Genomic DNA, 61,411 nt, shown 5'->3' on the forward strand with positions numbered 1-61,411 from the left:
TGATATTCGACCCTATGGCTCTTGACTCGACTATTCATGACGTGTATTGAATTGGCAAACGGTGATTTTTGGTCCGACCCGCAGCCTCTGCCGGCGTCGAGTCACTAGCTGCATTTATGTCCTTCGTCCACATTTCGGCAGGTGGCATGGCTCACCCGCTTGGCCATGTGACACATCGGGTTTTGCCATCTCGGCCTTCCCGCTCCGTCTTCCCGCGCTGCATCAACGGCGGTGATTTATCCTTCAGATCGGAGGGCTGGGGTAAGTTCAAGGGTTTTGGGTTTATACTTAAGCCCGTGGGAACAAGCCTGGGGTTCATTTGTTCCATGAGGGCCGCTCGACTCCTCTCTGGTTACTCAGGCACCAGTTCGATTCCACCAGTGCCGCCCTTGAATCCTGTTGACAGCACCGAGGCCGTGGGTTTGCCCATCGAGAGCTTGCATAGGTAATGCATTTCCGCTTGCTGGTATGTTCTTCCGCTTTTTATCTCTGTTGTTCACGCTCAGAGTTATGGATGTTCACTTGTTTGAATGCTCATACTGATTGGGGTTTTCTTTTGCTGTGGAAGTGTATGAAGATGGAGCTCGCTACGAGCCCCTTTACCAATGGCGGAATGTTAGCACTGGCGCCTCGGCTCTCTCGGCAACTTCCAGGTAAGAGGTCGACCCTTGTTACCGGGTGCGAGGGCTCTAAGGCTCCTCCGACCATAATGTATCAATAACTTGTGATTATTGCAGTCTATTTTCTAATGTTTGTTTTCCTCTCGTTATGGTCCTGTTGAGGTATTTCCTGAGGGGATCCTCACGGCTTGTATGTATTTCTTAATCTCAGGGTTTATATCCTCGACCTGCTCTGGTGAGATATGAGATACGGCAGATCTTCTGTGTTTAAGTCTCATTCGACTGTGGATTTGGTTTGGGCAATCTTGCCCTTTCGGGATTTTGGGCTTTAATGCCTCTGTGTATATATATATAAGTGGAGACTTTAAATAGGCTGGCCGTTATGCCAAACTTGTTGGTTAACATTTTCCCCAATCTGGACAAGTCTACATATTTTGTTTTCGATTATATAAAAATGTTTTTCCAAAGTTATATTATCAGAACTTCATTCTAATCTTTGCATTGTGTGTTGTTTTATCTGAGCCCCTTCTGGGTCGATTACGTTTTGTACATTAAAGTTATTGTTCGTTAATGTTGTGCTCGTTAATGTTATTACTCGCCTTCCAGATATGGTTGAGGCTTTGTCCGTCTCTGTGACGACCTGGTTCTTTTCGAATTCACTTATATATATGTTAACAATTTTTGTTTAAATGATGATATCGGTTCTGTTTAGCGATGCCATAGAACAATTTTACTTTAGTAATGTTATCAGCTCTGATTAACTGCGCCATAGAACAGATATTTCTTAAATGATGTTTTTGGCTTTGTTTAACCATGCCTTAGTTAATTTCCGACAGGCTGTAGCGCAATGTTTCTTTTCAGTTATAGAGTTGAGTTATATCCACTTTACTTTGTTGTTGTTATATAGTTACTCCGGTGGGTTCTCACGCAGCCGTGTTCACAGTCACGGTTGCATACCCTCCGAGATTGTATAAACCCTAACATGATTACTATATGATGTTGTTTCCGGTTATCTGCGTTTGTTTGATTCCTCCGTTGGTTATAAGCTTGAACATTATTCTTAACGGCGGCAGTTTGTATCTGGTCTATCGTATGGTTTCACCATTTCTTGCAATCACAGAGTTTGTTTTTTTTAAATAATGTGCTGAATTCTGAGATTCAACAGTCTCTTGTGTTTTTAAGATTCGCTTATCACATTTCTGTCGGAGTTCAATGGGAAGATTTACAGTCCGGCATTCCTTGCACAGGGACTAGAAATGTCTCTGTCGCTTGTTCTCGGCATATTAACAGCTAGTTACATACCACGGGATTCTAGACCGTTTATCCCATTACGTTTTCTTTACTTGGGGCTACCCCTGTCACTCCAGTTATTCCTTTAAAATGTCTATCATTAAATATTCTGTCATTTTAAATAGATCTATCCACCTGATTTAACTATATTAAATAGCATGACAACAACGAAAGATATGGGTCACATAGTTTATTCCTCAACTACTGTAAAACCACTGTATAGTCAGCATTCACTACTTAATTAATTTCTCTGCAATATGAACTCGTACCTGGTTCGCCAGTGTTGTAAATAGGCACTTCAGTAAGTTCACCTGCATTCCGAATTTGCTCTTACCACCCAACCTTGAGATCCATCTATAAGACTGGATTCTCCCCCCGAGCTATCTTGCAGGCCTACAACCCTCAACAAGATATATGCACCTTGTGCCTGGTTATCTGGTCCTCACCAGACTTAACCAGTTTCTTGTGTTTTTCCTCTTTTTCCTTTTTCCTGGAAAAATCTTTCTGTCTGTCCCAACAGCACAGAATTTTCCCCCCACTCCCAGGAATTTCCCTCTTTGGGAGGGTGGTTTCAATCAGTTATCATAACTGACTTTCTTTCTTTAAAATCCTCCTTTAAGAGGCTGCCAGCATTCCAAGAAATATATTTAAATTTCTCAATAAAGTAATATATTAGAGTTTTGTTTTTTTTTTTGTAAAATAAAAACAACAACTACCACACTATCTTTTACCATAGTAAAATTCCACATTTACATTTTCCGGGGTCATCACATCTCCCCCTCCTGTGATTGGACATCGTCCCGATGTCTGTTTCCCCTAAACAAGTTCGGGTAAGCTTCTTTAAGGAGTTCCTCATCCTCCCAAGTGGCCTCATCAGGCCCATAGTGCTGCCACTGCACTTTAGCTTGGGTAATAACCCGCTTCCGCAGCCGCACTTCTCTCCAGTCGAGGATGTTCAGTGGTTCGACCAGAACCTCGCCTTCCGGCTCGACCTGCAACCAACAACAATTCTAGTTACTTTTCTGTCTGAGGTCAAAGCTTAGCTAGAACAACCAGATTAATTCTTACCCGAACATCCTGCCATTTGATCACATGTTTAGGATCGTAGACGTATTTTTTTAGTACAGAAACGTGGAAAACATTGTGGATCTTAATATGACTTGGCAGGGCGAGTTGGTAAGCTACTGGCCCCACTCTTGCCAAGATTTGAAAAGGTCCAAAATAGCGAGGAGCAAGTTTGGCACACCCACTCCACTGCAAGGTACTCCTTCTGGCTTGAATTCTTACAAAAACATGGTCTCCGACCTGAAATTCTTTGAATCTTCTCTTCCGGTCTGCAAAACTTTTTTGTCTGTCCTGGGCAGCCTTTAAATTGGTACGCACCTTTTTCACCATGTCTTCCATTTCCTTGAGCATTTCTGGGCCAAATCTTAATCTATCCTCAGGTCCACCCCAGCTTGAGGGTGTGCGGCATTTCCGCCCATACAAGACCTCAAAGGGACTCAGCTGTGTTGACATGTGATACCCATTATTATATGCAAATTCAACCAGGTGGAGATATTCCTCCCATTGAGTTGGTTTCAACATTACACATGCTCTCAACATGTCCTCCACCACCTGGTTCACTCGTTCCGTTTGGCCGTCGATCTGGGGATGATAGGCTGTGCTGAAGTTCAGCTGTGTTCCCAGTTCAACAAACAATGTTCTCCAAAAATTTGATGTGAACTTAACATCACAATCAGATATTATTACCTTCGGAATTCCATGCAGTTTGAACACATTTGCATGAAAATATGAACAATTTGTACAGCCTTATACGTGGACTGCACAGGTATGAAGTGTGCTGCCTTACTCAGCTTATCTACCACCACCATAATGGAATCATTATTTTTCTTTGTCCGAGGTAACCCGGTTATAAAATCCATGGAAATAGTTTCCCATTTCCATTTTGGAATGGGTAGGGGTTGTAGCAGCCCTGCTGGATGTAAATGCTCTACCTTAATCTGTTGACACTCCAGGCACCGTGCCAGGTATTCAGCTACATTCTTTTTGATTCCTGCCCAATAGTATTCTTTTCAAAGTGCAGTGACCATTTTTTGGTATCCTGGGTGCCCGGTATAGTGGCTAATGTGAAATTCATCCAGAATCAGATTTCTAAGACCATCTTTGTTAGGTACATACAGCCTCTTATTAAAGTACAACATTCCGGCATCATCTAATTCATATCCCTACTGTGTTTCCCTACCAGAAAGTTGCTGTACCTGCTGTTTAATTTGCTGATAATCAACATCTTGATCGGCTGCTATTTTTATCTTTTCAAATAAGGTATTCTGCCATTTACTGACCGAAATTTTGCACAAGCACTGCACCTTTCAACTCAACGCATCAGCTACACGGTTCTCCTTCCCTTTTAAGTGTTTAATTTCAAAATCGAAACCACTTAGAAAATCCGCCCAGCGGGCTTGCCTCGTATTTAAGGTGGGTTGGCTGAAATAGTTTGTTAGACTATGATGGTCTGTTAACAACAGAAATTTCCTTCCCAAGAGGTAATGTCGCCACATCTTCAGTGCGTGAATAACGGCTGCCAACTCCAAGTCGTAGGCAGAGTATTTCTGCTCATGTTCCTTTAGTTTTCTTGATTCATATGCAATTACTCTTCCTTCCTGCATCAGTACTCCGCCCACACCCTCCTTACTTGCGTCAGTACATACCACGTAATCCTTATTAGGATCAGCTATACTCAAAATGGGTGCGGTGGTGAGTAAATGTTTAAGCTGCTCAAAGCTCCGCTGACACTCCGGGGTCCATTTGAATACCTTCCCTTTCTTTTGTAAGGAGGTGATAGGGTATGCTACCCTTGAAAAACCCTCCACGAACCTTCTATAATAGCCAGCTAGCCCCATAAAGGACCTAATATCTGCCACATCCTTTGGTATGGGCCATTCCATTATAGTCCTTATTTTTTCAGGGTCTACTGCAATCCCCTCCTTGGTGATTATATGGCCTAAGTATTGTATCTCTTCCCGGAAGAAATCACACTTACTAAACTTAGCATATAACTGATGTTCCCGCAGAGTTTGTAGTACCACTCTAAGATGTTCCTCATGCTCCTCCCTCGATCGGGAATAGATCAGAATATCATCAATAAATATCAACACAAATTTATCCAAGAACCTGTGAAACACACTGTTCATCAAACACATAAAGGTAGCAGGTGCATTGGTCAAACCAAAAGGTAGCACCACAAACTCATAATGCCCGTACCGTGTTCTGAAAGCTGTCTTAGCGATATCTTCCTCTTTGATTCTAATCTGGTGATATCCAGATCGCAAATCGATCTTAGAGAACACCGTTTCCCCCTTCACTTGATCGAAAAGTTCATCAATCCGAGGTGAAGGATATTTATTTTTGATCGTGAGCTTATTTAGCTGACGATAGTCGATACACATCCGAAGTTTTCCATCTTTCTTTTTGACAAATAACACTGGGGCTCCCCATGGTGATACGCTGGGGCGTATCTAATTTTTGTCTAGCAGCTCTTGCAGTTGCATTTTTAATTCTGTTAATTCTGGTACGCTCATTCGATAAGGTGCCCGCGACACTGGTGCTGCCCCCGGGGTCAATTCGATGGTAAAGTCTATATCTCTTTTAGGTGGCAACCCCGGTATCTCCACTGGAAAAACATCTGCGAATTCTTGTACTACTGGAATGTTGTCCAGCGTAGCTGTTTTATCCTTCTGATTTGCGTAGCCCACCTGAATGGCATAAATCTGACATTTCTTTTTAATGCATTTAGCTAGCTGGGATGCTGTAATGGGTCGGATCTGCACGAGGTGCTTGATCCCTTGTGTTGGCATTATGTTTTTTGGTATGACTGTATGTTACAGATGTTGTACTTGATGGCAACTCCAGTGGTAAGACTCTCAGTTTGTTGAAAATTAAGAAGGACGCAAGCAATCGGTTCAGAAAGTGCGTCCCCGCAGGTATACCATGCAGAACCCGCGTCCAGGGACGCCGGCTAGCCGTTCAGGGGGTGCGTCTACCCAGTGCACACATTTCAAGGCAGAGAAAAGCACGTGGGGGTTTCTTGTGTGGTATCTAGCCGATGGTTTTGTGTTTCTATGGTGTCGGCTCGTGGTATTGTTCCATGTTTTGGGGAGGAGCTTGCCTATATAAAGCAAAGGAGTTCATTTGGATTGAGCATGTGTCTTGGGTTGAATATCTTATTTGGTGAGATCTAGTCCTGATCTAAGAGGGCGAATCTTCTAATGGACTGTGATCTCTATGGCGCATGATCAGATCTGTAGATCTGACTGTTTGGGTCTGTTCTGAAGTCTTCATATCAATTACATCTGAAGGGTCGCAGGTTCAGTGAAGGGAAAGTGCGCCGGGACGCTGATACTGTAAAGGGCAAGTGCGCCGGGACGCTGATACTGTAAAGGGCAAGTGCGCCGGGACGCTGATACTGTAAAGGGTGAGTGCGCCGAGACGCAGTACAGTAGAAAGAGACCTGCGTGGGGACGCAGGGCGATCAAGGTTCAGGTGCGTCTCTGAAGCAGAAGGACGCGGCGCGATAATGTTTTCAGGTGCGTCTCTGTAGCGAAAGACGCGGCGCGATAGTATCTTTGGGTGCGTCCCTGATGCAACAGAACGCAGAGCAGTCACAGGAACAGTGCGTGGGCACGCAGCGGAGCAGAAGGATATCTGCGTGTGGACGCAGAGTAGCAGAAAGTTAACGGCGTCTGGTCGCAGGCCACATAAAGAAAAACTGCGTCTTTGTTTTAAGATGTTCTGTTGACTGAATTTCTCTGTTGATAAGGTGTTCTGGGTTGTATCTGTTATTACTGATCTGATATCTGTAGTGGTCTATATCTGTTATGTACTTGTTGATCATCTGATGCTTTATGAAAGGAAGTAGGGGGTTGTAGCTCCCTTCCAGGAGTAGACTGGAAAATGAGAAAGAGAGAGAGTTGTAGCTCTCTGCAGGTTGCAGCCTGCGTACTGGTAAAGGACTGCACCAGTACAAAATCATTGTAAGAGAAGTTTCTAAATTGAAAGAAGATAGAGACATATTGCAGCAGGTGGTTTTCACCCACATTGGGTTTCCACCTTACATCTTGTGTTCTTTGGTGTGATTATCTGTTTTTCATGCTCATTATTTTATGGTACTGACATGCAAAAATAATTCAAGATCAAATAAGGAAGATTTATTAAATTGCTTGATAATACTGATTCACCCCCCCTCTCAGTATTATTTTCAACAATTGGTATCAGAGCAGGTCCTTCAGAGAAGCTTGATCGCTTTAAGGTAGATCGTTCATCATGAGCAACTACGAGAAAGAAGCATCAATCAGGCCACCTATTTTCGATGGGACAAATTTCAATTATTGGAAGGTAAGAGTTACTGCATATCTTCAATCTCTTGGTACAGAAGTTTGGAACATTGTAGAAACAGGCTATGCTTTTCCTTCAGCTACTCCTACAGATCCAGCTGAGAAAAAGCAGTATGAAACAAATGCAAAAGCAGTCAGTACTCTATTAGGAAGTATATCCCAAAAAGAATTCATGAAGGTCATGCACTTCAAATCAGCAAAAGAGATATGGGACAAAATGATCACTAGCTATGAAGGAGATGAACAGGTAAAACAAGCTAAACTTCAAACTCTCAGGATTCAATATGAAACTCTCAAGATGTATAATGATGAAAGTGTGGCTAATTATTTTCTTCGGGTAGATGAGATTGTTAATTGTATGAAAAATTTGGGTGAAGAAATAAAAGAGACTATAGTAGTTCAAAAGATTCTAAGATCATTATCCCCCAAGTTTGAATCTAAAGTATCTGCAATAGAAGAAAAGGAAAATCTCCGTGTTCTCACTATGTCTCAGCTACATGGAATTCTAACTGCTTATGAAATGAGAAAGGGAGGTCCATCAGACAGAAGGGAAGCTGCTTTTAAGGCATCAGGCAAAGAAGATTACTATGAAGCAAGCCATGTTCCAGAAGAAGAGGAAGAAGAATCAAATTTTGTCAGAAATCTTCAAAAGGGTTCTGGAAGGTTCAGAGGTAAGCTACCTTTCAAATGCTTTGCTTGTGGAAGAGTAGGTCATTATGCTGCAAAATGTCCTTATAAGGATAAAGGAAAAGAACCTGCTAGATGGAACAAGAAACAAAGTGCAAATAAGAAAAGCTACTACACCCATGAAGATAGTGATGGCTTATCAAACAGCGATGAAGATGAACAAGGTAATAAATATAAGTTGTTAATGGCATTTGAAGATGATGATTATGAGGATGATGTAGATGTGGATAATCTCTATGATGAAATTACTAGACTCAAGAGATGCATAGAAGAAAAGAATGTGATCATTGATACTTTGCAATTTCAAATTGATGAAAAGGAAAAACATCTTGAAAAACTAGAAGGTGAAATTGTTGGTCTCAGAAAAGAAATTGAGAAAACAAAAGCTATTAATCTTAAGTTTGTCAAAGGATCTGAAACTTTGGATGAGATTATCAATGTGCAGCGGTCTCCTCTAAACAAGACAGGTTTGGGCTATAATGGAGAAACCTCTCAAGCATCCACCTCAAAAAGTTATCTTGATGCAGCAAGAAGAAATGAGCAGAAGAACAATGAAGATAATCAGGTAAAGCAGGGATGAATTACAAACAGAAACTATCAGGGACAATCCATCTTAAGGGTGAACAAAAGCTACAACCAGCCACAGGTAAAATCTTCTCAGTTTGGTTCAAGAATAGATGAAAATAGAAATTACAATCAGTTGGCTGGTAGATTCAATAACCGCAGAAGCTTCTTCAATGGACAATGCTTTTCTTGCCATAACTTTGGTCACAAAGCAGCTCAATGTGTTGCATATAAAACAATCATGACTAGGGAAGCTCAAAAACAAAGAAGTATGACAGGGATTACAAAGAGGACCTATAACAACTTTTCGGTTCTTGAAAATGAAGTTGAATGTTCTATTTGCAATAATTTTGGTCATGAAGACTCTGAATGCAAGAGCAGGTTTCAGGAGAAAAAGGAACAAGCCACAAGCACCAAAACATGGAGAATAAAGGAACCTCAAACAGAAAGATGTGGGATAGCATTTTATGCAGAAGGACAGGAAAATCTATGGTACATTGACAGTGGATGTTCGAAACATATGACAGGTGATAAAGAAAAACTTGAATCTTATTCTACTTTAGAAAAGGGAAAGAAAGTTTCTTTTGGAAATGATACTCCTGCAACTATAAAAGGAAAAGGTATTGCTCCTTTGAAAGAAAAGGTCAAGGCTGGAAATGTTTTGTATGTTGATGGATTGAAGCATAATCTACTAAGTGTCAGCCAGATGTGTGATCAAAAAACCGAGGTTATTTTCAGATCGAATGGATGTCTTGTTCGTGATCTTGATACAGGTAAAACAGTACTCAAAGGCAAAAGAACTCCAAATAATCTGTACATATTTGAAGAAGGAGAACAACAATGCTATCTTAGCAAGGATGAAGAGCACTGGTTATGGCATCGAAGGTTGGGACATCTAAGCTTCTCACAAATAAGGAAAGCATGCAAATATCAGGCAGTTCGCGATCTTCCAGATATCAAAATTCCTGACAACACCATATGCAGATCATGTCAGTTTGGAAAACAAACCAGGACTAACTTTCCAGAGAAAGAGGGATCAGCTAGCATGCCTCTTGAGCTAGTACATACAGATACATGTGGCCCATTTAGGAAAAGAACACCTAGAGGAGAGGAATACTTGATATTATTTATTGACGATTTCTCCAGGTTTGTCTGGTTAGGACTTATGAAGCACAAAGATGAAGCATTCGAAAAATTCAAGACCTTCAAAGCCTTGGTTGAAAATGAATCAGGTCACAAAATTAAGTGCCTCAGATCCGACAGAGGTGGGGAATTTACTTCAAATGAATTTTTCGATTTCTGTGATGAACATGGGATAAGGAGAGAATTCTCTACAGCTAGAACTCCTCAGCAAAATGGAGTTGTTGAAAGAATGAACAGAACAATCCAACAAATGGCTCGTGCTATGCTTGATGAATCAGGAACTCCCGCAACTTTCTGGGGTGAAGCTGCACATGCTGCGGTTATTATTCTCAACAAGACAAATGTCCGGGTGAACAGCACTCAAACTCCTCATGAGCTCTGGAGTGGTAAAACTCCTTCGGTAAAGCACTTCAAAATCTTTGGGAGCAAATGCTATATCAAGAATACTGATGAGCAGCTTGGCAAACTTGAACCTAGAGCAGATGAAGGCATTCTTCTTGGCTATTCTCCACATAGCAAAGCATACAAATGCTACAATAAAAGACTTTGCAGAATTGTTGACAGCATTGATGTAGTGGTTGATGAGAAGGGATATATTCCTAGGCAAGTACATCATGAAGATATAGAAGAAGATGAAGGCTACCCTCAAAGACAGAATGATGAAGAAGAAGAACCCCAAGGAGAACCTCAAGGAGAACCTCAAGAAGAACCAGAGGAGCAGACAAGAATAGAAGAGAAAACTCCATCCAGATATGTTCAGAAGAATCATACAGAATCTCAGATTGTGGGGCAGAAAGAAGCAGGTGTACAAACAAGAAGAACAGTTGCAGAAGCCTCAAGCTATTTGGCATTACTCTCCTCTACTGAACCACAAAATGTGAAAGAAGCATGCAAATATGAATGTTGGGTGAAAGCAATGGATGAAGAACTTGAGCAAATCGAAAAGAACAACACTTGGGAGCTGGTTCCTAGACCAAAGGATAAGAATGTTATCGGAACAAAATGGGTCTTCAAAAATAAATTGAATGAAAATGGAGAAGTAATTAGAAACAAAGCCAGACTTGTTTGTAAAGGGTATGCGCAGCAAGAAGGAATAGACTTTGAAGAAACTTTTGCTCCTGTTGCAAGACTTGAGGCCATCCGAATGTTCCTTGCTCTCTCAAGTTTTCAAAACTTCAAAGTATTTCAAATGGACGTGAAATCAGCCTTTCTGAATGGAGACTTGAAAGAAGAAGTGTACATTGAACAGCCAGATGGGTTCATTCTTGGAAATGATCCAAATCTTGTATGCCGATTGAAAAAGGCTCTCTATGGTCTCAAACAAGCTCCAAGGGCTTGGTACTACCGGTTGGACAAATATCTTCATCAACAAGGCTTCTCAAAAGGTTCAGCAGATAGCAATCTGTATATAAAAATTGAAAATGACAAATTACTAATACTTGTTGTGTATGTAGATGACATTATTTTTGGCAGCAATGAAGAAGCTATGAGTCAAAGCTTTGCCTCGGTCATGCAGAAAGAATTTGAAATGTCCTTGCTAGGAGAACTGACATATTTCCTTGGTTTGCAAATCCAACAAAAGAAAGGAGGAATCTTTTTATCTCAAACCAAGTATCTCAAGCAGATTTTGAAGAAATATGGCATGGAAGATGCAAAACCAGTATGTACACCCATGGTCACAGGATGTAGTCTCAGTGCAAATGATGAATCTGCAGCAGTACATCAACCAACCTACAGATCTATGATTGGAAGTTTACTATATTTGACAGGTACCCGACCGGACATCATGCATGCAGTTGGAATAGTTGGAAGATTTCAGGCAAATCCGAAGGAGACTCATCTTCAGGCAGTAAAGAGAATTTTAAAATATCTTCAAGGGACTCAAAATTATGGCGTATGGTATCCTAGAGATACAGATCTTACTCTTCATGCTTATACAGATGCAGATTGGGCCGGAAGCGTGGATGACAGGAAAAGCACAAGTGGTGGTGCGTTCTTTATGGGTTCCAGACTGGTATCTTGGTTCAGCAAGAAACAGAGTTCGATTGCCTTGTCTATAGCTGAAGCAGAATATGTTGCTGCTGCATCTTGTTGCACTCAACTCCTTTGGATGATGTAGACTTTGCAGGATTTTCAAATCACTTGTACACCACCTATCCCCATCTTATGTGATAACACAAGTGCAATCAGCATCTCAAAAAATCCGGTTATGCATTCAAAAACCAAGCACATACCAATCAAGTACCATTTTCTCCGGGAACAAGTGCTTGAACAGAAAGTCAAGTTGGAGTATGTTCCTTCCAAGGAACAAGTTGCTGATATTCTTACCAAACCATTGCCCAGGGACACGTTTGAATACCTCAGGCAAAAGCTGGGGTTTGTTGATGCATCATCTTGTTGAAACTTCTTCTTATTGGTGGTACAGGCTCAGGGGGAGCACATAATGCATTGTTGGCATTATGGAGAAGGAGATCTTGGAAATAGCTGCAATATGTCTCTATCTCTTTCATGGTGGTGCATTGCTGCAGATCTGGTTCATATTCAGGGGGAGCATGAGCTTAGGGGGAGCATACCCTTTGCCCTTGATGTCAAAGGGGGAGAATGAAGCTGAAGTTTGTGAGGTTGCCATCAAGTCCAAAGGGGGAGATTGTTGGCATTATGTTTTCTAGTATGACTGTATGTTACAGATGTTGTACTTGATGGCAACTCCAGTGGTAAGACTCTCAGTTTGTTGAAAATTAAGAAGGACGCAGGCAATCGGTTCAGAAAGTGCGTCCCCGCAGGTATACCATGCAGAACCCGCGTCCAGGGACGCCGGCCAGCCGTTCAGGGGGTGCGTCTACCCAGTGCACACATTTCAAGGCAGAGAAAAGCACGTGGGGGTTTCTTGTGTGGTATCTAGCCGATGGTTTTGTGTTTCTATGGTGTCAGCTCGTGGTATTGTTCCATGTTTTGGGGAGGAGCTTGCCTATATAAAGAAAAGGAGTTCATTTGGATTGAGCATGTGTCTTGGGTTGAATATCTTATTTGGTGAGATCTAGTCCAAATCTAAGAGGGCGAATCTTCTAATGGACTGTGATCTCTATGGCGCATGATCAGATCTGTAGATCTGACTGTTTGGGTCTGTTCTGAAGTCTTCATATCATTTACATCTGAAGGGTCGCAGGTTCAGTGAAGGGAAAGTGCGCCGGGACGCTGATACTGTAAAGGGCAAGTGCGCCGGGACGCTGATACTGTAAAGGGCAAGTGCGCCGGGACGCTGATACTGTAAAGGGTGAGTGCGCCGAGACGCAGTACAGTAGAAAGAGACCTGCGTGGGGACGCAGGGCGATCAAGGTTCAGGTGCGTCTCTGAAGCAGAAGGACGCGGCGCGATAATGTTTTCAGGTGCGTCTCTGTAGCGAAAGACGCGGCGCGATAGTATCTTTGGGTGCGTCCCTGATGCAACAGAACGCAGAGTAGTCACAGGAACAGTGCGTGGGCACGCAGCGGAGCAGAAGGATATCTGCGTGTGGACGCAGAGTAGCAGAAAGTTAACGGCGTCTGGTCGCAGGCCACAGAAAGAAAAACTGCGTCTTTGTTTTAAGATGTTCTGTTGACTGAATTTCTCTGTTGATAAGGTGTTCTGGGTTGTATCTGTTATTACTGATCTGATATCTGTAGTGGTCTATATCTGTTATGTACTTGTTGATCATCTGATGCTTTATGAAAGGAAGTAGGGGGTTGTAGCTCCCTTCCAGGAGTAGACTGGAAAACGAGAAAGAGAGAGAGTTGTAGCTCTCTGCAGGTTGCAGCCTGCGTACTGGTAAAGGACTGCACCAGTACAAAATCATTGTAAGAGAAGTTTCTAAATTGAAAGAAGATAGAGACATATTGCAGCAGGTGGTTTTCACCCACATTGGGTTTCCACCTTACATCTTGTGTTCTTTGGTGTGATTATCTGTTTTTCATGCTCATTATTTTATGGTACTGACATGCAAAAATAATTCAAGATCAAATAAGGAAGATTTATTAAATTGCTTGATAATACTGATTCACCCCCCCTCTCAGTATTATTTTCAACACCTTGCAGTTCTTGCTGCTCCCCAAGGTCATCCTTATAGTAGATGGCTTTTGTCTTGCAGTTTACTAATGACCAGTGTTTCTCTAGCCAATCCATCCCAATCAGGATGTCATATGAACCCAACGGTAGTACATTCAGATCTACTACTATTGGCTGTCCTGCTACGGTTAAAGAGCAATTATTTATTTTTGCCAAGACTCGTCTCTTGGCTCCCGTAGCTAATTGTACCAGCCATGGATTTCTGAATTTTTCAGATTGTAACTTACACTGTTCTACTATCTTTGGGCTAATATAACTTAAAGTAGCTCCTGGATCAATGAGAACAACTATAGAAAGATTTGAAATTTTACCTTCAAATTCCACCATAGTCGGCTGGTATTCCGCTTGACGATCATCCAGGGCTGCGTTAATCCTTGGTACACTACGTGCCACATCCCCAACGGTCGATGCTTCGTGAATCTGGGATATCTGGTCCGTACCCTTCCGCTGTGGGCAGTTCTTGACATAGTGGGGTCCTCCACAGCCCCAGCATTGAACTAGAGGTCTGGCCATTCCTTCACCCTCTGGCCTAACAGGCTGTTCGCTTACTCTGGTCTCACTTGTTGGCCTAGCCCGGGGTGCACCTCTTGCTACAGTTCTGCTGTTCAATCCTTTTCCAGCTCCCTTATCACCATTGTTGCGACTTCCTTTGCTATTTCCGACAATCCGACTACCCCTTCTTTCATTCCATCTTTTATTTGGAGCATCCCCCTTCTGTTTATTTTGCTGGTAACAGATTCTAGCTTTGCGGATAGCTTCGTCCATTGTCCTAGGATTGTCAAACTCGATCCTTTCTCTTATATATGAAGGTAAGCTGCTCACAAACCTTTGCACCTTGGCTTTTTCCTCCTTAATATAAGGTACATAGCGAAGCATAGAAGTAAAACAATTAATAAATTCATCCATAGTCTGTTGTCCCAGCCGTAAATCATCGAATTCTCTTGCTTTTTCATCGTAAAAATGCTCAGTCAGATATCTCTCTTTGAAGTATTTCTGAAACTTCTCCCATGTGATGGTTCGTTCACTTACCCCCTTGACAATCTTGATTTCCTCCCCCCACAAGGTTGCTTTACCTTGTAACTGGAAAATAGCCAGTCGCGCCTTCAAGTTATGGTCATACTCGTACAACTGGAAATATTTGTTCATGTTAATTAACCATGCTTCAGCCGCTTCTTCCTGTTCCCCATCGAAATGTGGGGGTTTAATTTTCCGAAATTCTCCCTGCAGCTCCATCCTCTGACGTTTTGAAGTTTGCTGTTCAAGTACATTATCAAAATGGTCCTCCTTACCCTCTGAATTTTCAGGTCCAGTTTGATAGTTTTGTTCTTCTGTCATCCTCTGTTGTTCCGCACTGGGATTAGCTAAGGGTGGGTTCTACCTATCCGACAAAATCTTCAGAATTCTCTCTTGTTCCACCGTTAAGCACGCGTTGTCCTCTCGTAACTGTGCCATCTCATTCTTCAACTCCTGAACAGTTTCCAGTATTGCGAGATTTGTACTATGTGTTTCTTCGCCAAGTTGTACCCATAGCTCTGGGTTTTCCCGAGGGGCACTGCCGGCTCCCTGCATTTCACTTTTTTATTTTCCCAGTTGACTATCAGCTGTTGTGTTCCTGTATCTCACCCCTAAAATAGGCAGAAACAGCAGTTAGTTGGTTTATCATCTCTCTTTACATATGTATGGAATAATTTTCTGCACAGTGGAACATGTCGTTCCTGAGGCCACAGTGTTGAAACTGGGCTCTGATACCAATTTGTCACACCCAACATATATATACATACATAAAATAAAAAAAAATAAAATGATTTGAACTGTAACTATATAATATCATACGACCCTCCCCCTATACCTTACTGCACGTTAATTTATATGTTGCACAGTAAAATGTTGTTTATGGTTTTGGGCTTATGATATTGATATTCGACCCTATGGCTCTTCGACTTCACTGTTCATGACGTGTATTGAATTGGCAACGGTGATTTTTGGTCCGACCCGCAGCCTCTGCCGGCGTCGAGTCATTAGCTGCATTTATGTCCTTCGTCCACATTTCGGCAGGTGGCATGGCTCACCCGCTTGGCCATGTGACACATCGGGTTCCGCCCTCTCGACCTTCCCGCTCCGGCTTCCCGCGCTGCATCAACGGCGGTGATTTATCCTTCAGATCGGAGGGCTGGGGTAAGTTCAAGGGTTTTGGGTTTATACTTAAGCCCGTGGGAACGAGCCTGGGGTTCATTTGTTCCATGAGGGCCGCTCGACTCCTCTCTGGTTACTCAGGCACCGGTTCGATTCCACCAGCGCCGCCCTTGAATCCTGTTGACAGCACCGAGGCCGTGGGTTTTCCCATCGAGAGCTTGCACAGGTAATGCATTTCCGCTTGCTTGTATGTTCTTCCGCTTTTATCTCTGTTGTTCGCGCTCAGAGTTATGGATGTTCACTTGTCTGAATGCTCATACTGATTGGGGTTTTCTTTTGCTGTGGAAGTGTATGCAGATGGAGCTCGCTACGAGCCCCTTTACCAACGGCGGAATGTTAGCACTGGCGCCTCGGCTCTCTCGGCAACTTCCAGGTAAGAGGTCGACCCTTGTTTCCGGGTGCGAGAGCTCTAAGGCTCCTCCGACCATAATGTATCAATAACTTGTGATTATTGCAGTCTATTTTCTAATGTTTGTTTTCTTCTCGTTACGGTCCTGTTGAGGTATTTCCTGAGGGGATCCTCACGGCTTGTATGTATTTCTTAATCTCAGGGTTTATATCCTCGATCTGCTCTGGTGAGATATGAGATAACGCAGATCTTCTGTGTTTAAGTCTCATTCGACTGTGGATTTGGTTTGGGCAATCTTGCCCTTTCGGGATTTTTGGGCTTTAATGCCTCTGTGTATATATATAAGTGCAGACTGTAAATAGGCTGGCCGTTATGCCAAACTTGTTGGTTAACGTTTTCCCCAATCTGGACAAGTCTACATATTTTGTTTTCGATTATATAAAAATGTTTTTCCAAAGTTATATTATCAGAACTTCATTCTAATCTTTGCATTGTGTGTTATTTTATCTGAGCCCCTTCTGGGTCGATTGCGTTTTGTACATTAATGTTATTGTTCGTTAATGTCGTGCTCGTTAATGTTATTACTCGCCCTCCGGATATGGTTGAGGCTTTTTCCGTCTCTGTGACGGCCTGGTTCTTTTCGAATTCACTTATATATATGTTAACAGTTTTTGTTTAAATGATGATATCGGTTCTGTTTAGCGATGCCATAGAACAATTTTACTTTAGTAATGGTATCAGCTCTGATTAACTGTGCCATAGAACAGATATTGCTTAAATGATGTTTTCGGCTTTGTTTAACCATGCCTTAGTTAATTTCCGACAGGCTGTAGCGCAATGTTTCTTTTCAGTTATAGAGTTGAGTTATATCCACTTTACTTTGTTGTTGTTATACAGTTACTCCAGTGGGTTCTCACGCAGCCGTGTTCACAGTCACGGTTGCATACCCTCCGAGATTGTATAAACCCTAACATGATTACTATATGATGCTGTTTCCGGTTATCTGCGTTTGTTTGATTCCTCCGTTGGTTATAAGCTTGAACATTATTCTTAGCGGCAGCAGTTTCAATCTGGTCTATCGTATGGTTTCACCATTTCTTACAATCACATAGTTTGTTTTTTTAAATAATGTGCTAAATTCTGAGATTCAACAGTCTCTTGTGTTTCTAAGATTCGCTTATCACATTTCTGTTGGAGTTCAATGGGAAGATTTACAGTCCGGCAATTCTTTGCACAGGGACTAAAATGTCTCTGTCACTTGTTCCCGACATATTAACAGCTAGTTACATACCACGGTATTCTAGACCGTTTATCCCATTACGTTTTCTTTACTTGGGGCTACCCCTGTCACTCCAGTTATTCCTTTAAAATGTCTATCATTAAATATTCTATCATTTTAAATAGATCTATCCGCCTGATTTAACTATATTAAATAGCATGACAACAATGAAAGATATGGGTCACAAAGTTTATTCCTCAACTACTGTAAAACCACTGTATAGTCAGCATTCACTACTTAATTAATTTCTCTGCAATATGAACTCGTACCTGGTTCGCCAGTGTTGTAAATAGGCACTTCAGTAAGTTCACCTGCATTCCGAATTTGCTCTTACCACCCAACCTTGAGATCCATCTATAAGACTGGATTCTCCCCCTGAGCTATCTTGCAGGCCTACAGCCCTCAACAAGATATATGCACCTTGTGCCTGGTTATCTGGTCCTCACCAGACTTAACCAGTTTCTTGTGTTTTTCCTCCTTTTCCTTTTTCCTGGAAAAATCTTTCTGTCTGTCCCAACAACACAGAATTTTCCCCCCACTCCCAGGACTTTTCCCTGTTTGGGAGGGTGGTTTCAATCAGTTATCATAACTGACTTTCTTTCTTTAAAATCCTCCTTTAAGAGGCTGCCAACATTCCAAGAAATATATTTAAATTTCTCAATAAAGTAATATATTAGAGTTTTTTTTTTTTTTTTGTAAAATAAAAACAACAACTACCACACTATCTTTTACCATAGTAAAATTCCACATTTACATTTTCCGGGGTCATCACAATACTTTAGATAGAGAATAAAGTAATTTAAATTGAAAATTTTCTTATATTTTCACTTTAGTTAAGAAAGATTGAGAGAATTCTTATTCCATTAATAGTTGATTTCTAATTCAATGTATGAGGGGGTATTTGTAAAATTTTCAATGTTTAATATGGATTTGATATGGAATATTAATTTAGAAAATATTAATAGTAAAAATAATAATTTAGCTTTTATTATGAGGAAGAAATGAAATGAGTAAAAAAATATAGGTTTGTAGATTTGTGTGGTGTGGTTTTTGAGACAATGAATTCAGATATTTCATAGTTCTCATTTTTAATTTGTCGACGTTTCGAGTCTAGACCAAGACTCATCATCAGTCCTGATGATGAGTCTTGGTCTAGACTCGAAACATGGACAAATTAAAAATGAGAAATGTGGAATATCCAAATTCATTTTCTTAAAAAAAATATAATTTACTTTTTACTACAAGGAAAAATGTAATTTTTTCACATGACAAGAAATAGTATTATTGATATTACATTATGTGTAATTCATTCTATGTTCCATTTACATGTGATATTTAAAACAAAAATATATTTATAATAAAAAATATTTTATTGACAACATGACAACCATAAGTAAAATATTTCAATGTCCATATTAAATAACATAATTTTATAGATACTTTATTTAAAGAATAAAGTAATTTAAATTGAAAATTTTCTTATATTTTCACTTTAGTGAGAAAGATTGAGAGAATTCTTATTCCATTAATAGTTGATTTCTAATTCAATGTATGAGGGGGTATTTGTAAAATTTTCAATGTCTAATATGGATTTGACATGTAATATTAATTTAGAAAATATTAATAGTAAAAATAATTAAATGTATACATACATGAAAAAAATATGAGGGGGCATATTTTAACATTTTAATACAGACAACGTGAATTATAAATAAAATATTTCAATGTCAACTACATATATATTAATATACGATCTACCTATATCCACCAAGCCCCTAGAGAGATAAAATCTATTTTCACTAAAAAAAGATAATTGCATCTCAAGAAATTTGATCCCTCTAGGCATTTGGTAGATCTAGAGTTAAGATGGATCTAGGTTGCAGGTTATAAAAAAAGTTCTAACTTAAGTTTTTTAAATTTAACAATAGATTGAATTTTGTAAACCAATATTGAATTAGTTAAATTGCATTTTTGAATATTTTATTATTAATAATATTTTATATTAAAAGTTGAATGATTTACAAAATTTTCATCATTTTAAGAACTAACTAAATTATTTTACCTTTAATTATTTTATTGTTGTGATTATGGAAATATTTTACTAATTAAGCAAGATTGAAAATCAATGAACTATCTAAGCAATAGAAAAATATTTATGGTAATTTTACAATCATAGTTTCAACCATTCTAAACTTTGTAATTTATAAAAATATCTTTGCCTTTTTTTAAAGTAGGTGGGTTTACGCGCAATTTCATATATAGAAGTTTGATATAAATTCACCAATATATAATCTATAATAAATTTTTTTCATAAAAATAAACATCATGATGATAATCATCTAACAAACATAAACATCATCTAAGATACACATTCGAATTCACTACCATCATCTAATTATGTACACTTTTAGTAGCACATATAAACGCCACATCATGTAAGATACACATTCGAATTCACTACCATCATCCAATTATATACACTTTTAGTAGCACATATAGCCGTCATTAGCTAGGACACAAATCTAATAATCTAGGAGATCATCATCGTGATCATATCTAACAAAACAAAAAGATTGTATTCTAACATCATCACCATACACATCCTCAAATTAATATAAATCTCATGTCAAATAACTTCTATCACGTACACATCTATCTGTAAGCACATTAAATGAAAAAATCTAACATGACCTAACAATATACACATCAACACCAACACCATATATATATATATATATATATATATATATATATCTATATATATATATATATATGTATGTATATATATATATATACAAAGAAGTCAAATAACTACATCATGAAGTCAAATAAGTGCAACCAAATATCTAATACAACAAACATAGTAGTGCCTGCATCCTGGTCTATAGTAGAAGACGATGGATGGTCAACTACTGTCTGATCAAGTATATTTTTCGAACTCAGTTGAGGTGGAGTAATAAGAAGTGGTTGATCTGCAGTAGAAGGATGTGGCAGGTCAGCAGGAGCAGGTGTCCGATTTGCTTTTTCGGGAGAAACATATGGTAAATCCTCTAGCTTTGTAATCTCGACATCATCATGTGACTAACGAGCATGTGTACTACCATATGGATCATTGACACCTTAAAGTACATAATCCAATGGAGTGGCACCACTAGAAGCATCATCAACACCATCTCATCATCATGCTGATGATCATCACGCTCATCATCATCATGACCACCCTCATCATCTGATGGATATGTTGTTTCATGATGCCCTCCAACCCTAATTATTACAAGTTCCCTACTAGCTCTGATGACATGTTGCATAAGAAACATCAAATCTCGAGGACAGGTCTTGTAGAGATCCACGAACATTGGATCTGCATTGATGTCTTAAGGCCTCGTAAGGCGACTTCCATCCAACATTTCATAATAGTCCTCCACCCCTAGATTCCCATGCCTCCCAAAGGATGTGCCTCACCCTCACCCTCTTGGACCTTGCCCATCTCCTCATCTCCTCCATTTGGTGGTGGGGGAGGAGGCATGTCCTCATCATATGAGTTGATGTCTACAAAATATATACTACACAAAAATAATTAGATAATTGTATTAAACAATTTAATAAAACAAGTTAAAGAACATATTAGGATAAATTTTCTTCTAATTCATTAAACAAGAAAATGAAACTAGATCAATTTAAAGAAAACACTAATATTACCTTTATCATATGGAGGCTCATCTACTATGATGAAGATGTCGGGGCATCATCTCCAATCAATCCCCATGTATGGATACCAAAAACCATGATAAACACATGGTCATCCACACTGGCCAGTAGCTCTAGTGCCTCTTCCCAAATCCTGGCTAGAAACTATGACATGCACCTCTTGGGCATCATCTTCCTCCACATGCACATCCGGGCCTAAGTGATCGGCCTAGGAGGTCGACGATCAAATGTAGGCCTCGTATCCAAAAACCTCTCAAAAAATAAATAAAATACTCGGAAGAAAAAGGGAAGATCTCCCTCCCCTATCTCGACACCACACGACATCTATCTAAAGTTATGCAAAACTGCCTAAAAAAATTGGAAAACCGTTTGATGCAACGTGGCCCCTAAATCAAAGAATCAGAATAATATTAAAGAGGGAAACTAATGTGTTTCCCATCACCACAAGAATGTGAAATGTTGTTGACCAAAAATGAGAGGCACCTATCCTCCTCTATAGAAAAAGAAGAAATCCGTATCTATCCACCACGAACTTGAAAATCTGATTGATGGACCGCATGAGGCCCGACATATATCAGAGTGTATGAAATTTTACTCTCAGCTCCAGCAACATGGAGACCATCAAGGAGATGAGGAAAATAATCCCTTCTCCCAGATTGGTCAGTGAAAAAATGAATGTCCTTCTTAGTGGGCCTATACCACAACTCAGGACCGAAATGGAAATCCTGCTTCTAGAAATTCCATTGGCAGATCAAATGCACCAATAGGACAGAATGTGCCTTCAAGGATGTACTCGCCTCATAGTACTTGAGGAGGCATGCATCGTAAAGAGTGCTCACGTCGCTGCAATAATAGGGCAAGGGTATAAATCCCTCTCCCTCTCTCTCGGCTACCATGGTCAGAACATATTGTATGGGTTCGCCTGCTACTCCTACTCCTGCTGCTTCTCCTTATGTTGACGTCTCTACTACATGATTGACATATAAAATACATCATCCTCATACATAAAATACATTTTTTTTATTAAATGAAACATTTATTTATAACTATGAAAACATAAGTATGACGCACCGCGGGTGTTTCAGAAATTTAACTTTCATAGCGATGTGGTATACTTGTGCATCGACGCACACATATAACCTTTTGGAACCAAAATGGTATGTTCAGGTCATCGAACACATCAAGCTATAGGAATATTTTAAAATATGTGTTTGCGATGCATTTGGTAAATATAAACCCACCGAGAATGACGCACTGACGCACAATTTGTTGCATCTTTCCCGATGCATTTATATATACAAAATGCATCGCCACAATAGTGGTGCATTATGTTCACGCGTTGAAATGCGGTGAACCTTGTAAATTTATAGGGTGCACCGCGCCTGGTGCAAGCCGAACATATCAAGCGCATCGTGCATCGGTTTTTTTTTTGAAAAAACATTGATAAATTCAACCTAATTTGTAATTCTAATCTTCTAAAAACTTAAGTTATAAAGAAACATAGAGATTAGCTAGACATTCGGTCATCTGGGAGGCATTGCGAACACGTAATGTAGAAAATACAATTTTCACATCGTTTGAAAAAAATTGGAAACTCAAACGGTGAGTACGATACTGAAAGGTGGTGAGAAAGACAAGCACTGACGTTAGGGCGCTTGCATGTGGCAAGCGTTACACTGGTGCTTCAGTGTTTTCCCACCCTATATATGGTAAAAATGAAAATTACGGTCAGGAGTGTTTTTTTATTTAACCTTCTCTGGTGTGTTATGAGAAGTGCACCAAGGTGGCTATATCCAAAAGCACCATGTTTTTTTTTTTTAATTTAAAATTATTGTGGTAGTTTACCGAGATGCACGGTGGCTTTATGTTAGCAGTAACGCATCAATGTCGTGGTTTTACAATAGCACCAATTTTTTTTGAAATTAGAAATGTATATCGGTACACTTTATAAGATGTCGTGGGAATTTTTATACGTTTACTGCATCATGATGTCATTGTCTAATAGAATTGATACATTTTACTATATGAAGGAGTTCAGTGCTAGCGAATTTTCAAGAACTAGTGTGTTTGGGTATCTAGTGCACCATGGTTTTTTATTTTTCAAAATAAAAAAAATCTATGTTGCACCATGTTATATCCAACCCAAGTGCATGTATTGATAATAAAGCACTGGTGCACTTGAATAATTTAGACACACCGTCAAAGAAACATTCGCTAAAACATCCACCTGCCCACCTCCACTAGTGACCTCCACTACAAATGGATTTTTGGGCTATTTTTATAAGGGCTTCCGCAAAAACCTCCGCTAGAAGGTCTTTTCCTTGTAATGTATGTATATATATATAATTCTTCAATAAAATTGTGCATGAATTTGGCTATCCAAGGGAATAAGTTTGCCTTACCTCTGTTTTGAGCACTATTAACAAGTTGTAGCATGTGGCCAATATCCCTTTACCCAAAAGCATTAACAAATGTTATATGCACCAGGTTCTCCTTCAAGCTTAGAGTTGTGGTATTCTTAACTAGGTAATCCTATAACTAACTTTTATATGAGCTACCTAAGGGATTAGCTAGCTAGGACATGGACATGGCAACTGGTTTTCAATTGTCACTGGAGAAAAATGCATGGATTCCTAGATGAACAATTCAAATAAGTGCAACAACTACATGGTTATAGAAACCTAGATTTTCTAATTGAAGTGGTTCTATTATTCTTTTAGAATTCTAAGAAGTTGCTCCATAACTTGGTAAATTCATTGTATGACTATTTTTTTGGTCATGTGATGTAAAATATCCCAAAACAAAATTATGAGACTTCCTTACAATTTTATTGTTCAATCTTTAAAATAATGATAGCCATTTTGGAGTTTCTTCAGAATTCATAGAATACATTCATCTATATTAATTGAATTTATTTATATGTTTCAGTGACAAGGAGGTGGTTGATAATGAGAAAATATATGCCCATGTGTACCAATTCAAAGGAATAAGTTCTAGATATAAACATACCATCCATTACTATAATAGATATATACATTATAATTTTTTATTACATGAACACTCCAAGAAATGTTCAAATCTTAAGACCTAAAATAGTATGTCATTTTCACATGACGCTGTAAGAGTGGATATATTTAAAAATGTATGAGAGTTAAAAATGTATGCATAGCATTGCACACATTGTTTAACAACAATAATCAAGGTAAGGTGCATCACTCTAGAAACAATTCCATTCAATATCATTTTTTTCATTCTACACGAAAATTGTAGCAAAATTCTATTTGGCTCATGAAAGCCCATGTCATTTTAAATAAGGTCTATCATCTTTCTGTGACTAAATGTGATATGTTTGTGTGTGCATAATAGTGTATTCAATGTTTCCAACAACACAAGGATGAATATTATCTCTTTAAGGATAAGATATAGGATCTATTTCATGTACCCAACCAATCATATCTTAGTAATATTTACAAATACAATATTTGTACTTTATGTGTGTATATACTATTGATATAGATTTTTCTAAAATTATCTACAAATTTCTAAATACCTATATATATGATTAATATGTACCTACCATTACTGCTGGAGCAATAGATCTTTTCCATTGGTTGTGATGCTTTTTATGATGGAGTAAATGCAAATGCTTCTATCATTGAGTAAATGTTGACGGGTTAGCTTTTGATGCAATGGAGTTACTAAACCATGTATAACAATGTAGACTTTGAAATAGGAACTATAAACTCAAAACGAGGACTCTAGCAAAAAAAAAACAACAAAAAAACATGAAAAACAGTGCTAAAAACGAAAAGTGTTGATGCTGGAATAACACTTTTTTCTTAGGGTAAATTTTCAACATGTGTTGATGTTGAAATAAGGTTTTGTTTTGTGATTTTGGGCTCAGATATTCCACAATATTCATTTTTATGATGTCTAAATCTAGAACAAGACTCATCCTGAGGACTAAATCTACAAAGAAGAGAAAGGGCGTTATAAATATGAAATGGAGTGTTGTCAAAGTGGGGAGATGGCCAACTTAAGGTAAATAATTACTTATTTTATAGAATTATTATTATTATTTTTATGTCATATAATTAATAAAAAAAATTATTTTTATTTATAAGTTTCTTATTCTATTTAATTTTTTAATTTAATGCTTTAATTTTTACTAATATTTATTTTAATCTGAGTTATATTATACTCATTTAGTATGACCCTTATTCAATTTATTACAAAATTTTAATTAAATTTTATGCTTTTAATGCATATTCTTTATTTTTTTATTTTTATCAATGTATGTAATAAAATTATTTTTAGTCTTCTTAAATGAATTTATAATACTTTACTCATAAATAGTAATATATGTTTACAATGTATAGTAATAAATTATTATTTTCATTTTTATTTAATTTAATTTTAATGAAATTATAAGTCTTTTTTATTTATTATTATTTGTTGAAGAGTAGTATTGATATTATTATTTAGCTAATAATTTGACTTTTGATATTTTAGGTCTATGTTATTAGATTATTAATATTATGCTTTTATCTGAATCTTAATTATACCTAAAATCAACCATGTTATGAGATTGTATAAGTAATATTGTTTAACATTATTAATTATTAGGGGCGAGAGAGGGAGAGTTGGGATAACAAAAATATTATAATGTGATTTGCACTGAAAAATCTTCCCATTAAACACTCCATTTCATATTTATAACGCCCTTTCTCTTCTTTGTAGATTCAGTCCTAAGGATGAGGCTTGTTCTAGACTCGAAGCGTAGACATCATAAAAATGAATAATGCAAAATATCCGAGCCCAAAATCTCAAAAACCACACCATAGAAATCTGCAAACAATTAAGGTCTGTTTTTTTTTAGAATAAATTTTCAACAATTTGAAATAATGCCATAAATGATTTTATGACGACACCGAAAAACATTAAAATTTCAAAAGAATAATGAAAACATAAATTTAAAAATAAAAACAATAAATAAAACAATGAAAAAAACAAAAACAAAAAAAGTAAAAAAAAAAACAAAACGTAAATAAAAATATATATTAAAAACAAAACATAAAAAAAACCAAAAAAAAAAATCAAATATATAAAAAAAGACAAAAAAAATCAAATATATAAAAAGACAAAGAAAAACATTAAAAAAAAACAAAAATTAATAACAAAAAAAATCAATCATAAAAATGTCAAAAAAGAAAGAAAAACAAAATTAAATAAGAATTAAAAAACTAAAACTAAAAATAAATAATATATAGAAATAAATAATAACAAAAACATATTTAAAAAAAAAACATACAAAATGTGGAAAAAAAATTATCTCGTAAAAAAAAAAAAAAAGTCAAAAGACTATAAAATTAAGTAAATAAATATAGTAGAAAAAAAAAAAAACTTGATTTAAAATAAAAGACTAGAAAATTAACAAAGCAAACAAAAAAATAAAAACAAACTTTTAAATATTTTTGAAAAAAAAAAAAAAAAAACATTACCATGAAAATTTAAAAAGTATATATTTTTTCAAACTTAAAAAAAATGTGCCCAATGGGCCATTGGGGGGCTGAAGGCAGATTCTCATAATCGGCCTTTTGCCCACCAAACGGCATACGGGGCACATTTATATATATATATATATATATATATATATATATATATATATATATATATATATATATATATATATAATGGTAATGTTTGTCTTTTTGTTCGTTTGATGATTTGATTTTTGTTTGTTTTTTAGGTTTATTATAATTTTTTTATGTTTCTAATTTAATTTTTATTTAATTTTAATTTTTTTTTGAATTATTTAAAACGTCCTAATATTTTTCATTTTTTTGGTTAAGTTTTTCGTTTTTTTGTTTAAATCAATTTTTTATTTATTTATTTTTTTTACATTTTTAGTTTTTTTTAATAGCTTTTAATTTTTTGTATTTTTATTTATTTATTTTTATAGTTTTTTTTTTCCAAATTTTTAGGGTTTTAAAGATTTATTATTATTATTATTATTATTGTATGTTTTTACATATATTTTTATATTTGTTTTTTTAAGTAATTAACATTTTTAAAAAAGAAAAAGAAGACAATTATAAAATTTGTTAAATAATCATGATTTAAAAAATAATTGGACATAAAAAAAATTAAAGTGTAAAAAAATGTAACATTTAAAAAAAAATATCCACACTTAATACATTAGATTATTTAAAGTGTCAAAAATAAAACTTCTAAAAAAAAGAGTTGATGCTGCATCAACACGTTTCAAAATCAGCATGAAAATCACTAACATTTAAAAACAAATATTTATATTTGATACATAAGAAAATTTAAAGTGTCAAAAATATGCTCCAAAAAATATAGTGTATTATGAATCAACGTTTTTCAAAATCGGATGATTTTTTTGCTACTTCAAAAAAACAGGTAATCGTATCAATTCTTGTTTCAAAGCTTACAATGTTATATAAGATAAGGCCAACTAAGCTTCATTTATGAAAGGTCCATTATGTTTGTTAGTTTGGGAAAAATCAACTATCTCTAGCATCCTCAAGCATCTAGTTGCCCAGTTCACCCTTAAGGTATCCAAGATCTACTTTATTCTTTCATCTTGGATTTGATTTCTTATTATCTCTTATCTTTGCTCACTTTTTTCGTCTTATCTCTTCTATATCTTTATAAATATTTTCAGAGGATGAATTTAAGTATCTTTTCTCTACTACCTTTGTTGTCTCTATTTAGTTGGCCTCTTCTTAGGAATTAAATTAGAATTGTGATGAACTTGATCTTCACCATTTACAAGTGGTGGAGGATGATGTGGTTGAATATCCATACGACCTGGGGAGTGGACCTTTTGTTGTCATTTGTATGCTACCCTTTGTGGTTTGTACACCACCTTTCTAGATAACTTGCACCATAGCCTCCATCCCTTTGTTACTTTTAATTGCAGTGCCATAACATATATTGAAAGTTGTCAGAGATTGTAAAGTAGAGAATTAGAAATTTATTTTCAAATCGATTTATTAATGTTGATAATTAGGAGTAAAAATTAGCGTCATCCAATCTCGTTTAATTGAGAAATTTAATGATGTAATAATAGGAAAAACATTATGATGTAATATTCAAACAATTTAATATTAAGGAAATGTAATTTGACTCATCACCTATAACTAAAATTTATTAGAAGGACAGGATAATAAAAGTATTACATTACCAAAGAAGTTTGATATGTCTTTATGATATTTACTTTGATCACACATTTGTTAAAATTATATCATGTGTTTGTTTTGAGCACTATTACAAAGTTGTAGCATGTGGCCAACATCCCTCTACCCAAATCCATTAACAATGTGTTATGTGCTCTGGGTTCTCCTTAAAGCTTAGAGTTGGTGGTATTCTTAACTAGGACTTCCGATAACTAAATTTCCTTTGAGCTACCTAAGGGATTAGCTTGCTAGGATATGGTCATGGAAAGTGTTTTTCAATGCTCATTGAAGAAAAATGCATGGATTCCTATATGAGCAATTAATTCAAATAGGTGCAATTTCTACATGGTGATAGCAACCTAGATTTTCTAACAGAAGTGGTTGTATTATTCTTTTATAATTCTAAGAAGGTGCTCCATAACTTGGTAAATCCATTGTACGACTATATTTTTGGTCATGTGAAGTAAAATATCCCAAAAAACGAATTAAGAGACTTTGTTGCAATTTATTGTTCACTCTTTAAAATAATGGTAGTCATTTTAGAGTTTCTTAGGAATTTATAGAATACATTCATCTATATCAATGTGAATTTATTTATATGTTTCACTGATAAGGAGGTGGTTAATTATGAGAAAATAGATGCCCATCTGCAACAATTCAAAGGAAGCAGTTCTAGGTATAAACATACCATATATATATTATTAAGAAAGCTAACGTCAAGCCATAAGATTTGGTTTGGTTTTTTTTTGCATGTCCGTGTTGGTTTGCGTTCTTTTTTGTTTTGTAGGAAAAAGGGTTTTTTCAAGTAAGCACGTACTCCATAGCTTCAGTGACTTAAAAAAAGAAAACCTTCCTCTTTTCCAAAAATTATTAACCTTTTAAACTAGCTCACTTGGTCCAAAGTTACTTTATGAGAATAGAGGTCTTAGGTTCAAGTCTTTTTTTTTGTTGAGTTACTTTTTCAGAAAACACATGTAACTTACGTTTTAAAGTTACTTTATGTAAAAATGTTCTCACCCATTATAAAAAGTGAGTCACTTATAATTGTAAAGTCTCTTTATCTTTACTTAAGTTACAATTTAGTGTGTAGCTCATAATGTACCATTGTAAAAGTGACTTTCACTTATTTATAAAAGTGGGTCACATATATATTTTTTTTTAAAGTGAGTCAATTAGATTAATTTTGGAAAAAAGGGGGATTTTTTTTCAAAATATAACATTATCATTCACTTTCGCACATTCACGTACTTCGTCGGCATCTTCAACAACTTTTCTTCATAAAGCCATATCTTCTTCATCCGGAAGCCGTTTTCAAAGCTGTTTTTTTGTATCGGCCTAATTTTTCGAGATCTTTCCATTTGAACACTTAGTTTCAACATCTATAGCTTCAGTTTCTGTTAAAATGGAAATTCCATGGCAAGTTATTCTTGACAACACCAACTACTTCCAATGGGTGTCCTACATGGAGGATTTACTTAGAAGTAAAGGTCTTTATAGAATAGCCTCAAGCCAAGAGTCTAAACCTAAAGATGAAGATAAGGTAGTCAAATGGGAAAATAAGCAAGATCAAGCACGTGGGTTGATAGGGATGTCTATTTCTCCAAACCTTAGATTCCATATCGTGAAACTTGATACACCTGATGAAGCAATAAAACAACTCAATAAAGTTTTTGGAATTAAAAATAAAATTAGAGCCCATCAACTCGAAAATGAGTTTCTTACGTTGGACCCGAATAATTTTTCTTCCATTGAAGATTTTTTGTCCAAGTTCAAGACCTTTAGACTTCTCTTGGAAGGTGTTATGGTTAAGAAAGAAGATGGTAGCCTTATCTGTTCCATTCTTACTAATTTAGGACCAACCTACTTTATGTTTATTTCCACCTTCAATTCTACTAGAGAAGCCTTTATTTCTCAAGGAAAAGCCTATAAATCCCCCTCTTTTGATGCCTTTTGTGATTCTTTAATAAGATAACAAGAAAAACTCTTACATCTTGGCCTTCTTAATCTTGGAAACTCTTCTAAGAAAGCCTTAGCTGCCCAGCAGCAACCAAGTTCAGAGAATCCTAAAAAGAAACATCCTAAAAATAATGGTCCTAAACCAACCAAGGGTCCTCAGCACTTTCAGTCTCAAAATGAAAAATAAATTCAACAAAATGATAAAGCGAATAAAAACAAAGGGAAGAAGACTAATAGACATTGCAACTTTTGTAATCAAGATGGTCACTAAGAATCCAAATGCTTTAAGAAGATGTAAGCCTTGGAAGCAACAATGAAGAAGCATAACATCCATTTGGAGCACTCTTCAACTTCAATTTCGTCTTCAGGAATAACACATTCTGCATGTGGTTGTCAAGCATGTCAGTCTGGTTATGCACTAAATGTATCTTATTCTTCTCATTCTCATGAGTGGCTCATTGATTCTAGAGCTTCTTATCACATGGACAAAAACAAAGCCATGTTTTCTTCTTAAATGATTATAACACCAAAAATATATATGTTGGTGAGGATAGATATCTTAGTGTTGTAGAGACTGGAACTATTCATCTAGACAATGGTAAATTTAATGATGTATTATATGTTCCAACCTTATCTTGCAACCTTGTATCTATATATCAGATAACTCATTCAGGTGAAGATAAAATCGTTGAATTTTCACCTCACGATGTTGTAATTAAGGACCTAAGAGATCTTAGAGAGATTTTAGCTACTGGCATTGCTGATGATTCTACAAGGTTGTATAATTTTAACAACTTTGGGTCGTCAACTCTTCCATCGGTATTTCTTGCTCATAATGATGAAGTGAGAAAATTTTGGCATGAGTGATTTGGTCACTTAAACTATCGCTCCCTTCAAAATCTATGTAAGGAAAATATGGTGACAGGTCTTCCTATGGTATCTTGCAGAGATGGTGTTTGTTTTGGATGTGTATTCGAAAAACACCATTGGGATAGTTTTGAAAAACATGCCTCTTGGCACGTCTCAACCCCTTTACAACTTGTGCATAGTGATTTATGTGGTCCACTTCCAGTTGTTTCATTCTCTAGCTACAAGTATTTATTAACTTTCATTGATGATTTCTCCAAACGCACTTGCGTATACTTCTTAAAACTCAAGAATGAAGTATTTAGCATGTTCTTGGCCTTTAAGGCCTTTGTTGAGAAACAGTTTGGACATAAAATTCTTAAGCTAAGATATGATAATGGCGGAGAATATTTTAACAACAAATTCATCAACGTTTTCACTGAGCATGGAATTCAAATGTAACATATTGTTCCATATAATCCACAACAAAATGGTGTAGCTGAAAGAAAGAATCACACCTTAAAGGAAATGGCTAATTGTATGCTTCAATCTAAAGGACTTAGTCTTAATTTTTGGGAAGAAGCAATTAACTGTCCAAATTACATAGTAAATCGCACTCCTACTAAGGTTTTAAATAATATCACTCTAGAAGAAGCATGGAGCTCAATTAAACCAGATGTAAGTCACTTTTGTGTTTTTGGAAGTGAAGCATGGGCCCATATTCCTGATGAGAAACATAAAGCCTCAAAACCTAAGAGTGAAAAATATATTTTTGTTGGATATTGTGAAGATGTCAAAGGATATAGACTTCTTTCACCTAAATACAAAAATGTTATCATTAGAAGAGATGTAAAGTTTGCTGAAAACCTACGAGCCTAATTCGACAGATGTGCCACCTCTCTCTATCCCTTCTACTTTGGAAAATATTTCTTCTTCAGATGATGACCGCGAGGATGACAATCCTAGCCCGCCTTCTCAAGATCCTCCTTCGGCTCCTCAGCTTCCAAAATAGGTTCGTGCTACTCAGGATGCAGCGTGTTCTCTCGCTGGTGATCCTATAGATCAGCGAAATACATGTTCTCAATTTGGTAGAGCCTCTTCTTTACTCGCTCAAGCTTCAATGAATTATGATCCTGACACCTTTGCAGAAGTTTCAGGCCATTCAGATTGGGACACAACTATGAATGAAAAATATTGTTCATTATTGGCAAATGATACATGGAATATTGTTCCTCTTCCAAAGGGAAGAAAACTTCTTAGATGTAAATGGGTTTACAGAACCAATTTTGGACTGGATCAAAAATTTGATAAGCATAAATCTCGTCTTGTTGCTAAGGGATTTTCACGAGTTGAAGGCATTGACTATACTAAAACCTTCTCCCTTGTTGCGAAAACGAACTCTATTCTCCTTGTTCTTTCCCTTGTTGCCTCTTTCAAATGGTATGTCCATCAGATGGATGTTAAATCTACCTTCTTGCATGGGGGCTTTCATGAAGAAATATATATGGAACAACCTCCTCGCTTTATACAAACAGACTCCAGCCTTGTATGTTGGCTTAAGAAATCCATTTATGGTCTCAAGCAAGCCCCTCGGGCTTCGTATGCCAAAATGGATAACTTTCTTTCAGATACTGGCTTTTCTAGGTGTCATTCTGATAATAATGTCTACACCAAGAAAGTGGGTAAGTCTCTTATCATTCTTTTTCTTTATGTTGATAATCTTATCCTTACTGGTAGTGATCCCAACCTTATAAACCATGTGAAGTCCAGCCTTAAAAAGCAGTTTGAAATTACAGACGTAGGACACTTGCATTATTTTCTTGGTCTTCAATTCTTGCAATCCAAGGAAGGTATTTCCCTTTCCCAGTCAAAGTATGCCTCTGATCTTCTATGCCACTTTTATATGGAAGACTATAAGGCAGCCCCTTCTCCTTTTCAGTCTGGAGCCAAACTTTCAGTCACTTGTACTTCCCCTGAAGTTTATGCCACCTTATACTATTAGCTTGTAGGAAACCTTTTGTACCTGACCCATACACATCTTGACCTTTCCTTTGTTGTTGGCCTTATTGCTCAATTTATGAAAAATCCACATGAAAGTCATTGGAAAGCAGCTAAAAGAATACTTCGTTATGTTCAAGGTACAGTTCAGTTTGGGATTCATTACAGTGTAGAAGAAACTCCCCTATTGGTTGGTTTCACCATTTCCGATTGCGCTGGTGACCCTGATGATTGGAAGTCTACTGAAGGTTATGTCTTCACTCTTAGTTCTGGACCTATTACATGGGCTTGCAGGAAACAAAGTATCATTTCTCTTTCTTCAGCAGAAGCAGAGTATCGTGGTGTCATAGAAGCTAGTAAGGAAGTTGTGTGGCTTCGTCAGATCTTGTTAGAGTTTGGCTTTCAGCAGCAGCATCCAACTACACTTTGGTGTGATAATCAAAGTGCCAATTAGCTATGAAAAGATCCAGTCCAACATCAGTGAAGAAAATACATTGAACTACACATGCACTTCATCAGAAAGCTCATTCATGACCATGTTCTTGAAGTGCAATATTATTCAACCGATGATCAAGTTGCATACATCTTTACAAAGGATCTCACAAAGGTGAAGTTTACTAAACTTTGATTTATGGTTGGATTTCAGGAAGTTGTCACTAATGGTAGATAGGCTCTAATGCTTCCTTCCTTCTCTTATTGTGTCATATTTGTACATCCTTCAATCCTATCCCATTTGTTCTCATGAGGGGATGTTAGGATATTCCGACACATAGGAAATAGTTAAGTATAACTTGGTCTAGTGTAGAGTTTGGTAAAGTGTGTTTCTTTACTATGTACATTTGTAACTTACAATCCGACGGTCACAATATGTTCTAGACATGAAGTCATCCGACGATTCATCCTCTCCTCAGTATTACCAACACTTAATCCGTGGCTTAACACCCAATTGGTCCATGATCTCTATTTAAAGAGCATAGAGGGTCATTTGTAAGGTGAAAGTTCATAGGAGAAGATTATGTAAATTTTCTTTCTTTTATTAATAAATTACCTGAAGTGGCTGCATTGGCTCAGGTCGTGGACTGTTTCCCTCTTTGAGGGTTTTGAATACTGGTGTATTGATTCATGATATATTTGTGAGCGGTGTCCTTTGATGTTCTATCTAAGGAAGTTACCCTGTAAATTCCTACACATTATTTATCATTCTATACGGAAATTGTAGCAAAATTCTATTTGGCTCATGAAATCCCATGTAATTTGAAATGATGTCTATCATCTTTCTATGACTAAATATGATATGTTTGTGTGTGCCTAGTAGTGTACTCAATGTTTGCAACAACACAAGGATGAATATTATCTCTTCATAGATAAGATATAGGACGCACTTCATGTACCCAAGAAATCTTAACTTAGTAAAATTTACAAATACAATATTTTTATTTTATGTGTGTATATACTATTCATATAAATTTGTTAAAATTATATACTTATAATGTCCCTACCATTATAACTGGAACAATAAATCTTGTCCATTGGACACAATATTTTCTATGATGACGTAAAAGCAAATGCTTCAATTATTGAGTAAATATTGATGCATTAGCATTTGATGCAATAGAGTTACAAAACTATGTAGAAGACAAGGCCAACTAAGCTTCATTTGTGACAAGTCCATTATGTTTGTTAGTTTGGGAAAAATCAACTGTCTCTAGCATCCTCGAGCATCCAACTGCCTAGTTCACCCTTAGTATCTTAACTCTAGTTTATTCTTTCATCCTGGATTTTCTTTCTTCTTGTGTCTTATCTTTTTCTGTCTTATCTCTATACCTTTATAAATATTTTCATAGGATGAATTTAAGTATATTTTCTTTACTACCTTTGTTGTCTCTATTTTGCTGGTATCTTGTTAAAAATTAAATTAGATTTGTAATGAACTTGATATTCACAATTACAAGTGGTAGAGGATGATGTGGTTGAATCTCCATATGACCCGGGGAGTGAAATTTTTGTTGTCATTTGTATGCTACCCTTGTGGTTTGTACACCACCCTTCTAGATAACTTGCACCATAACTTCCATCCCATTGTTACTTTTAATTGCAGTGCCATAACATATATTACAAGTTGTGAGAGCTTGTAAAGTGGATAATTGAAATTTGTTTTTTCAAATTGATTTATTAATGCTGATAATTAGGGGGAAAAAGAAATAATCTCATTGAATCGAGAAATTGAATTTTTAAAATTTTATAATAATAATAATAATAATATCCATTTTTAAGGTCACAGCCAAGCTAGACACCAAATTGATGTATGAGACCCCCTTGTTTGTGGGACAAGGGACCCACCTCTGTGCAGCGATTTGACTGCTAAGTCTACGAAGGCATACATACTCTACCCCCTTCTAGTTTTGAATCTTTGACCTCCTAGGAGGAAACACATGCTCTTAACCATTAAGCTCACTCAAGCTGTATAATAAATAAAAGAAAAATTATTTTTTCTAAATAAATTAAATGAATATATAATAGGAAAAACACTTTATGATGTAAAATTCACACAATTTAATAATAAAGAAAAGTAACTTGACTCATCGCCGATAAATATAATTCCTTAGAAGCGGAGGATAATATAACTATAATCCCTTATAAGCAAAGGATAATAAGAGTATTAACGTATCAAAGAATTTTGATATTTGCTTTGATCATGTGTTTGTTAAAATTAAAATATGTAAACAACTAGACCAACATCATATTCATGTCGATATGCATCGTTCACTGCAAGCTTGGGATAAGAAAACCCTATTCACCGAAGCCAATCCCAAGTGTTCAGTTTTTCCGTCCTACTTCTAATTAAAAACTGCCACATGGTTGTCTCCCATTTCTTGATTTAATCCCTAATATTGTTCATCTTGTTCTGTCGTTGAAAGGACAAATTTTCTGGCCGGAAGGAAGACCTGCGTCGAGTTGAGCTCTGAAGGCTCTCTTTATTCCAAATCCATATGATCCCGTAGAGGTAGAAGCATTCATTTAAGAACTGGTCGCTTTGTTCCAAAATCATATGATCCTGTAGAGGTAGAACCATTTGTTTAAGAACCGGAATCATAGGTAGATGGACCCGTTTCAAAGCTTGGACCTTCCTCTGTTTGATGCACAAGCTTGGACCCTCTGTTCGACAATATACAATATACAGTGGCGAGAAATATTTAATCTCTGAAAATGGATGCTGAGAGGGGAAATCCTTAGCCATGAGATCTGGCGGAGGCCAGAAAAAGTTAATGTCAGAAAATGCACGAATGAAAAAGGATGATCAGATCTAGAGAGAATTTTTTCACACTGACAATGATAGGAGAGAATTTTTTGACATTGAAGTGGAAAAAGCATCGAACACTAAATGACATATTAGAGTCGAGAGGTTACTCACATTGACTTAAACATGTTGACAAATCCTCCGTATTGATTGGATATATGGATGCTTCACTGCTAAGGAGTTTTGCTCCGAGCTTCAAAGCGATCATTTAAACAAGAAACTGGTTCGATCGATCCGAGATCCTTTCTTGTCCAGCACAACAGATTTTGCACGGTAAATGCCTCTTCTGCGGTTTTTTATTTTGGTTTTATATGAGTGTTTGGACGAAAGATTAAGAAGAAAGAGCCGGATATTCGAGTTCTGGTCTGGAAAATATTTCAATTTTCTTTATTTATCGTGAACTTCAAAACCCTAGGTTGAAAGAAAAAAAGATTTGTAGGCCAGAGCTGTAGATATTGCAGTGTTCTTAATGAAATCCTAAGGTTGAAAGTTGAAGCTGTAAATATTGTAGTAATCTTTTGTACATATATGTATTGGTGTATGAGATCTTAGAAGGAGACAAGAAATCCAAAAGAACTATAGGATAGTCTCTACAAACTATTAGTGAATTAGATTTCAAGTTAGACTGTATGGTTAGGTGTTAAATAGCAGAAATAATGATCAAACTTAGAGATTTCACTTTAAATTGGATAACCTCAGTTCAAATTGCATAATCTTAGGTTAAATTCTCGCAATTTCATAGCTTATGTTAGATTCTTATAATTCTAACCTCTAGTAACATTGTTGCAATTTTTAGATTAAATACCATTATTTAAGGCCAAATTGAGCGCATACAGATTAAAATACAGTTGCATTTAGAGGTAAAACAATGTACAAATAGTTGGAGTCCAAGATAAGCTTTGTAAGGATAAATTGTATAGTTCAAGGTTAAATATCATAAAATATTTGTGAATTAGGAAAACTGTAGGTTTTCAGGGGAAAGTGTTATATACATATATATTAGGCATATATTAGGCATTAGATTGTGGTTTATATTGGGGAAATAGATGGCTTTCCTAGCCAATAATTGGTTTCTTAGGAAAAGTTAGGCGAGGTCCTATATTTTTAAGAGGTCCTATATTTGTACCTGTACTGGACATTTCTGGTGTATCTTTATTACAAGCTTTACTTCCTCTTGCTGAACAAATAATATGTTGCGAGAAGCCTATAGGATGCCAAAGGAGAAATGCAATCTCCATTATGCGAAAAATTAAGGTCTTGTCTATGATTTTTGAAGAAGTCAGAGATGTGGGGGTTTCACTACCTCCCTCTGCTTTGCTATGATTAAGAAACCTATATATTATTTTCTAGAACATAAAATATTTATTGGAGGACTGTAGTGGAGATGTTTGGTTGGTGATGCAAACTGAGGAAATATCAAATAATTTTATGTTCTAACGCATGACATGGCTACTGCATTGGATGTACTTTACTTGAGATTGTTGGATGTCTCAGACGAGGTTAAGGAGAAAATTGAGTTGGTTCACAGTCAGGCCAGAAGAGCTAAGCTTTTCATTGATATGGCTGAAGAACAGCTCTGCAGAGATGTGCTTGCTGTTCTTGATCAGTTCGAGAAGGTGGTGACCTCGAAGAAATCTAAACTCAGAAAAATTCTTGACGATCTCCATCTGAAGAATGCAAGGGATTGTTTAAGAGAGATAGAGTTGTTGGAGGAAGAGATGAGAAATCAAAATAAGGTAGGTGCAGATCAAAATGTTTCAATGATTCATAGCTTGATTGGTTTCATGCGCTATTGCAAGTGTGTCCTATTTGGGGTTACAGAGATGGAATTTGATGCAAAATTACAGCCATCAAGTGAACATAGAGTTTCCAGAGCAGAGGATGTCCCTGTTATTCCAGATGATTTTAGATGTCCGATCTCACTTGATTTGATGAGAGAACCAGTCATTGTTTCTGCTGGGAAAACGTATGAACTAGATTCCATTACCAGATGGATAGAGGAAGGACACTCTACTTGTCTGAAGAATGGACATAAACTTTTGCATACAAATCTTATTCCATATCATGCTCTCCGCAACCTTATTATTCAGTATTGTGATGCACATAACATCCCTTTTTAAAAACAAGGAAACAACATGAAAAATTCGTCAATGGAAAGCACTATGAGTACTAAGGTATCTATAGAAGCTGCAAAGATGAATGTGTATTTCCTTATAGAAAAAATATAGGATCCTTTGAATCGAAGAGGCAGGTTGCTTATGAACTCATACTTCTTTCTAAATGCAACATGGAAAATAGAAATTGCATTGCAGAGGTAGGAGCCATACCTTTTCTTGTATGGATGCTATCTTCCCACGATCCCAAAGTTCAAGAAAATGTGGTAACTACACTCCTAAATTTATCTATTTATGAGAGGAACAAATCTAAAAGAATGCAATCTGTTGCTTTACTGCCGATCATCAATGTTCTCAGTAATGGATGCAGTACAAAGGCGAGGGAGAATTTCGCTGCAACGCTCTTCAACCTTTCCTATGTTGATGAATATAATAAATTAATTGGAGAGAGGCCAGAAGCCATTCCAACCTTGATAAATCTTCTCCACGACCGAACTGTCAGAGGAAAGAGGGATGCAACTACTGCCTTGTTTAATCTTTCAATTTTTGATGGAAATGTTTCGCAGGTAATAACATATGGGGCAACTCATCTGTTAATTAATGCATTGGAAGATGACATGGCGGGTCTTACAAATAATGTAGTTTCTGTTCTTGTTGTTCTTGCAAATCAACTAGAGGGATTTCTTGCAATTTGTGAAACCTCTTCAATCCCTCTAATTGCCAGCCTTCTAATATTGAGTTCTACTTCACCTAAATACAAGGAGGATTGTGTTGTTATTTTTATATCCTTGTATTGCAGTGGAAGAGACAAAATTGTAAATAAATTTCCGACATTTCCATTATTGATGCCTTCTCTGTATAATCTTCTTACATCTGGTACTCCTAGAGAAAAAAAGAAAGCTAGATCTCTTTTCATAATTCTTCATAGTTGGGAGCCTTCGGTAGCTCCCCAAACAATTCTCTCACACGAGACTGAAAATACAGTCACTACAGTGCACTAGCATCGAAGTATTTGGTTTTCTTTCGATTCTTTCCTCAATTTTTATGGAGACTTATTTTTTCTGTGTGAAGCACCTGCCACCACTTTATTTAGGTGCTCATGTTTTATTGGTATACTACATTCTTTCAGTTTGGTCAACAAGGATGAAAATAAATGTAAACATGTATGTTATTCAACAACGTCATGTATTATATAATGTAGACAAATGTAAATAAATGTAAACATGTTTATCTTTCAATAGCGTATTTATGCTGATATGCGTCTTTCATTGTGAGCTTAGGGTGGGCAAACCCTGTTCATCCCAGCCAATCACAGGTGTTCATTTTTGTCATCCTACTTCCAATTAAAAACTGCCACATGGTTATCTCTCATTGCTTGATTGAATCCCTAATCATGTTCATGTTCTTCTGCAGCCGAAAGGACAACTTCTATGGACGAAAGGAAGACCTGCGTCAAGTTGAGATCTAAAGGCTCACTTTGTTCCAAAATCATATGATATCGTAGAGGTAGAAGTATTAATTTAAGAACTGGAAGTATAGGTAGATGGACCAGTTTCAAAGCTTGGACCTTCCTTTGTTCGACGCACAAGCTTGGACCCGTTGTTCGACGATATATATATGTATATATGTGTGTGTGTGTGTGTCTATATATATATATATATAACTTACCAGATCTAGGATTCTTAAGGCTAAATGGTTGTGAGTCTAGTAGATAGTGTAGAGGAGCCGACAGTTGGTCATTGCTGGAAAATTTTAAATGTTTGCAGAGCTTTCTGGACAAGCCCATGTGGAAAATTCTGATACACACATGCTACACAGAGCAAGACATCCCTGTGGGTATGTTTAGTCATTTTATATTGGGAAACCCAAATGAACTTTAGCATGTCTTGGAATTGAATCGAGAAGAACACAATGTTATTTCTTTTGTTAGCATTTGTTTCTAGACCATGGCTTAGGAAACAGTCAATCGTTTAGCCCTAGATAATGGATTCCTTCCTAATGCATATTTTGTAGAAAATAGAGCCCTGACATTGAGGAAAAGTAGTAGTAAAAATATAGTTTAGAGGGAACCCTGTAAAGGATTTCATTTTTTATCCATGGAACTATATTTTAGCTCTCCCTAGAGATTCAAATGGCTATATTGCAACTCTAAATAGACCCACAAGTTTGCAATGTGAGTATATTTGGCTTGTCTTCCCCCATTTTATTTTTCTTCTCCTTCGTGCACATCAACATCGGGGAAATACCTGTAGGGTTTAGGATTCTCAAAGAGGAAGGGAAACACACTCGTTTTCCAGAAAATTCTGCTGTTGTGAAAGAGACATCTGATATTACAAACGTCTTCAATCTTCCCAAGATTGAGTATTCACAAATTTTTAATCAATGTTACTTCCATGTTGGATCATGAGTTTGGGATGAATCATATCACCTTTACCAGGGCCCCCTACTGCCCTTTTATTGATCCTGAGTTTCAATGCCAAGATAACAAGAGGCTAGATAAATTTTACATGAAATGGCGGTGGCAACCTTTGGGCTGCAATAATCCTAGGTCAATAGATCTCTGCCCTAATGTTAATATTAGTTTGGAGAAATAGATGACCTGAGTTTGATCTAGAATTTCAATTAGTATGGAGATACATTTCAAGGTATAGTAAGAACATGGTTGCCTAATAATAATGTAGATGCATTTGAGCCCCAAGGTCAATTAAAATAAAAAATAATATTCATACCAAGAATAATCTAAAAGAGTTGCATGACAATATTATATCTCCTGTGTTGTTCTATTCAAGAAGGATAAAAAAGATACCAATGGAAGTATTATCTTATGTTGATGTTATGTGATTCAAGAAAGTTCATATTAAGACCAATGTAATTCTTATGCTGACATTGTTTGTTTAATTTGATCGGTAGTCTTTTACCAATGTTTTTCTCTTTGATGTCAAAATTTTAACAAAGTTTCAGATTGAACACCATTATAATTTTAAAGAGAATTGAGCACAGTCTGGTAACCTTTGTCGGCATATATATATTTTGTGTATGAACTAATTTCCTTTTATGTGATATCAACTTCAATGCAAGAAACATGATAAATAGGATATGAAACCATCGAGTAGTCGTTTTTGGTGATTCAATCAGAAGAAACAATGGGAATCTCTCATTTGCATGCTATCTTAGGCAGTTCCAAATGAACTCCAAATATATGAGGTCAATGGAAGCCCCATTTCAAAGCACAAGGGATTTATGTCCTTCAAATTCGAGGAGTTCAATTACACTGTGGAATATTATAGGGCACCATTTTGGGTTTTGCAAGGTTGTCCTCCTAAAGCTCTCCCCCTGGAGTTAAAATTACACTAAAATTGGATATGGCTGACTGGACATCTCAATATTCAAAGGATACAGATATTCTAGTCTTCAACACAGGGCACTGGTGGAACTTTAAGAAGACCTTCAGAGGGCAAGCTTTTATTTTGTAGTTTGAATGCAATGCAATTGTTTCATTTTGATTCTATGTTATTCACTTGAAGGCCTTAATCATGGAAGACTACATAGTTTATGTTGGTTGTATGTTCATACCCAGAAATAAGAATCCCTTAATGGTGATCCTTTCTCTAACACAAAGCACCATAAAATGTTTTTGGGGCTACTTCTTCGTATTTTTTCCAAAAAATTAGATTGGCAAATAAGAAATCCTAATTTAAAACATCACAATTATTTCCATGCATTCCATATTTTATTAAACTTTAAAAACTTCTTCCTTGTTGGAATTTTCACCTTAGGTTTTCCATATGGATTGACAAAGAGAGTTTCACAGGGGTTGCTACTTTCAAGAAGGAGAAGCAATAAAAAAGACACTAGATCTATTGACTGCATTTGAGAGATCTATGAAGACTATGATGGAATGGATTTGTCAAGAAGTAAATACATAAAAAAACATGCATTCTTCCATACCTAGGCTCCTATGCATTTCAAGTTTTTGTCATATCTACTACCTTGATAATCTCTACACACTTAAATATTTCACTCTTATGGTATAATATCCAAAAAAGGGAGGTTGTTGAATTTTGTTATATCTCATGTTTTGTTCTTCATAAGCATGGGAGGTACATGGAAAACAGGTGGGAATTTCCATTTAGAGAACTAGCCAACAATAAGTCTAGTTGATTTCATTGACCCACATTGATCAGGTGCTCAAAATTATGCTAAAAAATAACAGTATCATAATTTTGTTAATCTTAGCTTCAGATTGAAGAGCTCATCATTTTCATTCCAATGGCGCGAACGACACTCAAATCTGAGCTCATATGCATAAGTTAGAGCAAGTCAAAGTTTAGATTTGACTTGCTTACATGGTAGAATTGGATGATGTGGCAAGGTCCTTCAGTGAATGAGGAGGCACCAAGTGGCAGGCCACTATTGGCCCCTGCATATCACAAATCACATGTCATGGGTGGAACGTGTTAAAGAATCGTCCCCAAGCAAGGTAAGGGTTGTGATGTGAAATCGCAATCGCACTTGGCAACAGGGAAGGCAATACGGAGAATCGACCCCCGATAGGTATCAGGTTGTGATGAGATATCATAATCACATATCACAAACCTGGTAGAGTCTTGCACATGAAAAAACCCTTAATACTCCATGATTGCGATTAGCGAAAGGATTCAGATGAGATAAGTTATCGGTTGTAGTTTAATGTCTCGTTGGGTTTGCTGATATAGCAATTGCACATTTTCGTCTTTTTCACATGCCATAAGCCCACATAACTCTGCCAATTGCGATTTGCGATAAGACAGTCAGTGCTGACAGATTAAGTCCCACTGCGTGGAAAAATTCTTGCTCGATTAGCGGATTTTTGGAGCGAAAATGTGGGTTCCTGTCGGATGTGGAAAATTATGTGGGACAAATAGTGGGAGAGTTAGGAGAAGTCATAACTTCTTCACTTTTCCACCAAATTGGTGGAAAAAAGAGGTTATATAGCCATTTTTGAATATTCTAGACTGATTGGAGTAGGTTTCAGAAGCATTTGAGCATTGTAAACACATATTTTTACATTTTTTAGCATAATAGAGAGGCCCAAGCCACTGGAAGCTAGACCAAGGAGACGTAGCCCAGAAGGGGTGAACTCTTTTATCATGTTCTTGTTGTAATTTGTTTTTGATGATATTTTGTACATGTTTATCATGTTGTTCAGATTTTGATTTAAGCTAAATTTCTCATCAATTTAACATAAAAACTCTTCATTTTACTTAAAATTTTTTGATGAATCCTTAAGCACAATGAAAGCATTTTATTTATAATATGAGGAAGATCTTAGCACTGCAAACTAATATTCTAAATCAGACCAATTTGGTATCAGTGAACTAGGTTTTTATTTGTGGAAGAAGGATTTAATTGTTTATAAGTTTATGTCATGCTTACAAGGTTAAAACTCAAAAGAGATAAAGGAAATCAGGTTGGAAGCCCTGAAGTTGGGTCATGGGAAGAAGAGAAAGGTTGCCACAATCTCCAACACCAGGTCAGCCTCAAGTTGCAGTTGAAACTCCAGAGATCATGTCTCATGAAGGAGAACCTACAAACTTGACAGAAGATGAAAAGACCTTCAGAAAGGCTTTCTTTTATATGACAGATATGGTGAAGGTCTTCTTTGAAGAGAGGAATAGTAGATTACAAGGAGAAAGCTCCAAACATCCTAACGGAGAAGGCTCTTCAGGACAAGGTAATGGAAAAGAAGGTAATGGGGATGGAGACAAACCTCCACCCTCTCCACCATCTTCTTCATCTTCTACTTCACAAGCATTTTCACACTCTTCCACTAATACAACCCTTACTCATACTCATCATCATTCTTCAAAAGGAATTGGTAAATCACCTTTTCTAACGCTTGATGTTAAATTCGAGTTTCCCATGTATAATGGTGAAGTGAATGCAGATAAGCTTAATAATTGGATTTATCAGTTGGAGGTCTATTGCAGGATTCAAAACCTTCAAGAGGATGACCTAAAGATTCAGTTAGGTTCATTGAGAATGGAGGGTGCAACACTTGTATGGTGGGAATCAACGACCCAAGAGGAGATTAAAAAACATGGTAAGATCTCTATTTCTTGGAATGATTTCATTGCTACAATCAAAAGACAATTCTACCCTCTAGCTTATATGCAAAAATCCATCATGAATTGGCATAACTTTAGATAGCTTAAAGGTCAATATGTGCAAGATTATACCCAAGAATTAAGAAAAAGGTCTCTGATGTTAGGTGTAGATTTGTAGTCACAGGACACTTTTCTGAAGTACATAGGGGGTTTACACAGTTACCTTAGGCATACTATCTTAATGTTTAATCCTAGTAATGTAGATGATGTGTGTGTGCAAGCCACTCATCTTGAGGCAAGAGGGAAAAATACCCGAGAAGAAGGAAGTAAAAATCCATTTAAGAGTAAAGGAAAAGAAAAGCCTTTCAAAGGGAAGGCAAAGAAAAATGCATCTATCAAAAAAGAAGGAGAGAAAATTACATGCAAACACTATTCTAGAGAGGGTCACGATGAAGCTCACTATTGGAAGCTTCATCCTGAAATGAAACCAACAAGAAACAACAAGGAGGGAAAGCACAAGACAACCGAAACCGTTCAATAGGTTTTGGGATCTGATTCAGGTGATGAAACTAAAATCACAACCATGGGGTTAACAAGTAAAGAATCCATTGCCAACACTAGTTCTTTAGACTCACAAAATTAAACTCCAAATGAAAAGAGGAGAATAAAACTGTTTCAAATAAGGGTGATATCAAAACATAACATGATTGATACGCAGTTTGATAGCAGCTCTCAAGCCAATCTTATCTCTCAAAACATTGTCAAGAGTTTAAATATGGAAACTGTTCCACATCATAAGCTGTATCCACTTGGATGGGTACATGACAATACGCAATTGCGAGTTACTAGAATGTGTAAACTGAGATTCACTATTATTGCAAATTTCATAGATGAAGTGGAGCTTGACAATGTGATGTTAGATATTTGTGGCATGGTTTTGGGAAGTCCATAACTTTATGACAGAAAATATATCTTCCATTTACATGAAAATAAATATCGTTTATTCAAAAATGGAGTAGAATATATTGTGAGAACTCACAGCAAGAAAACAAGTCTTTCGCCTGTTAATGCAGGGAGGATGAAAATATTGGTGAATTCGAGCAAGAATTTTGTGCTTCTCATGATCAGACCCAAAAATGGTGTTGATAATGAAGCTTTTAAAGGTTGTGATTCAAATTTGAAATTTTAATTGGTTGACGTAGTTAACCAATATGATGAAAAATTTTAGGAAGCAAAGGGATTACCTCCCAAGAGAGGAATCCAACACAAGATACAGTTGCAACAAGATTTTCGTCTTCCTAAAATTGGCATGTACAGGATGTCAATGATGGAAAGCACAGACATTAAGATGTAAATCCAAGAGTTGTTGAATAAAGGGATCATCAGACCATCTTCCTCACCTTGTGTTTCACCTATTGTCTTGGTTCTAAAGAATGATGGAACATGGCCCATGTGTGTGGACTTCCGTGCATTGAACAAAATTACTATAAAGAACTGTTACCCACTGCCTCAAATAGATGATTTACTGGATCAATTGAAATATGCAAAGTATTTTACTAAGTTGGACTTAAGAAGTGGCTACCATCAAATTAGAATAGCTGAAGGAGACATTTGGAAGACAACATTCAAAACAAATCAGTGTTTGCTTGAATGGCTAATTATGTCATTTGGTTTATGTAATGCTCTTGCTACATTCATGCGTGTGATGAATGATGTGTTGAGGCCATTTCTTTATGAATTTGGCACAGTCTGCTTAGATGGCATCTTAATTTTCAGTAAATCTCATGCTGAACATGTCATGCATATAAGAAAAGTACTTGATGTCTTGAAAAAAGAATAGTTGTATCTTAAGATGTCAAAGTGCGAGTTTGGAAAGACTTCTTTATTTTACTTGGGTCATATTGTTGGAGGAGGTCAGTTAAAAATAGATCCCTCCAAGGTTGATGTCATTGTGAATTTTCCAAGGCCCAAGACAATTGTAGAGGTAATAATTTTTCTGGGAACGTCCCAATATTGGAGGAAATTAATTGCTACTTTTTCTCGTATAGAAGCTCCTTTGCATGCATTGACCATTGTGAAAAAGGTTTTTCAATGGTGAGGAAAACAACAAAAGGCCTTTGATGTGTTGAAGGAAAAGATTAGTACAGCTCTCGTACTCGCACTTCTAGACTTGAGACAGTCATTTGAGATTCAGACAGATGCTAGTGACTACGCTATGGGTGTATTCCTCATGCATCATGGTAATCGTATCTGTTTTCATTCGGAAACTTTTAATGGTGTAGTGATTAACTATCCTACATATGACAAGGAATTGTATGGATTGGTGCAAAGTGTGAAAAAATGGAAAAAATACCTGATGGGTAAGGAAACATTCATTCACACTAATAATCAACCATTGCAATACCTGCAATCACAATCAAAGTTGCAGCAATCAAGACACTTCCGATGGATGGGTTTCCTTCAACAATTCCACTTGGTAATCAGGTATAAGAAATGTATCTACAATAAAGTTGTTGATATGGTTTCTAGGCCAATTGTTAGTGCAGCTACTTTACTCAAGCATAATTATGCTTTACATGAAAGTTATATTGAGCAATATGCATCAGATAATGAATTTCAAGATGTTTATGAAAGCTTTAGTCAAGGTAACCAAGTAGAGGAATTGGATTATCATTTGCATGATAACTTATTGTACGATCTTGGAAATCTTGTATTCCACAGGGAGAAAGAGTTAACATCATAAGAGAGGCACATACTTCTCTTATTGCTGTTAATTTCAGTGTAGGTAAGATGGTGGCACATCTACAAAGGTATTGTTAATTGCATCGTATGCCTGAAAGTGTGTCTCATTTTATTAATGGATTTTCATTATGTGCAATTAGTAAGCCTAGTAATAGGAAGTTAGGATTGTACACACCACTTCCGGTTCATTCACGACTGTGGGAGAGTGTTTCTATGGATTTTGTAGGAGGTCTTCCATTGTCGAAAAGAGGTCATGATTGTTTATATGTAGTTGTGGATAGGTTCTGCAAAATGTGTATTTTTAAGCCTTGTAAAATGAAAATTACAGCTTAACAAACTACTTAGTTATTCTTTCAGAATGTTTGGGTGCATTTTGGATTGCCCAAATCCATTATTAGTGGTCAAGATTCTCGCTTTGTGGGGAATTTTTACTCAAACTTGTGGGGATTCATGGACACTAAACTAAAAAAGAGTACAAACTTTCATCCACAAACGGATGGTAAAACAGAGGTAGTGAACAGAACAATGAAACATCTTCTATGTGGGCATTGCAGCAAGGATCCTAAGTTGTGGGATGAATAGTTGCACTATATTCAATATGCTTACAACCGAACCAAGCACTCTTCCACTCAAACTTCGCCATTTGAGGCATGCATGGGATATTTGCCTAAATATCCTTTGGATTTTATTTTTGGCAAAGATGTTTCTATTGAAGGTCATAGTGATATAGATAAAGCAAGAAAGCTCATTAAACAAATACAATTAGTACACCAAAAGGTTCAAGAACAGCTTGAGAAAAGCCAAGGCATGTACAAAACAAGGCATGACAAGCATCGTCAAGATCACAAGTTCCAAGTTGGTGATGTAGTTTGGCTTCACATTAACAAAGAGAGGTTCCAAGGAGAAGGTAAAAATATAAAACCAATTAGAGACGATCCATTTATAATTTTGGAAAAGATTGGTAATAATTCCTTCAGGTTGGATTTTCCTTCATATATGAAAATTTATGTTGTTGTTAATATTGATAATTTAAGGTTACATGATCATCCTTTGATTTAAGATCAAGGAGAGAATGCTCAAATTCCATATATTGAAGACTTTTCTCCAGAATTTCTTGATGTGCCTCAACAAGATACTATACTTGAAAGAAGATCAAGGACATAAAAAAGGGGAAGTATTGATTATCTTCGAGTGCGGATCGAAGGTAAAATTCCTTGAAAATCCAAATGGATAGAGGTTTGAAAGGTGAGGGAATTGTACCCTCACTTGCTGAACAATTGAAGGTGATACGTTTGGGGTCCAAAAGGCTTCTAGTGAGGAGGAGAGATCAGGTGCTCAAAAATATGCTCAAAAATCAAAGTGTCATAATTTTGTTAAACTTAGCTTTAGATCGAAGAGCTTGTCATTTTGATTCCAATGGTGTGAACGAAACTCAAATACGAGCTTGTATGAAGAAGTTAGAGAAAGTCAAAGTTCAGATTTGACTTGCTTACATGGTAGGATTGGATGATGTGGAAAGGTCCTTCAGCGAATGAGGAGGTGCCAAGTGGTAGGCTGCCATTGGCCCCCTCATATTGCAAACCGCATGTTATGGGTAGGATGTGTTAAATAATTGGCCCCAGGCAAGGCTAGGGTTGTGATGCGACAAATCGCAATCGCACTTCGCAATAGGGAATGCATTACAAAGAATCGACCCCCGAATGGTACCAGGTTGCGATGTGATATCGCAATTGCATATCGCAAATAGGGTAAAGTCTTGCACATAAAAAAACCATTGGTACTCTGCGATTGAAATTAGCAAAAGGATTTGGATGGGATAAGTTATAGGTTGTAGTTTAATGTCCCATCGGGTTCGTCGATATCACAATCACACATTTTTGCCTTGTTCACAGACCATAAGCCCACATAAATCTGTCGATTGTGATTTGTGATAAGACATTCGGTGCCGACGTATTAAGGCCCACCACACGAAAAAATTCTCGCTCGATTAGTGGATTTTTGGAGAAAAAATGTGGGTTCCTATAAGATGTGGAGCATTTTGTGGAATGAATAGTGGGAGAACTAGGAGAACTCGCAACTTCTTCAATTTTCCACCAAATTGGTGGCAAAAAGAAGATAGATAGCCAATTTTTAGTATTTTGGACTGATTGGAACAGGTTTGAGAAGCATTTGAGCATTGTAAATACATATTTTTACATTTCTTAGCATAATAGAGAGGCCCAAGCCATTGGAAGTTGGAACAATGAGACGTAGCCCAAGAGGGGTGAACTCCTTTATCATGTTCTTGTTGTAATGCTTTTTTGATGATGTTCTGTACATGTTTATGCTGTTGTGCAGATTCTAATTTATGTTAAATTGCTCATGAAATTAATATAAAAACTCTTCATTTTACTTTAAAAGAAAATTGATGAATTCATAAGAACAATGAAGACATTCATTACAACAAAACAGGCAATTTACGCTAGATTTAGCACCAGATTTTAGTGTATTTTTCTCTCCATTGGGATGAGCAGCCTGGCGCTAAATCTGGCTCTATTGTACAATTTTTAAAGCGCCCTTTTTTGCGCCAAATTTTGCATCTTTTTTCTACACCAAATTTTGCATCATTTTTTGCATCATATTTTGCACCAAGATTTGCATTTGGTTTTACAACAGTTTTTGCTTCTAGTTTTGTGCCATTTTTTGCATCTATTTTTGCATCATTTTTTGCTCCCTATTTTGTGCCATTCTTTGCTTCTATTTTTGTGTCGTAATTTGCATCGAGTTTTACACCATCTTTTGCATCTGATTTAGTGCCTTTTTTTGCATCGAGTTTGTGCCATTTTTTGCTTCTAATTTTGTACTTATTTTTACATCTGTTTTTGCATCAGTTTTTCTGCCTTTTTTTACATCATTTTTTGCATCTAATTTTACACCATATGTTGAATCTGATTTAGTGCCAAAATTTTCATCCATTTTTGCACCATTTTTTTCATCCACTTTTTCGTTTCATTTGTCTCCCTTTTTTGCATCCTATTTTGCACCTAATTTTGCATCATTTGTTGCATCCAATTTAGCATCATTTTTAACAACATTTCTTGCATCCAATTTTTCATCCTTTTGAGCATCTAAATTTTTACCCTATGTTGGACCACGTGTTGTGTCCACCTTTCAATCCCATTTTGTGTCTAATGTTACGTTCAATTTTGAGCCATTTTTTTCGTTATTTTTGCATTTGTTTTTGCACCAAGTTTTGAATCATTTTTTGCACCTCATTTTGCATCCAATGTTGCATTCAAATTTGAGCCATTTTTATGCCCATTTTCACACCATTTTTTCTACTTTTGTGTCTAATTTTTCACCATTTTTTATGTCCAATTTTACATCCTTTTTGGTGTCTAATTTTGCATCCTTTTTGGCATCCAAATTCGCATCATTTTTTCTGCCACATTTTGTGTCCACATTTGCATCTCATTTTGCACCTAGATTTTAGTTTGTATTTTCATCTAGTTATGCATCATTTTTGGCATCCTTAGTTTCACCCTTTTTTAGTCCCATTTTGCTTCTTGTTTTGTGTCTTTTCTTACATCCTTTTTGCGCCCAATTTTGCATCCTAATTTTACACCATTCTATGCATCCTCATTTTGGTGTCCATTTTTACATCCTTGTTTGCACCCAATTTGGTATCTTTTTGTATGCCCTATTTTGTTCCCTTCTTTGTGTCTAGTTTTGCACCCTTTTTTAATTCTACTTTAAATCTCTTTTTGTCTCATTGTTTTCATCTTGTTTTGATGGCTAGTTTAACATCCAATTCTACTCCCAATTTTGCATCGATGGTTACATCCACTTTTGGCTTCCTATTTAGAGTTTTACTTTTACTTCTATTTTACTAATTTTATTACATAGTGAAATATATTACAGTTTCTAAATATCATTTTTCTGTAGGATTTAATGCACAGTTAGATGAACATAAAACTCTCTTAGTTTATCCCAAAAACCTAAGATAGATTGATTAAGAGAAAGGTTGTTCTAAGGCTCAAGATTCTTAGTAGATCAATATTTAGAGTACAGATTAAGAAAAGAAGAATGATTTCATGTGAGTCCTCGCATGCAAGTCTTGTTGGAGTTTTTAGTGTAGCTGGGAAGCGCTCCTAGATAGATCCAAATCTTGGTCCTACACACAAGAGAGAGAACAAAGAAAACTTCACAACGTAATATCTTGATAATTGAAACTATCATAAACATATAAATATTACTGAATAAATAAATAAGAACCAAAATCCCATACATTCATTAGTTAAATAGGATAAGTAAAGAATGAATAGTAGCATATGGAAGGAAGAACAACTAATCTATGTTAATAAAGGAGTTGGAGGAAAGTTACAACCATTAGATGCAGTTGCAACAATACCTCCCCCAATTCCTAGCTCCAAAGCTCTCCCTCTCAGGATAAATCTCAGCAGCGTGACAATACATGAACTCCCATCATTTCCTTAATGGCCAAGCCTCCAATATATAGGAAAGTGAAGGCTATGAAGATTTCCCAAATTCCTCATTAATTCAATTTTGGCAAAAGCTTTTGGATGAATAATGTTTCCTCATATAAAAATGGCATTTTCCACTTTTTAGAAGCTTTTGTGCTTAGGAAAAAGCTTCCCCGTGCTTTATGGCTCTTTCCCACTTTTGTATGCTTTTATTTTTTAGGAAAAAGCTAAAGATGAGGATAAAGAGATTACATTCCACCATATGAGTTTCCAAAAGTGAACAAGAGTGTCAAATTCTAGTTAACTCGAGCTTTTTTCCTCGCGAGGAATTTTCATTTTAAAATGTTAACTTTGAATTTCCATGTCATAATGTGTAATCCAATCAAAATCCTTTAAAATTTAAAAGACATACAAGTGTGACTAGGCAGTGGATTTTTTTTAATAATATAACTTACCTAACTGTGAATAGTGCCCAAGTGACCCAAAACTATATTAAATATTAAAAATTAAATTAATATCTTAATCTATAAAAATTAGAATATCGAGAATATTTTTAATGAAGAGTAAATCATGGCGTGTTAAATAAATAAATTTAAATATAAAATCATAAATCCTAAATTTAATTTAAATTTTAAATTTACTTTCTTAATTTAAATTTTATTAAATCTTCTATTGATGAATTAATTTAAATATAAAATATAAACATATGGTTATTTTGAAAAAAGTGCATTTATTTGAGTAACTTAAATTTAAATTTAACTTAAATTTATATTTTAAATTTTCCTTTGAAATTTAAATTTTCTTAAATCTTGTGTTAATAAATTAATTTCAATATAAAATACATGTAGATGGTGATAAAAGTGACATTTATTTGGGTAATTTAAATTTAAATTTAAATTTCCTTTAAATTTTGAATTTGCTTTTTTAATTTAAATTTGTTTTTTTAATTTAAATTTTATTAAATCTTGTGCTAATATATTAATTTAAATATAAAATACATATACAGTTATTTTGATAAATGTGACATTTATTTGGGTAATTTTGGTAAAAGAATAATAAAAATGATATATTAAAAAATTGTCTACATGGCATTATTTTATTAGTTTCTTAATTTTTTCTTAAGTGGTTATTTTTTGAGTTGAAAATTCCTCTAATGTGAGAATTTTGATAACAAAAGTTAGATGAAGGGGACAACTTGTTATAGACTAGGATATCATGGTCCTCATCGTACATAACTTATATTATATGCTTATATAGTTTAGGAGAAAGGGGTATTTCAACCAACAGCATAGTATACTCCTCCAAGATGATGAGGAGGTATTTTCATGTATAACACATTTAAGAATATATCACAATTCAAATTCATAACTTATTATTTGTAAACAAATTTAAGGGTAATTGACAACATTCATAAAAAATATAGCAGTATCCTCATATATAACAATTCTCCATCAAAAAATCATTGACAATTTTCAATATACATATATTACTACTAAATCAACATTTATCGTAGATATCATTATTCCAAGGTAAATTCACAACATTACATCCAAAAATAGTAATATCATCATACATAATCATTCTCCATAAAAAAGCATTGATAGGTTTCAACACATATATAAAGTAACAAGATAATACTAATAATATCCTCATCATCTTTAATCAAATCAACTAAGATTGAAATGTGTGATTATCATATCAAAATATTTCATTTACACCATTATTCTAAGGTAAATTCACAACATCCATCAAAAGATAGTAATATCATCATACATAATAATTCTCCATCAAAATAATGTTGATAATTTTCAATATATACATAAAATAACAAGATAAAAATGATAATATCATCATCATATTTAATAAAATCAACTAAAAGTCAATGTAAGATTACCAACTAAAAATGTTTCATAGATATCATTATGCTAAGGTAAATTCACAACATCCATAAAAAAATAGGAATCTCGTCATACATGATAATTCTTCAGAAAAAAATTGTAAACAGTTTTCAACATATTCATAAGGTAACAAGATAGTGCCGATAGTATAATCATCATTATTCAAATAAACTAAAATTCAAATGTACGATTACCATATTAAGACATCCAACTAAATATAAAAAATAACGCATGGCTAGCTAGCACCACGAAAATCATAGTCAAGCTCATCCTCATGATCATTTCCATGATCATCATCCTGACCATCCTGATAATATCATCCACATAATCATCACCAATGCCATCGCCATCCTAATCATCATCATCTCTGATATATGATGTAATCTAAACATAGTCTATATCATCATCTTTGTGGTCATTACCTATAGCGTTCTGGAAAAAAAATCAATATTACATGTTAGTACTAATTCTACAGCAAAATGCATATTTTTATTACAATGCTAACAATAAAATGAGGTAGGACATAATAACCTTTAATAGTACTAAAAATGAAATGAATATATGGCTTAAGATATATTGGAGATCCAACTAAGATAACACTTGTAATTCACATTAAGTAGTAAAAGCATTTGTTAATCCATATGAAGTAGGTACCCATTTGTTCTTCATATTATATTGTGAATGTTTCTTATGATTTCCATGCAGAATTGGTAAATTAATATTTATTGGAAGCTTTATTTCAAATTACAATTGTAATTCAGATTAGAAATAGAAGAAATTTTAACAAAAAAAGAATGTCACATGAAAAAGTAAATTGTTTTTAATGAAAAATAAGTCGCATACAATATGAATGTCACATGAAATATTGAGTTGTTTTTAATGCATGTAATTTTCTCTATAATAAGATGGATCCTAATGTTCATTCAAGAAAAAATGCTCACAAATAATTACTTCATTTTATCCATTATCACACTTAATCCATTATACCTAGTGACGACAATGATTCCATTCAAATTGCTTTGAAATCCCTACATATAATGTAAAAGAGAAAACTCCATGACCATAACCATGACCACAACCCCCTCCCTTGCCTCATCCACCATCAGAGACAATGAACTTGGAGTTATGACCACGATAGCAACCCATCCCTTGCCTTGTGTCCACCATTAGAGGCATTGAACTTGGAATTAAGAGTACTCATGTTTTCTTTGCTCTAATTAATCTCCAAGGAATCAAAACTTGATCAATATATCAAGGACTCCATCAAGGAATAGATATATCATAAGAGAAGCTCAATAGGCTTTTCCAAAAGAGTGTGAAATAACACTTATCTATGTTTTATGAAATAACTCAAGTGAGTGGAATGAATGGTGGGAAAAACTTACCAAGGAAAGGAATATTTTTGGTCTGTCCTTATTTCTATTATTATTTTTGCTTCTTATAATGGAGGGAAGTGTTTCAAAAAAATCTAAAATTATTTTAAATTGAAAAAAAATAAATTAAAAAAAATAAAATAAAAAAATAAATAAAAAATATATATTTTCTTAATTTTAGGTTTTTTTTAATATATATTCAGTTTAGTAATTTTTTTTAATTTTCTAAAAAAATATGTTTAGTTTTTGGTTTTTTTTTTTTATAACAAAAATTATATTTTCTTTTTATAAAAATGAATTTTAAACATCCATTCATGCTAAATTTGTGATTTTATGATATAACTTTAAATTATATATCAAAAAGTAACTTAATGCCATGCATTGTGTCACTGAGATGGGTATTATACATCTCTTCCTTGCTAAGTTATAGAATGTGCTTGGGTTTTCTCAATGCAACAAAATTAATTCTTCTCTTCATTATATATTGAGGTGTTCAACTTGCACCTAATAAAACAATAAAGTTAAAATAGGTTTGCCTTTGTCCTTTGTGGATTTCTTTCCCCATTAATCCTTGTCTTAATAGATTAATTGTCTTATGGTGGCCTTGAGTGGTCATTCCAATTAGTTGCATGCTTTTTAGTTTTATGTTAGTGACATTTCTTAGGATTGATAACATGTTATTTAATTTATGAAAATGTGTTATTTTCCATATTATTGTTAAATATTAATATTAAATATGTTGGTTTTGAACATGGTTTAGCAAAATGTTCCCAAAAGGTTTATAGATTGTAATTTATAATGTAATGCTTCATTGCTTGATGAAATTGTTTTGGATATTTTTTTTAAAGATTCATTGATTGATGAAATTTTTATGGATATTTTTTTTAGTATATTAACTTATATGTGATAAAGTCAAAAGTCACCTCTTTTTGAGATTTTCATTAGTTAATTTCCCTTAAGGCTATCAAGTTCACCATTCAGTCCCAGGTTAAGGAAATATAGGAGTCATGAAGTGGCATTGTCCAATAACATAAATCTTGGAACATGTTTTTTTTAGTCACATTATATTTCCTTTCGGTGTAAATTATCCATGAAAATAGTCTCATGGAACATGAGGGACCTCAATAGTAAAGGAAAACAAATACTCATAAAAGAAAAATGGTATGCAAAGCACCCATCAATAATGTTGATATAAGAAATAGAAATATTAAGTGAGGTTCTACCTCATATAATTAGAAAATGGGGGAGGAATTTCCAAATAGTAGTGATTGATGATTAGATATACGTGGGTGGAATGGTTATTATTTGGAATGATCAAGACATCAAGGTTACCAATATGTTTACCTATTTTTGCATTATGACTCCAATAATATCCAATGTCTATGACTCCAATATCCAAATCATAGACTCCAATATCCAAATCATAGACTCCAATGTATCCAATGTCTATGACTCCAATATCGCAAATGGAAAACCTCTATTTCTCAATTCTATTTCCAGCACAAGTAATTTATACTCCCCATCTCCGTGGATTATTGGGAGTGACTCGAGGAAAAGAAAGGATGAATCACAATGTTTACCAAGCAATTTTCTAAGATATACCATAAAGGCCCTAAAGTAGTATCCATTAAAGTTCTCAAGCAATGAGTCTCCAACCCACACATGTGGATCAATGACATGTAATACATGTGTGTGTGGTGACTAACTTAATACACTGTTCTAATAACTCCACAAACTTAAGTATTTCACTCCGTCACATGATTGACCGTAGTGTGACATAAGTAAACCAAGAGTAAACATGAAACCCTTAGGAAAGAAAAATTCCCTAGATCCTCAATTAGGTGCTTAAATGATGAAGTGAAAATGAAAGGGGAAAAGAGGACTTCATGATTTAACCATCACAAACATGTGATCAAGTGTGACTAGGAGTGTATATATTCATATGTTTTCCAAAGAGGGTGTGAATACATGAGTTACCATTCATTGGGCATTATTTTTCTTTCTTTTGATTTTTCTTATATATAGGACTTAGGGAATTATATTTAGTGATTTTTTTGGTGCTAATACTAACATCACCATTACAACAAGATATTTTTCTAGTGCTAATATTGCCATTACAACAAGATATAAGAGGGATATAATGCAAAAAGTTTAATAATAATATGTATGTAGAAGATGGTCTTCAGACTGGTGAATTCATGATAATCAATGGGACTACAGTCAAAATAATTGGATGTTATTTACTTTTTTACATAGATTGTCAAAATAATTGCATAAATCGGTTTTTTTTAACCAAAATTTCACAAAAAATTTGCTAGTGCTAACATTAGAACCACCATTCCAACAAGATATCTTTCTAGTGTTGACAACACCATTATAGTAAGATACCTCAAGAGAGACAAAAAATCTAAAAAGTATGATAGTAATACGTATCCAGAAGATGGTATTGAAACTAGTAATTGTTCACGAATCCATAAGATTGTAAGGTCATTCTCATTATCATAATCATTGTCATCATCATCACATCCTTGTCATTGTTATTTCCATCATTACATTATCATCATAATCACCATTCATGCCATCATCATCATCATTATGGACATTGTTTGCAATTGTTCATAATTGTAGATGTTGTAAGAAATATCATAAACCCAAAAAATGTGATCAGTGCTAGAAAAGGGCTGTTTAGGACACATTGATATACGTAAGAGAAATAACAACTCTATTTTTGAGAGATGATCGATGATGATGATCATCACCACCATTATCATCGTCATTGTCATTTTTATCATCCCCATCATCATCATTAATGTAATTTCTATCGACATTGCTGTAATCATCATCATCATTCATGCCATTATAGTTTTTGATGATGACCTAGATGAAAATGATGATGATGACACCAAAGATAATGCTTATGATTATGACAATGACAACATCTAAAATTGGGAAGATTCGCCAACGTCATTAGCATCGTCATCATCATAATCATTGCCATCATCATCATTGTCATTGTAACCACTATCGTCTTTATCATCATAATCACAATTCATGTCATCGCCATCATCTTCATTTTCATCATTGTCAATATTATTGACATTGTCATCAATTGTTCATAATTGTCAATGCCATAAGGAATATCATCAATGCAGAAAATATGATGAGTGTTGGAAAAGGGATGCAAAAGCGAACATAGAAATGGGGCCAACAATAGAAGTAAAATTGGATGAAAAGTGGATACAACATAAGTAGATGCACAACTACATGAAAAACCTGACACAAAAATGGATGCAAAAGTAGATGCAGTTGTGAATACAAACTTGGATGCAAACATGAAGGCAAAAGTGGAAGCAAACATGGGTCCAATGGTAGGTGTAAAACTTGGCACAAATTGTGGTGAAACAAATGTGGATGCAACAACGGACACAAAAGCAGATGCAAAAATGGATGAAACAAAAGTGGATGCAAACGTGGAAGCAAATGTGGTTGCAATGGTAGGCGCAAGATATGGTGCAACAAAAGTGGATGTAACAATAGAAAAAAAATATGCAAAATAAGATGCAAAAATGGATGTAAAAGTGGAAGCAAACATTGATGCAACATGCAAAACAAAATTGGATGAAAAAAATGGATACAATGTAAGTAGATGCAAAAGTAGATACAAAACGAGATGCAAAACCCAATGCATAAACCTGACACAAAAGTGGATGCAAAAATAGATGCAATATTTGATGCAAAAGAGGATGCGAACATGGATGCAAAATTGGAAGCAAACGTGGATATAACAGTGAGTGCAAAACATGGTGCAAATTGTGGCATAACAAAAGTGGATGTAATGATAGATGCAAAAAAAGAATCAAAGTATGATGCAAATGAAGATGTAACAAGGGATGCAAAAAGTGAAATTTAAAATGGGTGCAACAGTGGATGCAAAATTGTGTGAAAAAGTGGATGCAATAGAAGTCGATGCAAAATTGTGTGAAAAAGTGGATGCAATAGAAGTCGATGCAAAAGTAGATGCAAAACGAGACACAAAACCCGATGCAAATCCTGGTCCAAAATTGGATACAAAAAGGGATGCAAAAATAGATGTAGTAGTTGATGAAAACCTAGACGCAAATGAGGATGCAAACGTGGATGCAAAATTATAATCAAAAGTGGGTGCAAAAGGAGGTGCCAAACTAGGCGCTAATTGTGGCACAAAAATATTAGATGCAATAGTGGGTACAATAATAGATGCAAAAGAGGATGTAAATATGGATGCCAAACAAGATGGAAAAGTGGATGCAACAAAAGTAGATGCAAAATTATATGCAAAACTAAACACAAAACTCGATGTAAAACTTGGCACAAAAGGGATGCACAAATGGATGAAAAAATGGATGCAAAAAATGATTTAAAAAAGGATGCAAAAAAGGATGCAAAAGTCGATGCAAAAGTTGATGCAAGTGTAGGTGCAAAAAGTGGATGCAAATGAGTATGCAAAAGTATGTCAAACAAAATTAGGTGCCAAACTTGATGCAAAACCTGGAACAAAACCTGGTGTAAAGGATGACGCAAAACTTGGCATAAAATTTGGTGCAAAACGTGGTGCAAAACCTATTGTAATACCTGGTGCTAAACTTGGTGTAAGATTTGGTGCAAAACTTGATGCAAATTTTGTGTCAAATTTTGCACCATATTTGATAAATGGATGCAAATAGCACCAAAAATGGGCTCTAGATGCAAAAAAGAAGTAAAAAGGGACACTAATCGCTGGTTTTGTTGTAGTGATTTTATTTATAATCTAAGGAAGATCTTAACACTGCAAACTAATATTATAAATCAGATCACACATCTATGGAGAAATAATATCATCACCTCCAAATCACTACAACAACTTGATCAAAAAAAGAATGTGCAACTTCTAAACATAAGATATGCTTCAACAAAGGAGTGTCATTCATCGCTATATTATTTAGGCGATGGATCTAGACTTGCTTCCCTTAGTAGGTAGGATTACAACCACTGGTGTCTTCTTGGAGTGCCAAACACTTGGAATGAACTGCTCTATGCCTTTTTGATTGCAAGAGGCTTTAGGGATCAAACAAATGGAATTTACAACATGTAGAATTCCACCACATTCTTTGTAAAGTTAAATTTTCAATATCTATTCTATCACAAAGGTTGTTATTTATTTATCAAATTCCAAGTGAATTTGTGAGGAGGCATTTGGTTCAAGTAGAGAGGCAAAGCAATGTTCGTTTTTCTAAGAGTTTTCACTAAAAATTACAAACTCCCCTCTCTTTTTGGACCCTCTACTAAAGGGGTCAAACTATTTTATATTATTTTATTCAATTTGGTTTGTCCTACATAAACCCCTCTATAACAATCAAACCATTTTTATTCATTTTGGTTTATACTACTTGTGTGAATGTGTGAAGTATTTTGTTTGTCCTGTGGTGGTTTTATCCAATTTGGTTAAGGATTTGACTTTCTAGTCTTTTGGATTGTTTTACCTATGTTAATCACTTTTGATGACCAAGGAAATCAACTGTGCATCTCCAACATCACCTCCTCTCGCTCTTGATATAAAAAAAAGGACTTTGACCTATTTTAAACAGTTTTGATGACCAGGGAAATCAACTGTGCATCTCCAACATCACCTCCTCTCACTCTTGATATACAAAAAAGGAGACTTTGGGCTCTACACATTCTTCGGTACAATCTTGGCTATTTCATGCCAACCACCATGCCACCGCCCCAATGTTTCCTGGTTACATTACAGTGGCTACTTTTCACCACTTATCAACAAGTCACCCCACTTGCCATAACATGACAGTTCAATCAATACAACAACCCCTTTATGTTCAACTAGCACAACAATTCCTTTGCAGTAGTACCTGGGCCATATTTTGAAGATCCCAACATTTATGGGGTTGTAAAAATGCCTAGCTTTTTCATTTCAGAGTATTCAAACCTTGATTACACTGGAACAATGCTCTTCTTTCACTTTTTTGAGGACTTAACCCTTGCAAGGTTGTAACTGAGTATTCAAACTCTAGTGGGGCTCTAACAACACTCTTCTTTCACTTTCTTGAGGACTCAAACATTCTAGGGCTATACCAA

The 61,411-nt window shown here is 35.6% G+C and overlaps 2 pseudogenes; both read left to right on the forward strand.

Moving 5' to 3' along the window:
* Positions 1 to 15,858: 15,858 nt before the first annotated feature.
* Positions 15,859 to 39,742, forward strand: LOC149156375 (U-box domain-containing protein 1-like; annotated as a pseudogene).
* A 160-nt stretch (positions 39,743 to 39,902) lies between these two features.
* On the forward strand, positions 39,903 to 60,413 carry LOC149156376 (protein trichome birefringence-like 10; annotated as a pseudogene).
* The last annotated feature ends 998 nt before the right edge of the window (positions 60,414 to 61,411 follow it).

Source organism: Pinus tabuliformis, chromosome 9 (genome assembly GCF_031772625.1).
Source record: "Pinus tabuliformis cultivar Carrire ecotype Pingquan chromosome 9, CPIR1, whole genome shotgun sequence".
NCBI lineage: Eukaryota > Viridiplantae > Streptophyta > Pinopsida > Pinales > Pinaceae > Pinus > Pinus tabuliformis.